This window comes from Pundamilia nyererei, unplaced genomic scaffold (genome assembly GCF_000239375.1).
Source record: "Pundamilia nyererei isolate P.nyererei 1_Seehausen unplaced genomic scaffold, PunNye1.0 scaffold00202, whole genome shotgun sequence".
Taxonomy (NCBI): domain Eukaryota; kingdom Metazoa; phylum Chordata; class Actinopteri; order Cichliformes; family Cichlidae; genus Pundamilia; species Pundamilia nyererei.
The window spans coordinates 409030-470257 of record NW_005187603.1 but is presented as its reverse complement, the minus strand read 5'-3'; the positions used below and the strand labels follow the sequence as shown (position 1 = coordinate 470257).

General features: G+C 44.4%; 5 protein-coding genes across 9 annotated transcripts; 1 reads left to right on the top strand and 4 right to left on the bottom strand.

Annotated features, from left to right (window-relative positions):
• Nucleotides 1-3386: 3386 nt before the first annotated feature.
• On the bottom strand, nucleotides 3387-23198 carry LOC102212764 (protein TsetseEP). Of its 4 annotated transcripts, none has more exons than XR_312098.2 (5): nucleotides 22796-23198; nucleotides 14034-14664; nucleotides 12633-12732; nucleotides 8176-8440; nucleotides 6545-6904 (listed from the first exon to the last, which is right to left on the bottom strand). XR_312098.2 is itself a non-coding variant. In XM_005747689.2 (5 exons), the coding sequence occupies exons 1-4, from the start codon at nucleotides 23042-23044 to the stop codon at nucleotides 10799-10801; spliced, it is 1014 nt and encodes a 337-aa protein (XP_005747746.1). In that variant the 5' UTR covers nucleotides 23045-23198; the 3' UTR covers nucleotides 6545-6904; nucleotides 10762-10798. The 4 variants fall into 4 exon arrangements, 3 of the variants coding, with proteins under 3 accessions (XP_005747745.1, XP_005747746.1, XP_005747747.1); XM_005747689.2 differs by lacking the exon at nucleotides 8176-8440 and adding an exon at nucleotides 10762-10832; XM_005747688.2 differs by lacking the exons at nucleotides 6545-6904; nucleotides 8176-8440 and adding an exon at nucleotides 3387-4033.
• A 4106-nt stretch (nucleotides 23199-27304) lies between these two features.
• jmjd6 (jumonji domain containing 6, arginine demethylase and lysine hydroxylase) lies at nucleotides 27305-37675 on the bottom strand. Its single transcript, XM_005747685.1, has 6 exons — nucleotides 37217-37675; nucleotides 36042-36430; nucleotides 34648-34934; nucleotides 31307-31442; nucleotides 31011-31149; nucleotides 27305-29792 (listed from the first exon to the last, which is right to left on the bottom strand). Exons 1-6 carry the CDS (start codon nucleotides 37343-37345, stop codon nucleotides 29661-29663), a joined length of 1212 nt encoding a protein of 403 aa, XP_005747742.1. The 5' UTR covers nucleotides 37346-37675; the 3' UTR covers nucleotides 27305-29660.
• mettl23 (methyltransferase 23, arginine) lies at nucleotides 36967-42657 on the top strand. 2 transcript variants are annotated; one of them, XM_005747686.2, is made up of 6 exons: nucleotides 37143-37159; nucleotides 37936-38041; nucleotides 38784-38888; nucleotides 40622-40859; nucleotides 41414-41498; nucleotides 42271-42657. In XM_005747686.2, the coding sequence occupies exons 2-6, from the start codon at nucleotides 37937-37939 to the stop codon at nucleotides 42464-42466; spliced, it is 729 nt and encodes a 242-aa protein (XP_005747743.1). In that variant the 5' UTR covers nucleotides 37143-37159; nucleotide 37936; the 3' UTR covers nucleotides 42467-42657. The 2 variants fall into 2 exon arrangements, with proteins under 2 accessions (XP_005747744.1, XP_005747743.1); XM_005747687.2 differs by lacking the exon at nucleotides 37936-38041 and having other exon boundaries at nucleotides 36967-37159.
• Nucleotides 42658-45662: 3005 nt separating this feature from the next.
• Nucleotides 45663-52624, bottom strand: LOC102211163 (GTPase IMAP family member 4-like). Its single transcript, XM_005747683.1, has 2 exons — nucleotides 52552-52624; nucleotides 45663-47060 (listed from the first exon to the last, which is right to left on the bottom strand). Exons 1-2 carry the CDS (start codon nucleotides 52604-52606, stop codon nucleotides 46231-46233), a joined length of 885 nt encoding a protein of 294 aa, XP_005747740.1. The 5' UTR covers nucleotides 52607-52624; the 3' UTR covers nucleotides 45663-46230.
• Nucleotides 52625-55529: 2905 nt separating this feature from the next.
• LOC102211448 (GTPase IMAP family member 4-like) lies at nucleotides 55530-57817 on the bottom strand. The gene is made up of 2 exons (XM_005747684.1): nucleotides 57770-57817; nucleotides 55530-56767 (listed from the first exon to the last, which is right to left on the bottom strand). Exons 1-2 carry the CDS (start codon nucleotides 57792-57794, stop codon nucleotides 56019-56021), a joined length of 774 nt encoding a protein of 257 aa, XP_005747741.1. The 5' UTR covers nucleotides 57795-57817; the 3' UTR covers nucleotides 55530-56018.
• Between the last annotated feature and the right edge of the window lie 3411 nt (nucleotides 57818-61228).

Sequence of the window (61228 nt, the reverse complement as noted above, 5' to 3'; positions counted from 1 at the left end):
CACGGACTACACTGAACATGATGCTACATTCTTTAGAGCTATGCTTGTAGCATTCTGCCTGTTAGCTTAGCACAACAACAACAACAACGAAAAGGCGCTCTCTCACCCAGGAAACACAGTCGCAGAGAGAGAGAGCGTCGCCCTGTAACCATGGTAACCGTAACGCTGCCGCCTGGTACAAAAGAACGTAGCTGTCAAACAAACCCAAACAGTCCTGACCCGCGACAAAATGAAACAGGAAAGTACCGCAGTGTAATCCATTTATTTCAACAAAGTAACTGTATTCTGAATACCACCTGTTTAAACGGTAACTGTAACGGAATACAGTTACTCATATTTTGTATTCTAAATACGTAACGGCGGTACATGTATTCCGTTACTCCCCAACACTGTCTGTCACCATGTAACTGTGTTCTGTTTAAATAGATTTTCCCTGAGAAAGTTGCTCTTTAGTGCCTCCTTCTGGCATGACCTGGTGTAACGTGCGCAAATCTGTCTCTGTTCTATGATGTCATCAGAAAGTGCATGCTATTGTTTGGGGAAAAGACTTCTGTTCTCTGCTGTAGTAACAATTGTCTCCCTTAAGATGGTCTTTAAGGGCGTTGTCGGTATGAAATTCTGTTCCATCCTTACTAATGAACAAAATCTACTTGAAATGCGATTGCAGTGTTTGCTTAGAAATGTTTGTAAAGAGAGGATTCGCTAACGCTTTTGGCGAAACAAGTCATTTGTACTGTTATTGTGTATTTGTCCTTGTCTTTGATTTCTAAGAGCATTTCATGTTGTTTTCTCAGTTTTATTCTACTTCAACTGGCCTAAGTAAAGCGAGTGAAGTCAAACCCTCGTGTCTGCGTGGTCATTTTGAAGAGGAGTTGAGTCTGAATGTCGACTCTAGCAAGGCGTTAGAGGCAGAGGACATTACAGTATGTGTTCAGGCTACACTTCTCGTTATTATCCACGTTTCCAAATTAAGAAGACACCTAACAGTCACAAAATATTATCTAATTAAATTTAGTTGTAAAGATTATAGTTAGTTATAGAGTGAAAAAGACAGAGTGTGGCTGCACAGTGATTATTGTTTTAGTAATACATGAAAAAACAAGCCTGGTAATTCATTACTCATAATTTTTGTTCTATCTATACAGAATAATATGTATAATTTTATTTCATAACAATGTGAAATAAGTGAGAGTTACTACTATAAGTAAGAGTTAATATGTTTATATTAGGGATGCACCGATACCTATCAGTATTCTTGTTGCTGATTGGTTGAGCTCTCTAAACTCTTTAAAAACATCTAACTTTCAGTGGTTTGCAGAGTAGTTTACAGTAAAATAATCACCAGTGAATTAGCAGTTGTTGGTGGAGGGGAGAGCCACAAGATTACTGGGTACCTCCAGATACTTTACTGGGAAACAAACCTGAAACAGAACATCATCCTCCATAATTGCTCTTTAAAAAAGAAAAATCATAGAAGCCAAACATCTGTTAGTGTCAGCTTTCAAATTTGCACATTGCATTTATTATCTCCATGTTTTGCTGTTTGAAGATGCTGTTCTGGGAGCTTGTGATTGCTCTTTTTGTAGCATTTAAATCACTTTAAAAACTGTGTAAAGTATTAAAAATCAAAATAATATAATTTATAATTTCTGTTATGTTGTATTTTTCATTTATTACCTGAAGCAGTGCTTTGATATTGAGATTGTAGTGTTACTAGGGTGGAGCACGTGATCACAGACCTCTCCGCACTTAAGTGTCGCTGTGGATGCTGTCACCTCTAACGTCAGCTCTCCTGTCTGTTCTACTGTCTGGTTTTGGTGGGTTGCTGTGCAGACTGCAGCAGCCACAAGCAGGAGAGGAGGCGAAAATATTTAAGCTCCACAAAAAGTGATATGGGTGTATAATAAGTGAAATAAGTTAAAGCTTGTACAACATGTTCAGCGCCACCTTGTGTCAGTACAGAATGTGACAGCAACCGGTTGGTTGTTTGCTGTTAATAGACTTACTATGCATGTAAGCTAGCTGGTGACAGAACTGCTAACTCAGTGGAAAACATGGAAACTAACATTAGAGCAGAGCAGACTAAGGAGGTCTCTTTTTGTGTTGCAATGATAAGCTTCATGTTAAGAAACCAAGGAGCCAGTGCCCACTTCCACTGTCAGTCCCTTTAGCAGTAAGTGGTTCTTCGATGTTTGGCTGTGCTGGAACAGGTATGTCCTCCTGTTAGCCGTGATGTTCGGGTTTGCAGAGAACTGTATAAATGAGGACTGTGTGCAGGGGAGCCTGTTTCAGTTCGACAACCCCGTGGTTCACTCGACCGACATTTTCCTTGTCGGGTTAACTTTAACACTTATTTCCTAAATCCAGCTTCACAGACCATTTTACAGAGCAGAGATCCATGCTGAGAATTTTCCTTTCTACATGTTGTGGTTCATGTCCACTTTAAAATGTCCAAAGGGTTGGATTTGGTCCTTCAGTTTGAGATTTTTATATCAAACTCTTACTTGACAGCTTAAAAATACTCGAATCAAACGAATCACAAAAATATCTTTGTGTTTTTTTCACCTTTATCATGGAGAGTCCCAGCTATTTAACCTGCTGTGGGGACGTCACCTTGGGCTACGTCGTAGCCTAGCCTAGCCTAGACGTAGCCTTAGATGCTGGGGAATCAAAGGCAGACGGCTCTGCTGAAAAATGAAGTAAGGGAGGGTGAGAGGAAAGAGCAGAGAGCTCGAACAGGAAGCACAGCGTGCTTCTGCTCACAGTCTCAGAGGTGAAGCCCTGAAGCTGTGTGGTTTAGTGAAATGCTGCCCTCTGCTGCTCACAGGAGGAAACACAGCCTGCAGCTGCAAACAAACAAGCTTCTGCTGCTGAGCCTGTTGTTCTGCAGTTTCACCATTAACCACTAGGTGGCACTGATGTTTCTCTCTGTGAGTTGATCCAGCTGCCCCGACATTAACTCAAGTCTCCTTTTCCAGATCAGTTTCCACACAGTGGGAAAAGGCCATGGAGTGAAGGAAAGGTGTGGAGGAGAGACTTAAAAGGACTCAGGAAAGGAGAAGCAGACTGCTTTTACGCTGGACTCCTTAATCATGTCTGCACTGCTGAAACTACACTGTCTACAGGATGGACTACAAAAGCCGGCCTTACATCATCCCAGCGTGTTCTGTCGTTTCCTGCAGGGAAATATAACACTTCACTCAACTGCGAGAATTCAAACAGCTTTATTGTGACTGCAGATGCTCCAGTGCAGAAAAACAGCGACAGAAGAAGAAGCAGCCAGACCTGAGTAGGAGGCCAATCACAGCTCGGGGGACACTTGGGGACATTTTTATTATTATTATGAAAACTAATTAAAAATACTATAAATGCTTTAAATGAACTATGAAATAAAAAATGAACGGTGGAGGGAAAAAAAGTTGTTTTCATGACAATGTTGATGCAAAAATGTTCCATTAATATTATTTTAAAATAACAATATTTGCAGCAAATATTTGAAAAATGTTTGTTAATGAGCACTGAAATGTTTTTTACAGAGTTAATGTAGAAAAGAGTTCAGTGAGCTTTGAGGCTGAAATCATCCCACACACTGTTTCTTTTTTTGGTCTTTGGTGACGTCAGAAGCTCTTAGACGAGAGCCAATGAAGCGGTTTGAGGGGAAACGTCACGAGGACGCCGCCGCCCTCACGTGTCTGCCATGAATATGAATCTGAAGCCTGCCAGCTTCCATTAGCGCGCTCTTCAAACTGCTACTACAATTTAGCCTAGCATTGCTTTGGAAGGAAGTGATGTCCCTAGAGTCTGACAGATGGCGAGCTGCAGTCTGGAGACATGATGCTGGTGATGGTGGTCATGGTGATGGTGGTCATGGTGATGGCGGTCATGGTGATAGACTTCCTGAGTGGACAGATCGATGGCGTCTCTCGTGTTTCAGAGGGAGTAAAGCTTCAGCTGCTCCTCTATGTCGGCCTCCGTCACCTCCTGGTTCGCCTTCAGCAGCTGGAAGATGGCCGCCAGCTGCTCCTGTTGCACCCTGGGATGTCAACACACACACACACACACACACACACACACACACACACGGTTAACAGTTTAGCCTCCAGGATCGTTTTTATTGTTGATCCTCGCTCAGGTGTTTTCAGATAGTGGGTTCGGATGTTCACTGAATGATTTCAATATGAATGAACCAGATTATTGCAAACAGCTAACAGTCTCACCATCTGAGCCTTACATAGCTGCCTGCAGCTAGCAACCAGGTAGCACATCATTAGACAGTACTGCGCTGAAGTCTTCAGCCAACGAGCTTGACAATGAATGTTTGGTGTGAGCACCTTCATCCTTCAGCTCTCTGAGGATCTCTTCTCCAGGCTTCTTGAAGGACGTTCAGAGCTCTTCTTTGGATGTTTCTGCCTCAGGATGTCCCTACCAATGTTCCCTCTAATGTTTTCATGTGTGTGAACACACAAACACCCTGAGCGGTCACTTGGACCACAGTGAGCAACAGCAGACGTGAGCACTGTGGTCACGCCAGCATCGAATCCATGCATGGTTCATTAAAGTAATCAAATTACAGCATTTATGTTAGACTAGTTTTAGTTAACTGCTTTAGCCCACTTACAATGAAAATTTAAAAAAATCTTGTTCATGACCTGTGCAGCATGTTAACACTATTGGAAGTAAAAATAACTTTGACAACAATTTTGAAAACACAACTTTCTTTCTTTTCTTTTTTTTATTTTCATAAAGCTCTGACTTCTGAGTCTGTGGTCTGTTAGAGAGTCTGTAACTCTGCAAAATACAGTAAATAATGACCAATGTTGGGCAGGTAATGATATAGTTACTTCTTCAAAAAAGTTACTGAGTTTTGCAAACAACAAAGTTTTTTGCAGCTTTTACCTAAAAATGCAGCCAAGGTGTTTTTTAAACAAACATTTCAAACTATTTACAGAACAATCAGCTGTTCTGCATCAAATCTGATGCCACACAAATTATTTGTGTCGCTCCAAAAATAATTTGTGTCCACTATGAGATGAAGGAGAACAACAGCCTGATACCTGCAGGCCTGACAGCAGCAGATGTGTCACTGCTGTAACACCTGTGACACTCAGCAGGCGCCTCATTGTTCTGACACACAACAAAACCATTGACTACACTTAGTTAGCAGAGCGATGCTACTGTGAACTGAGGAGCGATTGTCCTGATGTGAGCTTCTACTCGGGGTTTTTTCTTCATGTTCAGAGCAGAAATGTTTTTGTTAAGAAACTGGATGTTGTGTTTTTCTCCACAATTTTAATTATATAGATATATTTCTACTAATGAAATGAGTTTGCTAACAGCAACAGGGATGAGTCAGTGAGTCAGTTGGGTTTGTGAATCATGATTCACGAGTCAGTAAAGTGATTCTCGAGTACTGAACGATTCGTTCATGATTCGCGCATCACTACACGCCGCTTTGCTCGCTAAAACAGCGGTGTCGGCACATAAGGACGCTGTCATAGCCTGTCAACGTTGATTGGCTGCATATATACGAATGTGGGATAAGGTGGCATCGTTCTGATCCCGTACAGGAGCAGCCAGTCACTGTCTGACTATGACTGAAGAACAGAATTGTTAACGCATTTATTTTAATTTCAATTCAGGTAGATTTTTTTCTGTGTGCAGAGGCCGTGCAGCAGTGCACAATTGTGCACGCGCGCAGCTTGGAGGGAACATTGGTCCCCGCACTGCTTCAGGAATGCTGAGCTCCAGCTCTGGGGAGGCCCATCCATGACTGATAGTGCTCCACTGTGTGTTGACATGCTTTCACTGCGCTGGCAGTGTGTATGGGATCATCATCAGGCTGAAAAATGAGGCTGCCAATCAGAATCTTTCAGATGTTACTGCATGTGGATCAAAATCTGATTTTCTTCATTAATCAGCAGTTTTAACTCCAACACACATCCAGCTAAATGAAACCAGTCCAAAGACTCTGGCACTGCAAACGTCTCTGAAAGTGTTTCCACTGATGATTCCCAGCAGTGGCTGTAAGCTGACAGTATTTCGTCTGCCCCTCCTCTGTGTTAGGTCTTGAGGCTGAGATAAAACAGGAGCGTTTCAGTCATCTGCATCTTGATATTTTGAAACCAGACTCGTCACTCATCACTTTTGATCCTAAATTCTCAGTGAGAGAGAGCGAGGAACAAAAGCCAGCTCCTCCAGATCTCTGAGCTCATCAACCCGACAGGCTGGACGAGCTCAGAGATCAGATCAGAGATCAGCTGAGCAGCAGGCTCACCTCCTGATCTCTTACAGCCAGAGGACGTCTTAATGCAGGTTTGCCATATTTGGAGGGACTTTCATTTTTTGTGTCGTCTGTGGTTACACTTTTAGTTTTTCATATGTTGCCTCTAAACAACCACCTGATGGTGCTGTTGTCTCTGTCAGCTCCACCTAAACTTTGAAGCAAAAACAGGAAACAGGAAAGAATAAACAAACATCAAGAATGGGCAAAAGTACTTTTAATAATCCAGAATTTACAAAACAAAGATCAGAAAGAATCAACAACATGTTTCACGCTTTTATTTCATGGTTAACTTTTAAAATCACAACTGAACACTGAAGCCAGCAGGAACGTTTTATTGCAGCTTGTCGTCTAATTTTCTTTCTTCATTTGAAACCAGCAGTGAGAACCAGGTTATACTGAGGTTAACTTCATTAACATTCACTCACATAATTAATTTGTTTGCTTCAGAAAAGCTGGACACGAAAAGCAGACGGAAAAGAAACTCCTGAAGGCACTTTGGTGTGAAGACGTTTGCTTTTCACAAGCAGCTCAAACCTCAAAACTCAACAACAAGAGAAGAAAGTAGGACTTCCTGCAGGGTCTGATCTCATCTCTTCAGAGCCCCTCATCCTCACAGATCAGCTGTAAGAACACAAAGAAAACACAAGTTTGAGATCACAACTACAGGAAAACTTGTAAAAATAACTCAAACCGTCTGAAAATCTAAACCCGGTGACACTAACACGCACCAGAGTTAGTGCAGTTTAACGTGACGTTGTTCTGGAGTCACCTCAGCTCTGAGAGATGCTAACGCTAACACTGACTCTACTCGAATATTCAGGTTTATAGATGCTGAAGTTTTTTGGGCAGAGAAGTAAACGGTGCTGCACCGAAAACCTCCTCCAGGTTGCTTTGGTGCCTCGTAGTTTGCATAGAAGTCGCCGACTTGCAGCGAGTCGTCAACGACTCACTGAGCTGTTGTGGCAGAGCTCGCCTTCAGAGTAAAAGCTGCATGAAATCTGTTGGCTACAGCGATAAGGCACAACTTTTACTTTGAAAGCAAATGTTCTGTTTCCTGTGGTTGGTGTTTGCAGTCTGATCCAGTGCGAACAGTGTTGCCAATTTAGCGACTTTGTCGAGTTTTCAGACGTGAAAGCGCGTATGGCTTTTACTCTCAACAAGCAGCGGGTGCTGCAACGCAGTCGGTTCTTCTTTTACTCTTATGCTGTTTTGTGGATCACAAGGTTTAAAACTACTTATAAACACACACACACACACACACACAGTAACTCCACCAGAGCGCCTATTTCGGGTCAGTTTGCCGGTCCAAGCCCGGGTAAAGGAGCAGGGTTGGAATTGTGACAATAAAAAAAAACAATAATTGCTAAAAGAAATTTAATTTGTAGTTCTAAATAAACTCTAAATGCATTTAGGACGTTTTTTACTCACTTTATGTCTCTTCCACGATGTTATTTCTCTCTCCAACAACATAGGTGCAATTAGATTAGCATGACCAATTATGCAAATTAGGCGATGACATCATTTAGAGACTTTTAGGACAACCAATAGCGATTTTCCTTACTGAGGAGTTGGCAACACTGAGTGCGAACCACAGGAGACTGCAGAGGTCTGCTACCAGAACATAAAACACACACAGGTTTTAGGTGCAGCACTTTGGGGCTGATGTAACCTAGGCAACCCAGACACGTTTCCTTGACTGCAGGTTGCTGAGCGGTCACCGGGAAGCCTGAGCTAACAGTTCAGTGGAAAGTCCTTCAGGAGCGACTCCAGCTGATCGAGGCGACCAGAGTCAGAGGTCAGTTAGGTTAACTAGTTCGACTCATGGACACGTTGCCTAACATGGTTAATGACGGCTCTCCTGACAGACAGGTGAAGCAAAGGGCGGCACTCACCGTTAGCTGAGCCGTAGCAGGCAGCATGCAGGGTTAGCAGGCGAGCAGCACAGCTGGACAGAAGCTGACAGATGTGACGAGACCAGAGCGAAGACAGAAATAAACGAGCAGAGGCGAGCGCTCGATGAGCAGCCGGTCCACAGCGACGCTTCACCTGCACAGGTGAGACAGCAGCTGCTGCCTCAGGCTACAGCCACAAAGCAAAGTTCTCAGAAGTGTTTGTCCAGCTACAGAACACACCTCCACCCGGGAATTATTTATTCACCTGGATCAGAATACAGAAAATTCAACAGGAAAAAATGTTGATGACAGTCGTCCAGTTCCCACAGGTCAAAATAAAGATGGCGAGTCCACAGTGCTGCACATTCACCACGACCGAAGCAATGAAACGACCCGCGCTTCATCCCCATAAATCCCCACGGGGTCGCGACAGGAAGGACGTGGAACAAGTAAAGCTTGTATTGTTTTAACAGCACCTGAACATGCGTCACTAACACATTTAGAAACGCTCTCTGCTTCAGCAGCCCCTCGTCACGGTCGGCGTGGAATAAAATACTCCATATGACAGGAGTGGGGAACTCCACAGTGTCCTGGTCCAGGCTGACGTTGACTGTGTGACAGCTGATTATATTAATATGAGGTATTATTATGGTTCTTTTGAATGTGTGGTGTGTTTGACCAGAGGAGGGCGCTGGTGAGCTCCACGCTGCGCGCAGTGGAAAAGTCCAAAAAAGAAACTGAGCTCAGACGCAGGCGGAGGACTCTCCATCAAACACGAAGGTCCTCGCTGCTCGTTTTCTCCATAACAGCAACCGTTAATTATGGGCCACGGTTTCCTGTGCTTTGGATAAAGCGCTGAACTGTTTGGCTTAAATGATTCAACCTCTATTTTTATGGATGTGTTTAAGCGCCTCCAGGACCCCGTCTGAATCACTGTAACCCTGCTCTGACGCTGCACACTTTCTGCAGGAGGCTGATATGAAGTCTGGCAGCCCGCTGCTAGAATCACAGCAGCAGTGATATCAAAGTCCACACCCAGAAATTAAACTGCTCCGAACGAGGCAGCAGCTGTGACGTCTGCTCTCAGGCCTTTTCTCAAAGTTTGCAGCTCCACTCGTCTGTGAGGCAGACGAACAGTAAAATCGAGTTACTGTGGCCTCTGCAACCAAGTGTTCCAGTAGTTTATGCAGGTCAGGAAATGTGTGTGTGTGAAAGCTGGAGACTGAATCAGAGATGACCGGATACTCGCAGGACAAAGAGACGGGCTGGCAGGAAACATGAACCAGGAATACCTCTGCCTCCATAAACAGGCAGTAGCCCTGAAGTAATGGAGATAATGAAAGCTGTGTGTCTGAGGTCAGCGGCTGGACTGAAGAGGAGCATCTCACCTGTCTGAGGTAAAGAAGGCAGCGCACAGCAGGACCGAATTACATGAAGGGGAGTCTGAGGACGCGTCCACGCTGTGACTGCAGCACCAAGCCTGATCTTCTTCACATGACTCAAAGAGTTCCCATCACACGTCTGTGAAAATGCTCCCAGAGCTCATCCAACCCTGGAGCCTGGGAAACTCACGTCAGCCCCAGCGTGGTCACGTGACCCCGGCGCTCTTTTCTTTTAGATTAAAAGCTCGTGAAGCCTCACAACACTGAGCGCGCCCCTGCTGCAGCTGGAGCGTCTCCTTTATCCCCACAGAGAACATGTGACCCACATCGGCCGCCTTTTGTCCCTGCTGGGTCACACTCAGTTGGTACACTGCTGGGAGGTTAAAGGGGCGGGGCTGAGCTTCCTGTTAGCAGACGGTGAAGGACAATAATGATAAGAGGATAAGCAGCCGCTGTCTGGAGCGGCGGGCTGGTGTAAACACAGACCATGTGACCAACAGCAGAGGAATGAGCGTGAAACAGGGAGGAGCATCAGCCGCAGGGATAGACCAATCAATAATCAGTCATCAGCACCTCATGCAGAATATCTCACTGCAGAGACAGGAAACGATTAAAAGTTGGGACACGCCCACTCGTGGGCAGAAAACACAAAAACATGTTCTCAGTGTCAGCAGGGACCCAACCAGCAGCTGGACCCGAACGTCCACAGGAGACGCAAACACAGACCCTCCCCACGGAGGAGACTCCACGGTCACAGTGAAAGAAGTACCATAATGGCGCTACACGCACGGCTTTAATATCCCTTTAGTAACATTCTGTTTTCTTTTAATGTTGCAGCTGAAGCGAATCACACGACGGCTTCTGTAAACGCTGATTCTCAGAGTTTATTTTTATCATCATTTTGCAGATTGACTCAAATAATCAAATCATTGCAGTTATTACAGATGCTCTTTAATTAATTGCTTTGATCAACATGTTTGTTCTCCTGAAGAAACTTCAGATGAGAGACGTCAAACCTGCAGCTGCTGTCGGCTCTGCAGGACAGACGTTAATCAGTTTATAGCTTCTTATTGGACGCTTTGATCTAACTGGCTGCATTTGCTCTGTTTCTCACTGTGAATGTCGGCGTCAGTCTGTGCTGCAGCGTTAGGGGTGATTAAGGACGGGCAGGGCTGAGGGTTCAGGGAGGGGATATTCTCCTTACCAGCTCCTTCCTAGCACACTGAGTCTGCTGAGGCTGATTACAGAGAGGTAAAATCAGACGTGAGCTCTATCCTGGAAAGATAAAGGTGGAGGCTGTCAGACACGTCACTCATACAATCCAGAAAAACGTGCAAATTCTCCAGAAAACAAAGGTTGGTGCATGCTGGGATATTCCAGGAGGGGCGGATATAAAAAGAAGCTTAAATGAAAAGTTTGTTTTATGTCACTTAAAAAAAGCCCGATGATCACGATTCTGTGTGTAACTGAACACGGCTATCAGACACATGCACGCGGCGTCATAACCAAATTATAAGTGAGAGCAGCACATCACAGGTGTCACATGATGGTGATCCTCCCAGTATGCACAACATGTATTCTGATGAATAAGGATGCAACAATCCCAGTACAGGACGCATCAGGCTGCTGCAGCAGGACTGGGACCAATCAGGGATGAACTTTGACCCAAACCTGTGCAAAACAAACTGCAGCGCTGGCTGTATCTGTCTTTGAAACACGCCCATCTCTCTGCATGCAGCACAGCTGCTGCTGCATGCAGACACCTCATGCACTAACGTAGATCCATCACATGATGCATGACAGCTGATTACAAGAGGACAGAAAATGACTGTTTGTGGTCAGTTAGCATCTTTTGTGCAAGCCTCTGTGTCCCACAGTGAGGAGCGACCTTCAGTCTGGAGGGACTCGCCCTTTCTCGAGTTTCTCCTGACTCAGAAGGTTTTGGCCTCCAGGTGTTTGACACCCTGCCTCAGGGAGGACGAGGCTGGGGTCAGACTGAACACAAAGGTAAGGTCACTGCGCAGCTGGAAGCAAACATTCAGAGTTTAACAGATGCTCGGCGAGGATTCTGCACAGGCTTCTCTCAGCAAACTGAGAACAGAGAGGCCTCCCCTGCTCCAGGAACACAGTGCAGCAGCAGCACCAAGCCACACAAAGCTCCAGTGCCCAATCAGAGCGCTGCAGACGTGCACTCCCCACACCGACAAGAGCAGAAAATAAAAACGGTGAAATCTGCCAGACTTTCGTCCGCAGGCTGCTTCTCTACTTAACTGTGATTCAACAAAGAAGCAACGGGAACTCCGTCCAGCTGCAGGCTCACAGACGGGCACAGACAGCATGTAGCAGCAGATTACATAACACTGCGTTCAGACAGCGTCAGCCTCAGGACGCGTAGAACAGACACGAACGGAGGAGACAGAAGCTGCTCTGGATGTACGAACCAGAGCGCTCTCTCGCTCCAGCGAGGACGGACCGAGTCCTCGGCAAAAGTCTCGATTTGAATAATCAGCTGCCTCAGTTAAAATTCTGCTGGGATGGAAACACAGGCGTGTGTGAAGAGCCTCAAGAGGCAGAGCTGCTCCCAGCACAGGTACGACAAAGGTGTACCTGAGGTGGTGCAAAGGGAGGCCATGGTTCTGGTTCCACACCGAGCCCAGTCTACACGAAGCAGCCGTTTACTGTCGGTGGGTTCAAGTCTCCACCTTTTCTGCTTCTCCCATTCATGGCGTCACGCCCTTCCCTGTTCCCGCCCACTTTTAACCAATCAGCATTCGACTGACACACAGCATTGTCCACACTGAGCCACGTGCTGGTAGAGACAGCTCTCTAACCACATCCATACAATAGCTGGTTAATTAAAACCTGATGAGTTCAAATGAAACCACAGCTGTTTTTTGTTTCCTGAGCTCTTCCATCAAATCTTCCACGCCGAGTGTCAGAAAGGTTTAAGGAGCCAATCAGCTTTGGCTGCTCCGTGCAGCCGACCCGTCCATGCAGGATAGAACAGCGTGATCACGGCACACAGCACCAAGGTCAGTGTTAGCATGCAGTGAAACTGTCAGCCAGGAAACCAACCTCTGCTCCTCCTCCATGTCCTCCTGGGTCATCAGCACTGCCATCTTACTCTGTTTCATTCCCGGGGTGAAGCTCAGCACATCAGCAGCTGCAGCCACATCTGGAACAGCAGAGGGAGCGCAGACATGTTAGCATCTGGCTGATGTCAGCTCTAACTCATCAGCTCATACTGACAATACAAGATTTTTCTTTTTTTTATTCTTTATATTCGTTTGCTGAGTGACTAACAACTAAAGTGCATCTCTGTTTTCTTTCGTGAAGTAACGAGAGCGGCAGGACTCACAGTTTTGGTGAAAAGTTCTTACTGTACATTTAAAAGAGCTTAGAAGCAAAGTCCAAGCGGTCACATCACTGCAGTCTGTGGTTGAACATTTCTGCCACTGTATTTGTGCAGCAATAACCTCCGAGCACACAAACGCACCTGTCGCTCCAGCTGCTGCGTGACAGCTTGGAGGTCAAATGGCGAGCCGTCAGCCTGCACGCCAAGAGCTTTGCTGCCTGTTCAAGATTAAGTATCATCCTCCTGCAGCAGATGGCTGCTTCACCTCTACGCACGCCGGCTGATACAGTAACCACGCTCTGGCTCAGCCAGCGTCGACAGCCGGCCGCACGGAGCACGGTTACGCATCATGCATGAACCTGGATACTGATCCAGACTTGCAGGTCACAGTGATCACAGGGAGTAGCCGGATTTCCTCCTTGCCGATTCATTAACAGCAAATCAGCTGTTCTAAAATATATTCCTCTGGGTCACACGTTGTATTTCAGTAGCCCAGCATCTGTGTACACTCCTAATGTTTCCTGGAAGTGACTTATCTGTGACGCGCAGCTGCTGGCCTCAGTTTTCTGCTCAAAGATTGTCTTCAGTGTAAACGAAGCTGACACGTAAACCCAGAGCACGTATGTGGGAGCTTCAGTGTTCACAGCGGGTTCAAACTTTCAGCATGTTTAGTCTGTTTTAGCAGCAGATATACTGAACCAATGTCATTGTCACATACATGTTACACCACATGTCACTGTTCAAAGCAAATGTTTTTGAGGTGTTGGCATTGAGACGTTCAGGAGCCTTGAGCCAACGGTTGTCGTGATTTGGCGCTAAATAAATAAAGTGAAATTGAGGAACCATCATTCTTCACTAAAGAAATCAGTACACAGGCTGTACTGAATTATTTAACAGGTTTTTTAACAAGTTTCAAATTTATGTTGAACAGAAGAGGCCCCAGGATAGAGCCTTGGGATGCTCCTAATATTTAATTACTGGAAACTTAGACACTAGGCAGTCCTTGGCCAAGAAATAAAACCAGTTCTGGACTCATGTGGTCCACCGAGGTCAACTAAGACCAAAACCTCTCTGAACAGAGACAGAAGAGTAGAAATGCACAGTCCAGCTAGCAGACTTACCATCATCCAGGATGGTCTCTGGTTCTGGTTCCTGCTTGTGCGATGGTTCTGTCAGACCTTCATTGGGTCCGGGCATCTGCTCAAGCAGTTCTTCGGGTTCAGTCGCGGACTTCTGGGCTGCCACTTCAGACACGAGCACAGGTTCTGGATCAGTAACAAGTTCTGGGACAGTTTTGGGTTCAGATACGAGTTCAGGGGACCTGTCTGGTTCTGATAAGGGCTCTGCTACAGGTTTGGACTCTGGGGTAGGTTCTGCAGCTTGTTCTGGGCCTGATACCAAGCCTGGTATGGGTTCAGACACTGCTGCTGCTTCTTGTGCTTCATCTGGTTCGAGAACAGGTTCTGGGCCTGACACAGCTTCAGAGACAAGTTCTGATACTGTGACTGATTCTGGAACAGACTTTGGCTCTTTTGTTGGTTCAGGGACTGCTTCTGGTGCTGGTGGTTGCTCTGCTCTTGTCCCTGGCACTTTTATTGGTTCTGCCACAGGTTCTGGTGCTCTGACTGCTTCTGTGACCTCTGGATCTTCTGCTGCTTCCGGCTCAGCTTCTGATATCTGCGCTGGTTCTGGGACGTGTTGTGGTTCTGGGACGTGTTGTGGTTCTGGGACGTGTTGTGGTTCTGGGACAGCCTGAAAAGAGAAAGATTATGAAAACAGTTCACAGCAGTGGACGTCACAGTTGAACGAGCAGCTCGCCGACTGTCAAAACTGAGATAAACCTGATAAACCTGCTGAAGTCTGGAATCTGCTTTGGGAAAGTTTATGAATGACGTCATCCTGTAATTCAAAGTAATTTTTGCTTTTGAGAAAATGAAACAGATTTCACGAAGGCTGGTTTTTGATAACTTTAAAGACCTTTATTACAAAATGTTTTTTAGGATTACAGACCATTATTACACAGTAAGAGCACAGTTAACCCGTCAATGTGCAAATATTGTCTTGCTTGTTCAAATCTCACTGGCGCTGGATTTTGCTGACTCGGGGAACCGAACCCAGATGCTTTGAATCTGGGCCGCAGAGGAAAACCAAACAACCGCCATGAAACAAGAATTTCATGAAGCAGAGAAATGTAATATCAGCCAGACTTGAAGGAAGACTTATACTTCAGCAATGAAAAATACCTGGACACATGTGGACTCCCTGTAATGACCTCTGCACAGACCAACTCATCTGGAGGTCATTACTGTCACTCGCAGCACCTCCACAGCAACACTGGGACAAATAAAACCCTCCTCAGCTAACCTGTCCCTTCTTTGACACCCAGCAGCTCATCCATACAGCTATGTACAGTGTATGTACTATATATACCCAGGTATATATCTAGCGGCTGACCTCCCTATTTGGCTCTACTGTTGCACCTGTCTGTGCTGAGGTTGCACACATCGACATCCAAGCAGCAGATCTGGTTTCTGCCTCAGCCTCTCTGCCATACCACCATCCAAGCTTTCCTCCCGTCCTCGTCTTTAGGAGGCGCTTGTGGCCTTAAAGAAACCAAACACTTGGAAGGCTTTATGGAGACGAAGGAACTTTGAACTCTATTAAACTGAGATCTGTGACTGCGTACAGTGAGCTCATTGCCGAGTTCTAGAAAGCAGTCCAAGATGATCTGAGCTTTGAGACCTGGAGCTGGCCTGAGGTCATACAGGGATGGGCATGGCCAGCAGCAACACTCGGGCAGTGTAAACCATACTAAGCTGGTACTGAAACCTCCCCACACCATCACACGAGCAGCGGCCGGAGCACAGGCAGGATGGATCCATGCTGTCATGTTGATTCCAAACTGACCGTCTGAACGTGACTCATCAGACCAGCAAACATCTTCCTCTGTTGGTGTGTGAACTGAACCCTCAGTTTCCTGCTCACACTGACAGGAGTGACACGGTTGTGTGGTCTTCTGCTGCTTCAAGGTTCAGAGATGCTCTTCTACATACCTTGAATGTAATGAAGAAGCTTCTCGGATGAGAGGTGAAACATCTTCAAGCAACCTAAAGAAGTCCAGACGCTTTTCTTTCCAAGCTCCTTAGACTATTAGAGTTTCCGTTTCCTTCCTATCAGTCTGTCCATTATCCTCTGACCTCAAAGCTTTTTCACAGAGAGGTATCATAAGGCAGCGGTCTCCAACCTTTTTTGCGCCACGGACCGGTTTATGCCCGACAATATTTTCACAGACCGGCCTTTAAGGTGTCGCGGATAAATACAACAAAATAAAACTAGTACCGGTACCGAAAAAAAGAAGATTTATTCATAACACACGTGAAAAGACCCAGGAAAACCAAGTAAACGATAAAAACGATAAAAACGATAACAAAATAACGCTGAAAACCGATAAAAACCCTGAAAACTATACATTTCACACCTGAGCCTCGACTCTCGCAGCCCGGTACCAAACAACTCACGGACCGGTACGAGTCCGAGGCCCGGGGGTTGGGGACCGCTGTCATAAGGTACATCAAGTTTATAGGATGTTAAATCAAAATGACAAAGTAGTAAATCAAAGATTAGAAAGCAAACGTCAGTCAGACAGTGATGTGTCACAGTCTGAGTGTTGTAATGAGGCGGACCATAACAGCCCCTGAACTAGAAGGTTTGGATCATATGAACAAAAGTGTGACACGTCTTCTAGGAAATGGCCATTTTTATGAGTATTAACCGATCTTGAGCCCAGAGAAATGGAGGCAGAAATCTTTTTTTGATTTTAGGCCCGCTCTGCTCCATCGGTCTCGCCCTGACCCGGAGAGACCCCACAGTCTGCTGCTGGTCTCACCACCGAGACAGCTGGTGCACGCTTGTCTTAACCCCACAGCAGCCCTCCATCACAGCCTCACACTGACATGGCATCTGTTTAGCCGGAAACACGGGTCTCTTCCTCTGAATTCCTGAGCTCTGAATCACTGAAATACCCACGGTGCTAAATGCAGCTCATTAAATCGCTCTGTGAGTCAGCAGAACGATGAGGACGGGCCCTGTTTGGACTCCGGGCCTAAACCAGAAAACAGTTTGTTAAAGGAGTGATGAGGTCATTGTGTGCAGCGGCGTCCTTTCATGCAACAAACATCAACTTCCTAATTTGGAGAACGTATCTACCAGGCAGCACAAAAGTTAATGTGTGACCAATTTACCATCGGCACATAAAACATCAAACTTACACGACTTAAACTCTATCGACAGATTATTTTTGATATGAATATGCAGTGAAGGGATGAGACGTTTGCTACGGGAGGTTTTCTGCTTTCTGTTCGTAGCCCGACTTCAAACGAGCGATTGCATTCATTCAGTCAGAACAGATTATGACACCAAATTAGGATTGTGAGCTCTTTAATTGGGACCATGTTCTAAACTCATTAACAGTCATTATAAGATATGATTGCAAGAACTTAGAACGTACAAAGGCTGAAGCTGGGATTCTGGAAAACAAGCTCTTCCACTGTGGATTAGGCTCAGTCACCGCCGCCTTCACCACCTCTGAGAGCACGTCCTGCTAAGCATATCTGTAACATTACACTGAGTGCTGTGCTCCTAAAAGCCATTTCAGCTCCATAACAGGCGCAGAGGAAGCATCAGCTCAGCTGGCATGTGGGGAATTCACTGAGCTACCTGAGCAAACCGGACAGATCACTCAGACGTCGGACACACGATGCAAACGTTTCAACCTCCAAGCTTTGCTTTGCTTCTTTTCTTAAACTGTTTCTTACACCTGCAAATTACAAAACAAGCCTTCAGGTTTTCTTTGAACCGCATACAGCAGCTCTGACAGCAGACGAGGAGCTCGGTGAGACAGGGAGGAGGTCGGGGTGGGTGGATGGGTCAGCTGATTACTTCAAGCTGTCAGGTAATGTTACAGTGGAGCCACAGCAGGTAAATGTTAATGAGGGCTTATTGGTGTTGTTTGAAGGCAGCTGGACGCTGTGAACACAGCTCTGCTCTTCTGTTATATGAGATTATAAAGTTTACAGTGAAAAAGAAAAACGTAATTAATCAGAATAAAATCAATCCACCAGCTGGGCCACGTGGATGTTACAGACTGCAGGTGATTTGGTCTCATCTGATATAAGAATTCTTGCTCCACTGATTTTGGAGACGGTTGCTTGGCTACAGTTGTCATTTGCAGGTCTTCCCATAAATTTCATCCCAGTATGATTCAGCTGAGGGCAGCGTGCCGAGGCGAGCGCTCCAGCCTCTGTGTGAACAGACTCTTTGTTATCCTCCTGCTCGCTGCCCTATCTCCACTTCAGCTGCTGACTCCACCTCCATTTACGACGGAGACGCTTCCACCGTGTCCTCTCACACAGATCATCTTACTTCATCTCATACAGACCAACATCTGTGAGACAAACATTTAGATTCAGAGTGCGAGGCCAATCGCTGAGACCGGCCCTTTCACATCCTCTGTTTCAGGCTCTGGTGGTGCTATAAAGAGCAAACTCCTCCCCAGCGCCAGCAGCTACAACCAATAAACACCAGGAAGTTCTCTCAGAGGCCGGGCGGGGACAGGGTGTGGTTGCGACGGTGGTGGTGAGGGTGACGGTGCCAAGCTCAGTGTAATCACCACATTGTTTTGTCCCGGATTTGATGCCCAGCCAGCAGCTCTGTGGAGCAGAGGAGTACTGAGCCAGAGCCGAGCAGGCCTCAGAGGGAGGAGGAGAGGCAGGAACGGCGCCAGGCCGGGGGAAATACCAGCAGAGGTATGTCAGGCTGGAGAGAACGGCTCACAGCTTCCACGACTCGCTGCTGCTCAGTTTGATAAAACCCAAAGAAGACGAGAGTCCCACGTATTTGATTTCATGTATAGTTGTTCCTGAAACACCAAACGTCGTGACTGTTTCCTCCCAGAGTTCAAGCACATCCTGTTGAAACCTCGGCTCTTTTTATCTTAATGACCTTGTAGTACCATATCACCCTATTAGAGCACTTGGCTCTCGCTCTGCAGGCCTACTTGTTGTTCCTAGAGTATTTAAAAGTAGAATGGGAGGCAGAGCCTTCAGTTTTCAGGCCCCTCTTCTGTGGAACCAGCTTCCAGTTTGGATTCAGGAGACAGACACTATCTCTACTTTCAAGATCAGGCTTCAAACTTTCCTTTTTGCTAAAGCATATAGTTAGGGCTGGACCAGGTGACCCTGGATCCTCCCTTAGTTATGCTGCTGAGGGATTCCCATGATGCACTGGGTGTTTCTTCTTCACTCACTATGTATTAACAGACCTCTCTGCATTGAATCATATCTGTTATTAACCTCTGTCTCTCTTCCACAGCATGTCTTTATCCTGTCTTCCTTCTCTCACCCCAACCAATCACAGCAGATGGCCCCGCCCCTCCCTGAACCTGGTTCTGCTGGAGGTTTCTTCCTGTTAAAAGGGAGTTTTTCCTTCCCACTGTCGCCAAAGTGCTGCTCATAGGGGGTCATATGATTGTTGGGTTTTTCTCTGGATGTAGGGTCTACTTTACAGTATAAAGCACCTTGAGGCGACTGTTGTTGTGAAATAAAATTGAGTTTTCACTATCAGCAGGTCAGTTTTTCTAGGAGCGAGTGGCATATCTGGCCGAGAGCTGCTTTCATGCGTCTCAGCCTGATTTCTCCTTCTTGTTCAGCCGGCGTGACTCTGTGACATGTTTCTGCTTAGCATGTTGGACTAATCCTTCTGTTAACGTTACTCCACCTCCATCCAGACTGCAGCCTAGATAAGGCAAGCACAGAGAGAGCAGCGCGTTGTGCCCAGATTAATGCAATAAAGAGTTTTTTATTGAGCTGATGTGCTCGGGCTGGAAAAAGTGCTGCTTCTCGTTTAACACGTGGACACAGAGGAAACATCTTTAGCTCAAAGTCAACAGTGAAAGTTGTTTCTTCAGAGCTGGTTAACATTTCCTCTCCTTCCTCATTCTTTGAAAGTGTGTCGCTCGTGGCGAAGCAGCTCTCCATTTATGGAGATGTGAGTGAGCTCACGTCGTGCAGCTTTCACCGGAGGAACGAGACGAAGCTCTGCTGTTTAGTCTCTGCATCAACATCAGAATCAGCACAAGCATCAGCTGACAGTGAAATAAAAACACATGTTTTTAAAACTTGAATATTCTTCATGGATTTTCTTGGAATAAATCTAAACGTCTTAATTCTTTCCTCTGCGGCAGTAAAATGTTAAATTAATATTTAAATGATTCTAATTAGAATAAATATTTCCCAAACATATTGTTCCTTATGTTTTGGTCCCCAGCTCTAACACCACAAAATGATCATTTGACTAAGTCAAATGATCCAAACTAAACAGTGTTTTATTCCAACGGTCAGAGCAGGAAACTCTTCCACAGCACATCTACGGAGCAGGAAGGCTGAGGGTTTGATTCCCAAACTTTCTTCCTTCTGTCTGAATGTAAGTTTGAGGTAAAATAGAAAGTGCAGCCAGTGTCCCTTTGGCTGTGCTGCTGTCACTCCCACACAGAAAACAACACTCGCTGTGTTCCAGCGCTCAGACAGACGTCCTTTATGAACGCTGTGAGATGGCCCACGATGCATTGCGGCAGTCGTACAGTAAGCCTGACAGCTGCAGCTCGGTGTGCTTGGGTAACGTTATCAGAGGAGGCTCAGCAACTCAGAGGATTTAAAAAGTGGGATCAGCAGGTTGAGCTCACAGCTGTCAAACATGCCCACGCCACAGCGCCACACCCACCTCCTATAGGTGGTGTCAGTGTGGAGTTAGTGTCTGGCACCAAATATAGACGGTTAGTCGGAGACCTGTTACACATTCTGCAGGCTGTTTAAAGATGGCGGGCAGATGGTTTGCATGTTTAACAGCTCTCACATCAGCAGGTATTCAAACGAGTCCAACACCACAGCTTGTGTGTGCATTTCACTCCACCCTCCCAAAAACAGTTCAACATTTCCATAAAGACGAGTCAGAGTGTGCACAAGCAAATCCACCAATCACAGGGAAAAGGTGGGGACCATGTTTGGGCATCGGGCCTCCAGTCGTCAGTCCAGAGTGCACCCGCCGTTTACTGGTGGACGGTTATTAATCACTCACAGAGCAACACACACAGGTAGCTCGAGGAGAGCAGGTGGTAACTCGGGGCAACCAAACATCCAAATGAAGCTCTACAAGCTGCAGTTCCTCTCACGTCCACTAGAGGCTCCCATGTTAAACCTTTATTGCAGAAATACACATGTTCACAGCCCCATGCACAAACTGTCGGCCTCTGTGGATCGTTTCCTCCTTCACAACACCTGTTTATAGCTCACCTGTTTAAACTGCATTTAGATTCAAGACTCTTTATTCGTCACACACATAGTTATACAAGTACAACCTGCAGTGAAATGTAACCTGACACGCTGCTCGACTTGTGCAAAAGGAGGGAGAGAGAGAGCTTAATGTTGGCATTAAGGCTCCTGCATCTGCTAGCTTCACCTGAGCTGGACCTCTGGACCTGTTTGTGCGGTTGGGAGCATTGTTAATGACATCATGTGACCAATAATATGTCTGCTGTGAGGTCCCTGTACCAACAAACTGTCCAATAAGGCTGAGCTAGATTTTGATTGGCTGTTACTGAGAAGTAGTCAAGTCAAGTTGGCTTTATAGTCACTTCAACCATATACAGTTAGTACACAGTGAAGCGAAACAACATTCCTCCAGGACCAAGGTGCTACATGCAACATAAATTTACAACATAAATTAACAGAAAACACTAAACTAGCTAACTAAGAGGCCTAGTTAGCTGCTAGCAGAGACCAGACAGACTGACCTAACATGAATTAACAAAAAAAAAAAAAAACTAACTATCTAAGGAAGCCTTTTTTTTTGTTATCAGACAGCAGAAACAAAGTGCACGTGCAAATGTGCAAACAAGAGCAGCGAAGTGACAGAATGATAGAAAAACACAACGTAACATAATAATAAGGTTTTGTGATGCTAAAGTAATGCTAAAGGTTGCTATTGTTAGCCTTCTTTTATTTTTGGTTTAAAAAACCAAGATGGCAACAGTCAGTATCTCGACGTCCGTTTTCCATATACAGTCTGTGATAACTGCAGTTTCACTGATATGTAACTAATATGTTAGTTAGTGATTAGTCGATATAAATAAAGATGTAAAACAAAAACAAACAGCCACTAAAATAAACCGATTCAAGCAGGAAGTTCATGTGGACGTAAAGGAGCACCTGCCATCACCTCCAATAATCAGACTGAATAAACAGCAGCTTCCTGTCATCTCTGTCTGATCTGCCAGTTATGCTTTCAGCCAATCACCGTTAACCTAAACACACGAACACAGATCGACTGCGTTTGGTCCGAAACTGTTACAAAGGAAACATCATTTTACCTTAATGAGAAAGTTTATCGGAACTTTATCCAGTGAAAAGGAGCCAATATGAGAGAGAGAGAGAGAGAGAGAGAGAGGGAGGGAGGGAGGGAGAGACAGGGAGGGGGAGATAGGGAGAGTATGTCTCCTGTGGACAAACAATAACCTGGTGTTTGCTGTTATTCTCTTTTTAATCATCTGTTTATATAAAGTGACAGTAAATGATTAAAGTCTCTGGTACCGCCTTCTTCAGACGCAGGTGATGAAACTGAAGGACTTTGAGGCTCCTGTCTGACAGGCTGCAGTTACAAACTGCGTCTCGTTTGTACTTCTTACATCTTTTATTGCTTATTGATCAGTTTTGGAACTAAAGTTCATTTCCCGGGTTCTGCGTTTTATCAATTAAAAGTAGCCGCTTCTTTAACAAAACAAAACAAACAAACAAACACCAGTCTGATCAATAACAGCATCGATGGAGCTCACCTGGATCGTCTCGGCCGCCCCAATGTCCTCCACGCTCGGAGCTGGAGGCTCTGGTCGCAGGGAGGCTTCGGGCTCTTCTTCCAGAGCTCCTTGTGGAAGAAGGTCGTCTCCGTACCCGAGTTTGGACCTCTTGCTCCCGGCAGACGAGGAGGAGACATCGGGCTTCCTGCTGAGGAGCGACGTAGCGAAATAAATGGCAACGACGGTGAAGAGGATGGCGGGGACGATGACGGCGGGGTCCAAGTCCATGATGAAGAGCCGAAAAGCCACGGAGTGTGTGTTTGTTCAAGAGGAGGCTGAGGACCGTGAGTGTTAATCAGGCTGCGATCGCACACACTGAGCCTCATCCCGCCTCCTCACACAATCTGACCTCAACAGCTGACACACACACACACACACACACACACACACACACACACACACACACACACACACACACACACACACAGCAGCCGGATCTGCTTCAAAATAAAATACTCCAAGTGGGTTTTCGAAATTAAAGACCTAAAACTCAAATGCGGGTTCAGAGTGTCTAACGTTTGTACTTTTCAAAATAAGAGACCTGACATGTAGGGCACGATAACTCGCCAGCTTCTTGTTCAAATGAACATGACTTATACAACTTTAAACTATCTGACACACAGGCTACCACAGCATTGAAGAATGGTTTCAAAAATTATAAACCCTACAAACAGCATGTAAACCCAGTTAGATATTTCAAAATAAAAGTCGTTAACAAAGGGGTAAAAGAGGCATCGAGGGCTAATTTTCAAGCAGATAAGCTGCTTACCAAAGCAAAGCCCCAAGCCTAGTGTCTGCGTGGGCATTTGGTTTTCTTTTCTTTAAAGTGAATTCAAAGGCACCGGAAGCTCTGCTCGGACTGCAGCCCACCATCAGGCTGAACAACAGCTTTAAGCGGTCACGTGCTGAGCACTTCCTGTGCAATACCTGCAGTCAGAGTGCGAGTCTGAAATACCTGTTAGGATCTGTTCCGCTGCCATTATCAGAATTATTATCTATTCTTTTTATTTATGACTGAATATTTTCTTTTCTGTTGCTCTTTCATTCTAATGGTCGCACATCAAGTTCGGCGGTGCTTACGATGAGAATACAGATCAACTTGTGTTCTAACTAAATAAATCTTTAAATGCTTTTTGTTTCCCACATTTAAAACACAACAGACAAGAAGCCTGCCAACCAGCAGACGTTTCAAAGCTTATAAATGGTGTGCGTACACTTGATTGGGCACACCTAGTTATCTGCTTGTTAAATAATGAACCAATAAGCCAATCACATGGCAGCAGCTGCTCACACGCAGGTATGGCTGAAGTTCAACCTGAGCATCAGGGTGATGTGACGGTGGCGGGGTTGTTGGTCCCTCTGAGGGCGGAGTCTCATGGATGTACTAACGAGGTGTACCTAATAATGTGGCAGTTCAGATTTTAACATACACATCTCCTACCTGCAGAGCACATTTAAAAAATCTGATTATTAAATTCTCCTGAAACACTTCAGAAAACGAGCTTCAGGTTCAAGACCAGAGAAACGATGCATTTTATTTTCTAAAACATATTTTTAATAATCCTGTTGGGCTGCATAAACAATTCAAGATTTAAAGGGTTTATTGTCATGTGTACAGAAGAAATTTCTCTGTGCGATGAAATTCTTCCTTTGCTGTCCACACACAAACGCCAAGTTTGGCAGGGTTGAAGGAACAAACTGAGGATAAAAATAAGACAAGTTATTAGGATAACATAAGGATAAAAAATAGTGAAAGATAAAAAAGTACAAAACATGTAAATGAAGACAAGTGAGGGATGCAGTTGTCAATGTAAAGGCATGTACAAAGGAGCTTAGAGTGCAAATTGCAGTTGAGGTAGGTTCAAGAGTCTGATGGCTGTGGGGAAGGAGGAGCAGCTTTCACACTCCTAAACCAGAGGCGGAGCCAGACATTTGAAACACCCGGGGCTTAGCCCTGAAGGGTAGTATGCATGTGGGATTTTTTGACTGAAAGATTAATTGGCTCTGTTTTGAGTTTTGTTCAAAAAAGAATGACTTCATATAGGAAAAATATATATCACATGTGCAGGACACCTTAAACTAGTTTTTTAATTAAGCAGCAAGAAAGAACAAAGTCTGGCTGCATCAAGACACGAGGACCAAACCCCAATTCAACCAGACCAAGAACTGATCCTGAATTAAAACAGGACTACAACAGTTCAAAATCAGGACTACTGAGGACTTAACCAAGACAGAACCAGAATCAGAACTAGATGATAGCAGCACTAAAAATCATCATAGACCTGCACTACACTTATTTTTAATTCTACCAAAGTCCAATATTTAGATTGAGAGAAGTTTATATAATTATTCAGCCTTGTTGTGCAAACAAGCTGCAAAACTTAATAAATATAGAATCTGAAAAATAGTAAACCTAAAAAGAAACACGAGGTACGAGATACATGAGGACCTGTGATACGCTGATACTTTTGGTAAACAACCATTTGACTAACATGTGAGTCTCACCTGCTCTTGTTCATCTCTGTCCCTCTCTCTCCCTCTTTGTGCTGACAATCATCAAATCTACAGTTGAAACCAGATATTTATGTACTCTTCAGATAAAAACACAAACACGTTTTAATTGTAACATCAAATCAGACTAAATGTTTATTTTTTTAGGTTGATAAATATAAAAACATATTTGTTAACTTTAAGAGTAAAGAGAGAAACTATCTGTATTTCTTAATTGCAAACGGCACCAAATTGTATTTATAGAATTCATAGAATAGAATCGTCTGCAGTTTCTTATTAATTAACAATAAACTTAGTGTATATGTGCTCCTAAATTTGTCTCTCTTTATTCTGACATTTAACTAATTCAAAAAATATTTCAATATTTATCTAAAACAAAAGTTTACTCTAAATTGATGTTGTACAGTAAAAATGTTTTATGTTTTCTCCCTAAAGTGTAAATATCTGGTTATATCCTGCTGTGTACTGAAATTCTTCTTGTTTTGCATAGAAATATACTGAACAACATGCAAAGCATAATATATAAAATAACATCTACCTGAGTTTTTTCTTTGAAAGAAGCCTCTAATGTCCATTCTTATATTTCAGTACATAACTGAAACCGATTTATTTAGTCGGGGAGGGTAAGAACTGAGAATATGAAATAAACACAGGTAAGCTAAGACTCTAAAAAAATAGCATTTGTTCGGCTTTTCATTTCACCATTTGTTGATTGGTCAAGTGATCAGTTTGATATCAATCTTTCGTGATTCACGTCATATTTACATTATTTGTACAGTACGAATGATTTGCTTTGGTACCTGCTCAAACTTAAGCTCTCCTTAGTATGGCTGGCTCCGTTTCTCCAACAGCGCACTCACAGGCAGCAGCGGCCCCGCCCCCTCGCTCAGTCGCTTAGTGCCTGAGCTCGGATCATACCAATATCAGGGGGATTCACGCACAGTCGTAAATTCCCACAGTGTGCACTATGTGCTTCGAATATTGCTTGCACTTTTTGTTTTATACAGTGGTCAGCCAGACATCCAACTATGAAAAAATTACACTCCAAAATACCCCGGGCTTCTGACAAAACAACCCGGGCTTAAGCCCAGTAAGCCACCCCCACGCTCCGCCCCTGTCCTAAACCTTCGTCCCAGGAGGAGAAGTGTGAACAGTCCGTGTTGGGGGTGTGTGGGGTCTCTAATGATGGAGGCAGCTCTCCTCTGGACTCTGCGATGGTTGATGCTCTGCAGAGAGGGCAGCGGGGTCCTGATGACCTTCTCCTGTTATCACTCTCTGCAGGCGTTTGTGGTCCACAGCAGCAGTGCTGCAGCTGGTCAGTGTGCTCTGCACAGCGCAGCTGTAGAAGCTGCGAGGATGTTGGCCGGCATCCCAAATTTCCTCAGCCTCCTCAGGAAAGCCGCTGCTGAGCCTTCTTGACCAGCTGTGTGGTGTTCGGTGTCCAGGTGAGGTCCTCACTGATGTAGACGCCCAGGTACCTGAAGCTGCTCACCCTCTGCACTTCACTCTCCCGGATAAACAGCAGCTGGTGAGGCCTCGTCTTCTTCCTCATGTCCACTATCATCTCCTTTGTTTTATCAGTGTTGAGGGTGAGGTTGTCCTCACACCATGACAGACCGGCCACCTCTCTCCTATAAGCCGCCTCGTCCCCACCAGTGATGCGACCGATCACTGCAGTGTCATCTGCAAACTTCAGTATGATGCACAGGGTGTAGAGGGTGGGGCTGAGGACACAACCCTGTGGAAGTGTTTGTGGTAATGCTGGCTGAAGTCCTGTTGCGATCCTGACACTGTTCTGTAGCCGGTCACAGAGGGTGGAGCGCAGCGTGAAAAGTAAATGAATGTGAAGGTTTTCAGTCATGCAGGTCATCGTAGTCTAAGGAGCTCCTTAGAAAAGTAAATGAACTTTATTTCAGTGATTTTTCAGCTGAAATCAGTTTTTACAGGAACAGAAAACATGAGACGATGTTTCAATCATAGAAAACTTTTATTGAGCAACAATGAAATCAATCACACGTCTGAGCTTCTCGTCATCGACACAGAACGCACACCTTCACTTAAAGGCACCGTGTGACGGCGTCACAGAGCAGCAGCGTGCCTTTGAGAACAGGTAAAACAGCGCCCCCTACAGTCAGTCACAGCACTGTCAGGCACTTTAACGCGACAGGTCGGCAGGAAGCGAACGCACAGGTGCAGCCGGCGATCTGACTCTGGTTTATTGTGTTTGATGACAGGAGATTAAACAGATCTGGGCTTTAATGAGACGTTTCTCTGATTGTTTAGAAAAAACATTTGATGAGGAATTAAAACATCTTTAGTTTCATTTCTGTTTGGTGATGTTTATATTTCGTGTCCAGTGTAGTGACAGGTCGCCCGACAAAGACTCAGAATAAAAGTTCCCTCCAGCCTGCAGTCACCTGCTGTGCCGGGGTGGCAGACATCTTTGCTTCTCCTGAACGTTTAAAAACCTCAGCAGCTCCAGACTTGCAGACAAATATCAGACTGCATGATTACAGATTACTCATTAAACCGAACAGTGACCGGGTCGAGATTTCTAAAGGTTTTTTTAATGGATTTTTGGTACTTGGAGCGTCACTGCTGTCATGGTGAAGAAGACAAACCTCTAAAAATATATACATAAATAAAAACTCTCTCACTTTGCTCTGAGGCGACAAACTCAGGACAGGCTGGAGGACACGTTGCATCACTGGGGCGAAACGTCCCTTTAAACAGCCGCACGCGAGCCCGTTTTCACTGTTACGATACGATTTTAGTTGCTGTGGTCAGAAAGTTTATGAATAATTCAAATGAAGCCTCAGCTGATCCTCAACAACAAACTAACAGGCTCCTCCCACACGCCACCGCCGTCCACGACCTCTCGGCTGTTCGTCTCTTGATTTTGGCACAAAGTAGAAACATCAGCTGAGAGCTGCAGAGGTCCTGCTCTAATGTCATTAGTCTGTTTGGTTCGAACAGGAAGTGTCAGACAGCAGGCAGGAAGTCTCCGTCTGGCACGTTAAGGCGCTAAGTTGACACCTCCATGACTTCAGCGTCAGGTGGAGAGGAGAGGACCGGGCCTCGGGTCACATCTGGTTCTTAAGACAGTTTGCAAACAAACGAACAGAAACGAAGCGCCGACCTGAGGCGTGGACGCCGCCACCCTCGTCTCTCCAGATAACAGGAAACAGCTGAGACAGAACGCTGACCCAGTTTCAGCTCGTGCACGTAGGCAGAAACGAGAGGGTGTGAGGAACATCCCAGCCTGTGGACGTTTATCTAAAACATTCATTAACGGTGTGATCTGAGCCCACGCTAACGGACGAGGTTCAACACTGTCAGAACAAAATACGTTTATCTAAGACGTGTTTAAAAGCGCTGCTCACGTCCTTCAATCAGGAAACGGTTTAAAAGGCATCACATCAGAAACTCATCGACCGCATCAGCGCACGAAAGCCAACACCAAAGGACCACCAGCTAACCGTGATGCGCTCTTATTTTGAAAGCTGAGTCCTTACCAACTAGCTAGGCCTGTCACTTCCTGTCTTGCTGTTGTGGTCGTTTTCGACTTCTTTCAGCTGCTTCTCCAGAGACGATCTCGCCCCACAGCTGCACTCCACCTCCTCCATCATGGACCGCAGGTGCCTGTTCTTCCCTCAGGCTCCTCTGAGGGGAAGCTGGGTGGGGGGTGGGTCACCTGCGCACACCGGCAGCAGGTGGAGAGTGGGAGTCTGTCCATGAGATAAGAGCTCACTGGAGAGGCAGCTGATTACTACATGTTTCATAAAAGGACATCGAGATCGGTTTGTGTCACGCTGCGTTCGGATCAATCAGGATTTTTAGAAACTTTCTCTGCTACAAACTCAAACTGCAAATGTTCTGTTATAAAAATATTCCACTGGAACCTTTGTGAAAACGTCAGGGGGACAATTACAGTCCCTTTAAGACAGCGGCTCCGGAGGCGTTCCCATGTACACCGCCCAAAGCACCAAAGAGCTCAGATTCACGTAGACGACCAGCGAGTCGACGGCGAGAAACCGGAGACGCTATCAGAGTTTGAAAAGCAGAAAACTGACACTGAAGTTGGAGAAATGGTGGAAAAGCTGAAGTGCCGGTGAAATCCTGCTCAAAGTGTGACGCCCGCCGGCAGTTCGTTTACAGTTCAACACGCCCCTCAAAAGCCGTCCAGCTCCATAAACGCCTCTTCACAGCCTCATCCTTACAGAAGCTACAGAGAAAAGCACAGTGGTGGCAGGTCTCCTCCTCCTCAGGGTTTCACACCTTCAGCGAGACGAGAAGCAGCTGGAGCCGTAGAGTCACCGCCGCCGGGCGGAGGTCATCGTGACGAGCTCCTCTCCTTGCTGACGCAGTCATCCTGGCTGCTTGTGTCTCCGTTGGCCGCCGTGCTACAGGTGCGTCTCTTCTTCCTTCGGTGAGACATGGCGTCGCCCTCAGAGCCCGACCCCGCCTGTGGGAGGAGACAGAGTGCACATGCTCAGACGGGTTCCACAGTGGCGACAAACTACAAGTACGAGTTTTTAACGTTTTCCAGAGGAAGTTTGCGTGTTTCCTGTTAATCTGACGTTCACCTTTTATAAAAATGGAGTATTTGTCAGGGACAACTTTAAGGCGTGCGTGCACTCCCACAGACGCACCTTGTCACCGCATCAGTAAGAACCCTGCTGCCAGCTCAGGTGTGATGTGACAGCTGGGATCAATATAAGCCAGGACTGTACCTGAGCAATCACACTTTATATCCTGCAGCCAGGTGCCGGATCTCATTTCGGCATTCACCTACGTCTGCTGCTGCGAATATTTAAAAACACTCTGCAGGACGACCGCCCTCAGTGATTTGGATTTTCCTCCTTGGTCTAAAACTTAAACGCTTCACATAAACGTGGAAGATGAGGAGTGATATCGTTTCACAGGTGTTTCAGAACAACATCTGGAGCAAAAGTACTGTTGGACGCTTTGTCTCTTACAGTAATCATTATCTTCTTCTAAACAGCTTCCAAGACCACCACTCCCCCTGCTGGTGGTGGTGAGTATTACATACAACAAACAGGAGAACACGTGTTAGCAGAAATGTAGCTTCATAATTGTTTTTATAATTTATGAGATTATAAACTAAGGAGCACTCGTCTGCCCAGCTGGTGATGCAGCTGTGAGAAACGATGAGGCCACACGCAGCCTGGAGTCTCTACAGGTTTGTCTACAATTCTGTGCAAAAGCCTCAGACTCTTCTCCTGCTCTCTGAAGGTCTTTGGCCGCTTTTTCACTTATTTTCAGTCCAGTCGTTGTACCTGAGCCTCCGAACTCGAGAATGAACCAGAGCCGAGTCTACACATAACAGACAGAACCAGTTTGATAGACAAAAAGGCAGAAGCATCCGAAGAAGAGCTTGGAATAATCTGGAGAACTATTCCCGAAGATCCTTACAGAGATGAGAGTTCAGACCGAGCTGACGGTCAAATATTCAAAGCTCATCAGAACTACACACTCTGTATTGTGTTTACTGCATTTCCATGTTTCAGTAACTCGCTGCACATTTTCCTAACAAAATGTGTAAAGAACTGAGGTCCAAGACTTCTGCACAGCACTGCACAGACATCTCTGTACACCTTCATATACACATCCACTGCCTCCATCACAGGAAGTGTGTGTGTGTGTGTGTGTCAGCACATACGTCAGAGTCTGAGTCGGACGAGCTGGAGGACGAGGACGAGGACGAGTCACTGGAGCTGTCCGATGCGATGCCCGTGGACTCCTGCAGGTCCACTTTGTCTGCCAGCGCCGCCAGGTCGGGCCGCTCCTGCTTCAGGATCCTGAAACAACAAAAACAGCCACCGTTAGCGCAGCCTGCGAGAAGTCCTCACTCCACCAGCTACAGTTCACATTCTAGTCCACCCTAAAACTCAGACTGGGACCACAAAGAGATAATTCACATCTAAAGATGTCGTCCTCCTCCTGACCCGTCCTTACCGGTACCACTTCCTGGAGAGTTTGGGACGTCCTCGAACCGTTTTGTGCCACACGATGGGGAAGTTAACTGAGCTGGCAAAGTTCTGAGTGACGGCGATTGTCGTGTCCAGGTTGAGGACCACGTGCCACCATCCGCCTACAGAAAGACGAAAAAATGGTTCAACACCAAAAAGCAAAAAGATCTGAACAACCCGAACGTGGCTCTGCTCGATATCAGCTGCCCCACTGGGACATCGACCTGTTTCCACAGAAGTCCGACTGTCTTACAAACCAGAATCGATGACATTACCGACGTAGCCGTTAAATGTACTGGGTGTCGGTTCGGCTCATCAGGTAGAGCAGGCGAGTTTACCTGAAGTCACTGCAAACACACTACACTCGAGCTGAGCTTCCACCTTTCTGCTCATCTCCGTCTCATTAAATTCAGTGTGTTTGGCACTTTGGTGAGGTGACACAACGGTCAGTGGGGACCTTTCAGGGCGATGTGGGCGCTAACAGACAGCGCCTCCCTCCTGTCTCTGTGCTGTCTGTTAGGTAGGACTAAAACCTGGAGCGGTGCCCAAGGAGCAGCTGAGGGTTTAATCCGTGCTCATCACCATCAGCTCTGTCGGCATTACGTGAATGTAGGTCAGTGCGTTCTGAAAGGTCGGCGCCGCTGTCGGGTCACGGCTGGGTCAGCGAGCATTCCCACTCATCCACTGTAAACACTGAACACCAGCCTAGAGTCACTGACCGTCAGTGACATCACTGTCATCAGCATATGCGAGTTCCTGGATGGAGCTGAAAGGCTGACAGTGCTCAAAACACGAAGCTTAGCTGCCCGACCAGTGCCTGTGCAAAATTCAACAGCTGTGGATGAACGACATTTTATTCACCTTGATCTGCTGTGTCTGTTTGAGCGACTGTTCCATGTACAAGTTTTTCTTTCCCACGGTCACCAAAGTGAGGGTTTCTCTGAATTCCTGTCGTCCTTCCCCTGTGCCTGTAAAGCACCTGACTGTTCTTATGATTTGGTGCTACATTACAAAAACACTGAATTAAAACAAAGACCCCCACATACTCATATACAGGTCATTTAACTGTAATAAGAATAAACATGACTCACATGCATACAGATTAAAAGATGGATTGAATAATGAAGCCAGTATGGAAGTGAATTCTTTTTAATGGAGGAAGCAAAACCCTGACGAGACGTCAGAAGTGCTAAACAAAAACCAATCAGGTGCTCTGAACGTGTTCGAGTCAGTTTTACTTATAAAGCATCAAATCACAAGAACAGTCACCTCAAGGTGCTTTATATCGTATCCAGCGGGATGCAAAAATTTGGGCAGCCTTGTTCATAGTCATTATTTTCCTGTATAAATCGTTGGTACAATAAAAACTGTCAGTTAAATATATCATAGACACACAGTGATATTTGAGAAGTGAAATGAAGTTTATTGGACTCACAGAAAGTGTGCAGTAAGTGTTTAAACAAAATCAGGCAGGTGCATAAGTTTGGGCACTGTTGTCATTTTATTGATTCCAAACCTTTAGGACTGATTATTGGAACTCAAATTGGCTCGGTAAGCTCAGTGACCCCTGACCTACATGTACAGGTGAATCCAATAATGAGAAAGAGTATTTAAGGGGGTCAATTGTAACTTTCCCTCTTTTAATTTCCTCTGAAGTGTAGCAATTGACAGAACAACTGTCAAATGACCTGAAGAAAAAGATTGTTCAGCATCGTGGTGGGAAGGACACAGAAAGCTGCCTCAGAGATTCAAGCCGTCTGTCTCCACAGTTAGGAACATATCGAGACAATGGAAGACCACAGGCTTAGCTCAAGTTAAGGCTGGAAGTGGCAGACCAAGAAACATCTCAGATAGACAGAAGCGACGGTGAGAACAGTCAGAGTCGACCCACAGACCAGCACCAAAGACCTGCAACATCATGTTGCAGCAGATGGAGTCGCTGTGCATCGTTCTAACATTCGGTGCACTTTACACAAGGAGATGCTGCATGTGAGAGTGATGCAGAGGAAGCCTTTGCTCCGCCCACAGCACAAACAGAGCTGCTTGAGGTTTGCTGAAGCACATTTGGACAAACCAGCTTCATTCTGGAATAAGCTGCTGTGGACTGATGAAACTACAACTGAGTTATTTGGGCATAACAAGCGGCGTTATGCACGGAGGAAACAGAACACAGCAGTCCAAGAACAACACCTGCTGCCTCCAGTAAAATATGGTGGTGGCTCCATCATGTTGTGGGGCTGTGTGGCCAGTGCAGGGACACATGGATTTCACTCAGTATCAGCAGATCCTGGAGACCAATGTCCAGGAATCAGTGACAAAGCTGAAGCTGCGCCGGGGCTGGACCTTTCAACAAGACAACGACCCGAGACACTGCTGAAAATCCACTAAAGCTTTCATGCAGAGGAACAAGAACAACGTCCTGGAACGTTCATCTCAGCCCAGACCTGAATATTATTGAAACCTGTGCTGTGAGTTAAAGAGAGCTGTTCATGCTCGGAAGCCATCAAACCTGAATGAACGAGAGATGTTGTGTAAAGAGGAATCGTCCAAAATACCTTCAACCACAATCCAGACTCTCAGTGGAACCGACAGGAAGCATTTAGAGGCTGGAATTTCTGCAAAAGGTGGATCTGCTAAATATTGATTTCATTTATTTTTTTTGTGGAGCCCAAATTTATGCAGCTGCCTGATTTTGTTTAAACAATTCTTGCACACTTTCTGTAAATCCAATAAACTTCATTTCACTTCTCAAATATCACTGTGTGTCTCCTCTATGATATATTTAACTGACATGTTTTATTGTAACAACCAACGATTTATACAGGAAAATAATGACTATGAACAAGGCTGCCCAAACTTCTGCATCCCACTGTATCTATAATAATTCAGAGTAAACCCAACAGTCATGTGACCCCCTATGAGCAGCACTTTGGCGACAGTGGGAAGGAAAAACTCCCTTTAACAGGAAGAAACCTCCAGCAGAACCAGGCTCAGGGAGGGGCGGCTAACAGGTTGGGAGTTAGAGGGTTTAAACAGCATAACAGCAGCATGTAAACACACCGACACCACTTTGTAGGATTGACTGATCTTTCTGTATATTTTCTGCGTTTTGTTTTTGTTGATAATCTGAATTAGCCCTGCGACAGACTGGCGACCTGTCCAGGATGTACCCGCCTTTCACCCCATGGTAGCTGGGATAGGCTCCAGCCCCCCTCCGTGACCCTGACAAGGACAAGCCAAAGAGAATGGACGGACGGATAAACTGAATTAAAAATGAATCAAGAGCATCCCTGCGGACAGAAGCCATCACAGCACATCCTCACTGACCGGGCACGAACACCGTCTCCCCGGGTCTCTGCAGGATCTCCAGCGGTCTGAACTCTGCGGGCCAGGTGGGCTGCTGCGTGCGGGGATAAACCACGCTGAACCAGGTGACCGCCTCATCCTGCTGGTTGCCGCCGTCCTCTCTCGTCACTTTGATCAGCTCCCGTGGCGTGTTGGTGGGGAACAGACACCATCGCTTGTGTCCCTGAACCAGAGCGTTCCAGGCGCTGGTGCCCAGCGGGTCAATGTGGATGCCGGTGCCGGACCGGGCCGGGCCCATCACAAACCATCTGTGGGGGAAATTAAGCGAATGAAATCAGACGTCACAAGCTCAGAGAAACTAAAAATTGGCAGTAGCTCATGACTGTAGCTCATCACTCCTTAAACTCCAGGCCTCTGGGGCCGGTGTCCTGCAGGTTTTAAAGCCTGGTTCAACACACCGGAATCAAATGATTAGTTCATTACCAGGTCATTGAATCAGCTGTGTTGGATCAAGGACACATCTAAAACCGGCCCTTGAGGCCTGGAGTTCGCTCACCCCTGCCTTAAACTTTCCCCCACTTCCTGTTCCAATTTCCAATCTCAACTCAAGCTTTATTTAATAAGACCTGAAACCATAAACTCATCAGGAAAGTCATTGCAGAGGTCAGACACATTTTCTCAGACTATAACCACAGGAGTCGTTCCTGCTGGACCTGAGACAGAATGCAGGTTTGAGCCCCTCGGACCTGGACTCGTGCTGGATGCAAGAAGCTACCTCCTCTGTCTTTTTCTAATCACTTTGCCTCAGTGGAAAACGTCATGAGGTCAGGGAAAGGGCTGAAGTTATCCCGGCTTCAGAAAGTGACCGTGGATGATGCCGTCCTCCTCAGGATGCACTACAAAGCCCTCCTCTTTCATCTTTCACACATCAGTTCTTCCTGCTTTGCTTCATTCAAACTGAAAAATATTTCATTAAAAAATTCTAACCTTTGTAAAAGCAAACAAACTGAACTGAAGGTGTCATGCTGAGCCGAGAAGCCTTCACATGAAATATAAGTGAAAGAGGAAATAGGCTGGAGAGGCCCAGTTTGCACTCTGCTGTAGAAGGTAATAAAAGAACAGCTGTGGTTTTGGCTGCAGGTGCTTCACGGCCAATTATAGAAGTTAAAGACGCTGATTATTTTAGAGTTTAATCTGCCTCCAGCAATCAAGAGGGTTAGTGTGGGTACTGGGACGACATATTGGTGAAATCTGAGGGCTCAAAAGCCAAATGAAACCGAACAAATCAAAAATATCAAATAATCCATCAAGAGGTCAAATTACAGCCAACAGGGTTAGAGATCTGACCAATCAGCTGATCAAATGAAGAGCGAGTGCTCCTGATTGGATAGAGACGGAGCAGATAGACCGCTCACCTGTAGGGCGGCCTGCGCTTCTCCCCTGCAAACTGGAAGAGGTCGTCCCTGAAGAAGACGGGAACATCGTAGTCCTCCAGCAGCTTCCGCCGCTTGGCGTGTTCACCGTAGCTGCTGTCAAAGATGTAGAGCGGGCTGTCGTCACGGGTGGACTCCAGGTACTCCACGTAGTACTTCATCTTCATCTTCACTGAGTAACCGTCATTATCCTCACCACACTTGAACTTCTGGTTGCGGTATTTGCGTTTTAAGCGCTCCAGCGTCCATTTTTCCCGTGCGGGCCAGGTCTCCTGACAGTTAAGGAGGACGACGGGCTTGTAGGGGCGCTCGAAGCGCTCGATGAACTCCTCTGTGGTCAGATGGAGGGTGTCCACGCGCTCCACACTGTCCTGAAACACAGCACAGCGCGTTACATATTACCATTATATGTCTTTTATAACAGCTGTAATGCCACTCCCGAACGTCACACAGCTGCAGCTCAGTTTGGCGTTTTCCTGCTTTTCATGAGATCAAACTGTGAAACCTTCCCATGTTTAAATCCTGCACATCGTTAAAATTTTAATATTTAATGGAGGGAAAACACTTCCTGTGGATGAACAAATAAAGAGTATTTGTGGCCAATATACTTCATTCTATTTTGTATCATGAATATTTTACTATTTATCTTTGATGTATTAATCTTTTTACATTATATTACGGAGTCGTTATTATAACACGGTTATTTTAGGTCATTACCAGTGTTTTGTGTTTCATCGTTTTCGGTTGCAGTGGCCACTAAATGTCTGAATTACAGTTTGTAAAAGTGCTTTATGAATAAAGTTTGATCGAAACTTTGATCGATTTTTCTTCGCAAGTACTTTTATAAAATGTTAACAAAGTTTATTAAGAGAATATAACCGTCTGCTTCTGTGATACACCTGCTGTACTTCCAGCACCTTAAGTATGTGTTACTGATACTAGCCCCAGGCTATCAGTACTTTTACTTCGCCTGTTCCTCCACATTCGTGTTGGCTCTCGGGTGTTATATGTGTGATGAAGGCAGACGGACATTAACAGGAGCTCATATCAAACATCTCACGTGCCGGCGGCGCGAGCAGCGGCGACGTCTCCCACATTGTGTACGTGACAAGCTGCACTCCCCTGTTAGCCACTGTTAGCTTAGCATCAACAGTTACCTTCACAGTACGGTGCGACAGGTCGAAGGTCTCATGGTAGCCGTGTTTTATCCAGTCCAGCGAGTCCTTCAGTTCGGGTCTGGCGCTGCGTTTCGCCTCTTTGATCCTCTTCTTGCTCTTGTGGTTCATTCCTCCGCCCGGCGTGTTTATCTTTGCTCAGCTAGCTGTCAAGCTAACCCGGTGATACCGCACAAACACATCCAACAGCCTGCGCTCTCACCCGGCTAACTGCGCTGTTCTCACACCTTCTCCGGGTTTCTCTGATAAAACGACACAGCCACCCGCCGGGTGTGTGATAAACACGTCCTCCGATGTGAGATGGTGGATGAGACAGAACTCTTAAAACCTGCCGGGCGGATAAAGTTTGATAAACAGCTAACAGGAGCAGCTAGCTGTTAGCTGTGTGACACAATGCTTTCGCAACTGATTACGCAATTAGCCACCGCCCCTCTGGTAGTTTATTGGCTACATAAGCTACCGGAAGGTAAGTGTCAATTGGTTGGGCAGTCGAGTGAACCTTCCCGCCTGTGATTTTCATTGGCTGTTTTAACACCCTCCTTTCTGTTTTGGTCTGCGCGGAACTAGTTTCCAATGTGGCGTTATCTGTTGCATGAGGTTTTCAGGGATAATAAAAATATGGGTTTTATACCTAAAAACAAAGAACTGGACTGATGGCAGGTAGATGTAACAAGGTCAGGTAAAAGTGTGTATGCTTACAGGATGGCCGACAGTGGAACCGAAACGCCGAGCATAGCTTATAAAGTGTTCACGTTTGAAGACGAGAGGAAAAACGCACGGGAGTCCCTCTGTGTCTCCATACCCGAGGTCTGTTCAAACCTGTAAATGTAATATTATACCGAGTGTATAGCAACAGAAAATACACTCAGAGTGAGAAACTAATGCTTTATTATAAATTAAATTCGTTGTTGTGCTGTTTAGAAATCGACGTGTTAGCTCCTTAAAAGTGGTCAAATTTAAGTTTTGTACAAATCGAGACTATTTTCACATTTTAAAATCCTCGATTTAATACAGCATACAGGCAATACACAAGCATATTTGTGTTTAAGTAAAATTTATAACCTTTTAACCGGCGTGCTGTTGAATCACGCTTCATTGAAATTAACCATAGGTACATAAATAATACATAAGTTTTAATACGATACCTTCGAGTCCTCTGTTTTATTCGGCCTAATATATTTATTTTTGTAAACTGGACCATCATTGCTGATTTTACTGGTGTCCTCCATCAGTTATATCACAGTAAGTGGAAGGCAGGAGGTAAATAAATGAATCCATAAAGTCAGGTTTCTGTGCGCACACGTTGGATTGACTCATTTGTGATTTGAAAAGCCAGAAACTCTAAAAGCCTTGAGTTTCTTAGATGTGGAATCAATTAGGACCACAGCCCTCTGTCACTTTAACAACTGATTAGTTCATTTTCTCAACTTATTATCATTACTGGCCAACCGGATATCAGAGGATAACAGTTAACAGATGATTAAAGCCCATGAGATGTCTGCATGTGTTAATTTTGTTCCACAAAACCAAAATTCTTTTGGTGCCTCAGGTCCTCGACCCGCAGTTCGGCATGTATGTGTGGCCGTGTGCGGTGGTGCTGGCTCAGTATCTGTGGATGCACAGAGAGGAGCTGAGAGGGAAGAAGATGCTGGAGGTGAGCAGGAGCACACATTCAGACTCACACATGTGGAGATAGTAGAGCTGGGCGATAGAACGATAACGATATGTATCGCGATATAACTTTTACTCGATAGAGAAATTAAGCTATCGCGATAGACCTCGCCGCTCTTGTCCTCTTTAAAAAATAAAAAATAAAATTAAAAAAAAGGTCAGCCAATCCAAATTAAGTAGCGCAGAGCCGAACCAATCACAGCCGCAGCGTCACGTCGCGTGACTTGTTACGTACAGCACAAGTGCCAAGCCGCACGTGTGTTTGTTTGGGAAGCAGCCAGCGGGTAATGGAGGAAATGAGTGTGCCGACTAGAAAAATCAACCGAGCGTGACCGAAGAGAAAACAGATGATGGTTCCAATGTCGGCGAGATTGTCGAACGGAAGAGCCATAGAAGCTCCGTAGTGTGAAGGTATTTCGGCTATTTCAAGTCTGACAAAAACCGGGTTGGGTTGCCTTTTAACTGTGCCGAAAGCAAGTCTGGAAATACAATAAACTGGTGCATGCGTCACACTGTGCGCCACGTTATTGTTTCGGTGAAATGAATTTCTACAATACTGTTACTGTTAATTCTACTCTCTGCAGTGTTTAAATGCTTACATATACACACAGTTACTGTCCGTCCACACATACGACTCGGTTCTGCTTCTATGCCCCAGCTTTGTTTACTTTTTCCCACCGAGGCTTCTAGACTTCTGATTGGCCAACATTTCTGCACGGTTAGGAATCTAGCTCCACCTGCTGCTTTGGCATGTTCATAGCAGCGTTTTCCTTCATTTCTGCCTTTATGTGTGGACGGGATTATTTTTTAAAACGAAAACGGAAAATCTCCGTTTTCAAAAATACCCGTGTACGTGTGGACGTAGCCTCAGTCTCTGACTGGAAGCGCTAATTCGTCATTAGGCTTTTGTCAGACTAAAGTAACTGTTACAACTGTTTGAAAAGCTCAGCTATACAACAAGGAGAGATTGAGAATTTCCTTTTAGTTCTCAGTTTATTTGATATTGACAAAAGTTAGTCAGTTTTGTCTGTTCTTCTGTAAAACAAACTAAGATTTATTTTTAGAATTAATACTTTATTTCTAAGTGGAATTGACAGTTTAGTCTGTTTCGTTTGTTCTATTTTGAAACTTAAACGCTTTAGCGGCTGCCTTTTTTGTAGTTTGCAATATTTGCCTTTATTTATCTGAAAAAGTCTCATGTTCCTTAAGTACATCTACCCTGTTGAACTTATTATGGGAAATAAATATTTAAATAAGAACAAGCTGCTGATTATTTCACATTTTACTTAAATCGTACAAATATAGTTATTTGGCTTATATCGTGATAGATATCGTTATCGCCTGAAATGAAAAAAACATATCGTGATATGAAAAAATCTCATATCGCCCAGCTCTAGGAGATAGGTTACACTGATCCAAAGCATCGCAGAGCTGTCAACGATCCGTCTGAGGAGTCATTTGATGTGCAAACATAGATCAGTGGAACCGAATGAGGGTCCGAGGTTATTTTGATAAGACAAACCTTAAATTAATATTTCAGTGAAGACAGTTTAGTTTAAGGGGTTTAATTAATGAGTAAAATAACTTTAGGTGCCAAATATAAACCTGAGACTATTAGTAGTGTGTAAGCCACTCTCGTCAGCATCAGAGAAACACGTGGTTTAAAGCGAACCAGCTGCAAAGCTGCCTAAAGGAGTCGCGTTAACGCTGTTTCAGCTCAGCGCAGGCGTGAGTCTGCCCGGCGTGGTTGCGGCGCGGTGCGGTGCCGTGGTGATCCTGTCAGATGCCGCTGACAGACCGGCGTGTTTGGAGAACTGCAGGCGCAGCTGCGAAGCCAACGACCTCGGCGACGTGCCGGTGGTGGGTGTCAGCTGGGGTGAGATCTCCCCGGACCTCGTCCTGCTCCCCGAGCTGGACGTCATCCTGGGCTCAGACGTCTTCTACAATCCCGAAGGTTCGCAGCACATTTTCCTGTCAGAAAGCAAAACAAAGTATTCAGACGCCGTCACGCTTTCAAACCTGATTGATAGAAATTTTCTAAAAACGTGTTTTTGATTTTGACAATGTTATAGTTGACTTGCATGTAGGTCAAAGGTCAGCTGCATAGTTTGGTCTCCAAAAGTTGATTCTGTTCATCTGGACGTAGCGTAGACATCATAGTTTGGTATTTCTTCATTATTTTTATGTAGTTTTAAATTGTTCGGTTGATATTTCAGTGAAGCTGGGCGTGTTTGTAAGTCAGGTGTGAAACAGCTCAGTCACCTCCTGGACTGAGTCGACCGTCTGTGTTATCAGGGAAGAACAAAGTGCAGTTATTAATATTACTCCACTGTTTATAAAGTGCTCTGCTCCTGTATCAGCTTCTCTAAAATCACACTCGTATCTGACTGGACTGTTTTTCTTTCAGGACGCTTGGAAATGTAAATATATTTCCTGTTGATGCACCAGGATGTAAAACGATTGTACAAACATTGTTTATGGAGGATGACGAGTTGTTGCCTGTTACAGATTTTGAAGACGTCCTTGTGACTGTTTTTTTCCTGCTGAGAAAAAACCCCAAAGCCGAGTTCTGGACGACGTACCAAGTACGAAGGTACGACTGCTCCTCTGTTTCAGTCTGTGGACGAAAACCTTCACCGCTCTGATCACTACACGAGCCTCAGACCCAGTCTGTGCGATTTCAGTGATCAGAAAGTGGCATGAGATTAAAAATTGTTCTTTTAAAAATGATTATAATAATTTTAATTTAAAACTACCATTTGAATCATTTTAATGTATTTAGATATTTATTTTAAATAATTTGTTCTTCCACAGCCCACCAGGGGGCAGCAGCTCAGGAATCACTGATGTAAACGATCACATTTTTCATTTTCATCTTTTTCAATACAAAAAGAAGAAAACTGAAGCTGCTAAACTTTAATGTGGAAAAGTTTTTCCTTCTGTAGTGTAACAGTCACGTAAGGAGCTTTGAGAGACGAAGCACACGCTAACACCCAAAATGTGATCTCATTCATGATAATGTGCGCTCCAGGAACATCCTTCATTACACCAACAAAAATGACCATATTTACTCTTTTTTATTCTTTTTACTCCATTTTGAAAATACAATTATATTTCATTAAAATGTGCAAAATAACATAAAGTCACCGGACTAATCGTACGTAATCATGAAAATAAACACTCGGTTGCAGTTATTTAGTGTTTTGTGTTGAAAAAGTCCTATTTTGGTTAAGAAGGAGCCAAAGGAGCTGTCACAAAGTCAGACACGTAGCCTGAGGGTTCGATACCGGATCTCTTCTTCAACTGATGACAAAGAGCTGCAGCGGAGCAAACAGAGTTCACAGCTTCTTCTTCGTGTGTTTCAGCGCCGACTGGTCGATCGAGGTGCTGCTGCACAGGTGGAACCTGAGCTGCATCGAGGTTCAGCTCGACCAGTTTGATGCCGACACACCTGAGCTGGCCGGGTCTAATCTGCCCGGCAACCACAGCATCCAGATGATGAAAATCACCCTGAAGACAGAGGATGCTGGACAGAAGGCCGTCCACAGAGCTTCACCATAACCTCAACCACACCAGCAGCACTCAGGCTAACCAGTGACTCATGGTGTCTGGTCAGACCTGCTGTCAGGGCTGCTTTTCCAGTCCTGACAGGCTGAAGCTGGAGGCTGTGCTTCCTGCTTTGAGCAGCAGAGGGCAGCGTTTCACCGAACTTGACACCTGAGGTCACAATGATTAAACTTCCTCGTAAGCGAGCCATTCCTGCGTGTGGTTTCTTTGTCTTATTCATGAGTTTAACTCTAAATTCACTCATTTTAGTGCAGCAGCTGGTTTTGCAGTTTACACACACGTGTGTGAATGATTCTGGTGGATTGCTTAATCTCACCCTCACTGATACAGATGTGGATTCCAGGCCTCACAGTCGTGTTTGCTGTGAGCTAAAGTTCACACACAACAGCGCATTTTAATGTCTCGCACTGTGCCTGACTGTGTACGGCTTTATCCAAACCACATGTGATCCGCACATGGATATATATGTTGTATGATAATAAAATGATGTTGTTTTGGATTTTGTGTCCAAACCAGAATGAAAACATGTCAGTTAATCTGAAAACTGCTGAGACGATATTCACTCACCTGACTGCACGCTAACCCAGAGCCGTGTCAGCAGCTCACAGTCACACTTTAGCTATTACACCAAACTGGAGCTAAATGAGGAAGACTGCAGCCCTTCACAACCAAACAAGTTAATCTGCAGCAATGCTGTGCTGGTCTGTTGAACAGAGAGCTTGCTGTTCATCTACGTTCACCTTTGGTCACAGACACAGTAGTGACTGAAAGGCCGTCTGAGACGGGATGAGGGGGTTTGGGAGGGACTGAGAGTAGCACCACTGCTCCTCCATATCAGCAGAAAAGTGTGTGACCTGAGCAGAGAGAACACAACAACCTGGAGTCACTGAATTAACCAGACCCTGATTTCTCCATCGGCCTGTTTTATACCACATCAGTGCCCATAGCAACCACTTAGCAACCACATTTCCTGTCTCCACATCTCTGATCTCGGTCCATCTATGAGACGGACATGTTCCTCTGCTAACACAGGGAGACGTCTGCAGACACGTCCCACTGTCTGTCTGCATGTTCACATGTGTTTGCTGCTCAAAGGCACAAGGTCAGGACTTCCTGCACAACAAGTTCAGGCACAAATTCCAAAGCAGAGCTGGTACTTAATACAACACACAATAACAATAACAGTCAGACATCATTTAGACTGTTTACCAAACTCAGCACGAGCCTGTGGGTTCACATCAGGACAGATGTGACTGTGTTATATGTGCTCATGCTCTGGACTACAGAACATGCTCTAACATATACTGATACAAGAGTACAAATACTGGATTACATGTGTATAATTATTATATAATATGAATTCCCCATAGAACTCCTCATGGTCTACAGTTTCTAGTTAGTGCTGTCAAAATTAATGCGATAATGCAAATTAATCCGCCATCACGGTCAATGCGATTAACATTTTTAACACTATTAACCCATCTGGTGTGCAGAATGACTGAAAATCCCTGAAACGTTTCTGTCAACACTTTTCATCGTTTGAACTACAGCTGGTTAAAATTGGAAATAAAGCGCTGTAGTGTATCGTCCACCTGGCCTGAACAGCATGTTTTTAAAGTTCAGCGACTTTTTATCCTCGACTTTGAAGCTGTCCAGACTGGTTATAGTCGAGGATTTTAATATACACACTGATGATGACTCTGACCTGTTTGGCAGAGGTTTCCTTACAGTCATGGATTCTTTTCTTTTTACACAGCATGTGTCTGGCCCTCTGCCTTTGATACTGTGGACCATCATATTTAGGTTTTGACCTTGACTTTCAGGGCTCTGCATAGACAAGCACCAACATATATCAGTGAACGTCCATACATTCCCAGCAGGTCCCTGAGGTCATGTGATCAGGGCTTGCTGGTTGTCCGACACACGAGGCTGAAAACAAAAGGCGACAGAGGTTTTGTAACTGTGGCCCCCAGACTGTGGAAGTCTCTCCCTTTGAGCCTGAGATCTGTGGATCTGTGGTGGCTTTTAAAAAACAGCTAAAACAGAAGTGGAGGATGCAAGAAGAATGAATTCAGTAAAGTTTGACTTGTTTTGATTTGTTTTGCTTAATGCGCCTTATAATCCAAAAAATATGGTAACTTCTACCTTGCTTTAGCATGTCCAGAAGTCCAACTTTTTGTGTGATGGTTAGCATCTTCCTCTGCCTCTTGAGTGCTACCGCAGGTGCCTTGCAAGGCATGGAGAAAACGTCAGTACTGCACTTCAGAGTCACACTGCTAAGGATCGATGTAGTGATTCTGTACTGTACAGGAGAGAGGGCACGGAGGAGATGGACAATGGTCTACAGTCGATCAGGACGCAGAACACAATGATACAAAAAAAATTATGCAAAATTGCACACAAAAAATCAGCGAAACAGCGAGGCCGCGAAAGGTGAACCGTGTTATAGCGAGCGACCACAGTATGAGTAAAATTAGCATTGCCATAAGAGTGCATATTACATATTAGAGTATAGGTAATGGATTATATATTTCTATACAAGTTCAGGCACGAAAACAATATATATCATATATATCTATCTGCAGGTTTAAGACACCGAAGTGTTTCCATCCACAAACATGTGAAAACCGTCTGCACTGAAGCTGAAGCACACATTTGCATTTGTATCAGGAAACAGTCCTGTAGAAACTCCTAAAGTGAGAACATGGAGTTTATCCAGGAGAACAAACACAAGAAAACCCTGAAACCCAAAAATCCTTTAAAATGAGAACAAACTGTATGAATGTAGAACAGAGTCTGTGACGGCCAGCAGGATCTAACCTGATCAAACTGATAGATTATCGATCTGTCCAACAGACAAAAAGACATTTAAAGACTGTGTGTTATCTCACAGGTCACCACTGGATGTGAAAGCAGTCACAGGTGAATGAAGATAAAAGTTCACTTAACATCCAGCAGGTCACTGCAGCAGATCCAGAGTTGGGCTTCACCTGTTTTTATCCTGTTTCAGTTGTTTCAGACCCACAAGAGGAAACATCGTAAAGCCAAAATATTAGAAACATCATCTGAATCTAACATCTAGTTTTTTATTAACATGTGGCTCATACAAAACCTGAACCCTAAACTCTGGTGACCTGGTGAATGTTCAGTTGTATATAATAATGTACAATGATGATGTGTTCATGTACAAAAAGCTCCCATCTGGCAGGGTGGTGGTGGAGTCCCACAGCGTGGAGCTCAGAGCCTCCAGTCATTCAGCTGCTTTTGGAAACTCGTACAATCGAGCTCTGAGACGTCAGCAGCAGATCCAAACACCGCGGTCGTTCTCCTCCTCATCACTCTCTGCTGAGCGCCTCACAGACTTTCTTTTAGATGCTCCAACACAGCTAAACATCTGGTTCTGGTCAGGTTTCCAGACTGTCCACTTCCTGTGATATATTCACACCTGACATGAGTCATTATTATGAGACATTGTCTCCTGTGAGTGGTACTTTCATCAGGTGGAAACCTGCTTCCAAAAGGAAAGTGATGTTCTGTTTTAGGTTTGTTTCCCAGTAATGAAAGTATCCAGTAATCGTGTTGCCCTCCCCTCCACCAACACTGAAGCGCCCATGGTAGTTAGTACTTATTTCACTGTAAACTACTCTGCAAACCACTGACTCTGTCTTAAAAACCCTTCCTGAAATATGAAAATTAGATGTGGTTAACTCAGTTTGAAGAGCTTAACTAAATCAAAATCCCCCAGTAGGACTAAAAACTCACTTTTTGCAGCATTTCTCAGTGAGCGTTTTGGCCTTCATCGCTAAAGCTGTTGTTCCCATCAACAGTACTGAACCCCCTAAAGCTCCCAGTAAAGCTCCCGATGTAGACGTCAGCTCACCACCTCCAAGTAAATATCCCCCCACAGATCCCAAAATGATTCCCACCAATCCAGTCCTTTCCAGAAGCGCACGCCTGCCTGTTGTTTCTGCTGTTTTTGGTTTTTCGTCCTGCTCGTCCGGTTTTCCAGCCTCTTGGAGCATGTCAGGAGTGTAGAAGTAATCTTTTCCCATCGGTGTTATCTTCTTCAGCAGCTCGGTGACCTGAGCAGGACTTTTGTCTTCAATGTTAAAAGCAAAATATCTCCACTGGCACTGCTCAATGAGTTCTCTGAAATCCTTACTCTCGATCATAGCCTCCTGTATGTTAGCTTCATAGTCTTCATCTTCATTTCTATGGGTGAACACCACTGTTGTGTAGGCCAATGCACGTCTGCCAAAGGTGCGTTCAAAAACCTCCAGTACCTCTAATTCTTCAGAGGTGATCATACCGAGCCTCAGCACCAGCAGGAACACATGAGGACCAGGACTGGCAAGATCAATGGATCGCTTGATCTCGTTCACCAGCTCATCTTCATGTTTTCCAGGTTTAAACAGACCTGGAGTATCAACAACAGCCACTTTTTGACCTTCCACAGTGCTGTGGGATTTCTGTGTGCGATCTTTGGACGAATCCTTTGAGGTGAAAGTCTCTGTGTTCCCCATGATGATGTTTCCTAGAGTACTTTTACCAACCCTGGTCTTCCCAAACAGCACGATCCTCAGGTCATCTGTTGGAAGAATATTAGTATGTGAGAACTGTCCCAGTCACCATCTCTTACAGCACTGACATAAATCATAAAGCAGCTGCGAGGAAGGAAATATAAAACATGAAGGCAGGAGGAATGAACAATCAGCGTTTATTAACAAGGAAACACAAAGTCTAAGGAGCTTAGAAATTCTCAAAAGAGGATCCTCTCTTTTGAGGATGCCAATGTTCATATTTTGGACAGAGAGGACAGATGGTTTGAAAGAGGAGTGAAAGAAGCATCTATGTCCACTGTGAGCGACCATCTTTGAACAGAGGCGGGGTTTACGACACCAACTCTCTGCCATCTATAATCCAGTTTTGAGATCCCTCCCAGATACCTTAACGCCCACTCACATTCTGGGCCATCTGACCTCAGGAAATCACATGATAAGGTGGGGCCAGGTTTCACAATGAACTCACCCAAAACTCTGGCTGATTGGGACCCACACCTGTTTTCACACCTTGTCTCATGTGCTTAGGAAGAGGATCATCAGGTCACTCCCACTGGACTTAAATCTGGGACTCTCCACCATTTTACCCTAGAACTGAAGAACCTTCTCGAATGAGAGGTGAAACGTCTTCAAGCAACTTAAGAAAGTCCAGAAGCTTTTCTTTCTAAGCTCCTTAGACTACGATGACTAAGAACGTTCACAGACAAGGAAACACAAAATCTTTCAGCAGAGACACAAAAAAAGATTGCCCAAAATCTCTCGTGCTCGTATCTCATGTTTCGGAAGAACAACCTCTTGAATCTCAAATGTACCTTGTAACTGCCAATGAATCTTCCAGCACTGTGGAGGAGTTTTGGCCCACTCATCTTTGGAGGGTTTTTGAGCATGAACCAACTTTTTAAGGTCATGCCACAGCATCTCAATCGGATTCAGGTCGGGACTTTGAGGTCACTACAGAGTCCTGCTGCAGAACCCAAGTGTGCTTCAGCATGAGGACAAAAAGGTGTGGCTCTAATCAGGAATGGATATAGTTAGAGTTTGGAGAAACCTGGAGTCGGGATTAATTTCCTGGTCAAGTAAAGTTAGCTGACTTAAAGCTAGCAAAGCATGCTGCAACCAGCAACTCTAAGCTGCTGATTAATATTCTGATGTTTTCTTTTTGGGGGGGATGGGGTCAAACCCGGGCTTACTGGGCTTAAGCCCGGGTAATCTTATCAGAGTCTTGGAGTGTTATTTGTTTCATAGTTAGATGCCTGACTGACAACTGTATAAAATAAAAACTACATGACGCACAGTCGTAAATCCCCCCTAATTTTGGTATGATCCGAGCTCAGGCACTGGGCGACTGAGCACTTACACATGTGAGCGAGGGGGGAGAAGCTGCTGCCTGCGAGTTTGCTGCACAGAGGAGAGCTTAGTTTCACCAGGTACCAAAGCAAATCATTCCCACTGTACAAATAATGTAAATATGACGGTGTATCACAAAATATTGATATCAAACTGATCACTTGACCCATATTACGTTACTTGTTCTTCGAGTGAATCAACAAATGGCGAAATGAAAAGCCGAACAACAACAATGCTGTTTTTTAGAGAGTCTTAGCTTACATTAGGGCTGGGCGATATGACCCAAAATTCATATCTCGATATTTTTTAGCTGGATGGCGATATAAGGTATATATCTTTATATATTTTTTTTTTAAGCCATAAAGTAAGAACAAACAGAGAGTTCTTAGTCAAAGCTGTGTCCCAGATGTCACACGGGCACTTTTATTAACATACAGCATAGATGTACATGAAAAATTACTCAAAATTAAATTATGAGTATTCATTAAATAATAATGCTCCATAAATAAAAGAAAACAATGTTGTTTTTGTGCATAACAAAAAGCTCACAATTGTGCAGTGAAAATGTAAACTAAAAGACGCTGAGCATAATAACAAAGACAGATTTCACAGCTGCTCTCTTTCCTGGACAGCCTGGAGTTTGAAATCCTCTTCGTAACCGTGTCTCTTACAGGTGCCATTTATGGTCCTTATACACACACAATACGGTAATATTACGTTGAAGCACAGTACGTATCACTCCGCCAGGCTCCGGACTACGGTAGCCGTAATGCTCCGACAAACCATCAAGCGCTGCAGCTCCGTAGTTTAGTAAAGTCAAACTAAAACATTTTTTGACAGATTGCTGAGCGCCGTGTACCACATAAAATCGGTTTGCGGCCATCAAGCACAACCAGAATTCATACATAAGGCGCGCTGTGAACTTTTGAGAAAATGAAAGGATTTTAGGCTGTGCATGGCGTTAGCGTGGTTAGCTCGTTAGCGTGGTTAGCTTGTTAGCGTGGTTAGCTCGTTAACACGTTGATGCCGTCCAGCCCCACGCACGGGGCGATGCGCAGTAACTCGTTAACGGAGATTTGCCGTGTCCATCTTGTCGCTTCCTGCAGGTGAAGCGATGGGGAAGGAGGGGGAGTTGTGTTCAGTGAAGGAGAGGCGAGGTCGAGTAACGTTGCGTAAAGACAAAAGTGGATGAAAGAGAGGCAACCTTGTGGCTCCACAAGTATAATTATAACATAACATAGACTATATGATATAAAAGATATTGTCACATCTTATATCTCATATAAAAATATATCGATATTTTTAAAAAAACTCGATATAACGCCCAGCCCTTGCTTACATGTGTGTTTATTTCATACTTTCTGTTGTGACCCTCCACGGCTAAACAAACTCTCTAAATTGGTTTCAGTTATGTACTGATGGACACAAAGGAAGTTAGCTCGCTAGCTTCCATCTAAATACAATATAGCATGTCCTGACTGAGGGGGTTTGGAATCCCTGGGCTGTAGCTACAACCTAAGGTTAAAACTGTTAAAACTATTGTTGTTGTTTTTTCTGTATATGTCTGAAATAAAGATACAATACAATACAATACAAAACAAACAAACAAACTGAGCTTAAATAAATGATTAGTGGTAATAAAAGCCGAGGGAGGTCAACAGTGATCACTGACTGTTTTAGGAGCTTTTTGAGATTAAATTGAAGAAAATACAAAACATTAAACATGTTAACAACACAAAAGCCGTATTAAAGGCAGACTACTTTAGGCCCGGAAGTAGGATTTGTCACGTCATCACATAGGGCTAAGCCCGGGTGTATAAAATGGCTGGCTCCGCCTCTGGTGGGGTCCTGTTGACCGGGCATGCTCTGGTGCATCTGCAGATGTAGAGCCCGGTTTAGGCTCCCAACTCTAATCAAAAATCCCAAATAAAATATGGCACATGGTTTGGCAAAGATGGGACAGAGATGGCCCAGAGTTCAGTATTTATCACACGACCTGTTTCCGAGTGACATCCAGACACAGCAATCTTTCTATTGAGTGTCTCGTCCTGTAGAGATACACTTCGGCCATGAAACAGTTTATGGAGTCCCACTGTGGCTTAAAAGACAAAACAAAATGAGAATCAATAAAAATGGTCTTATTTTGACACTGTCTCATTAAAAAACATTTAAAAGGCAGAACCTTTAGACTTCATGATATCGCTTTTGTTTGAAAATAGAACAAATTTGATTTGCCCATATGACGCCTGTTATCTTCATCTGCTCTTTAAATAAACGGAGCCGATGATGGAGCTTCTGTAAAAAACAGACCCGAGGCATATGAGGACAAATCACACTCATTGTTTCACATGGATATAATCAGGTTTATTCATAAAATATAAAAATGAAGGGATGTGGTCACTGTTTGAATTCAGTATTATTCAATAAAACTACAAAATGTCACTGTTAGGATTGAGATCAACATTTGAAGAAAGGTTTTTGGACTGAATGTGACATGGACTTCATTATTTTTATGTCCTCTGGTAACTTGAGTAAATCGATGGCACACAGATTTAGCTGGGCGATGCTGAGGCGGAGCACAGGTGTGCACATAGAAGCTTCATTCTGGGTCATCAGTACAAACAGCTGCTATGCCAGCAGGTAACGGCCACTCGTGAAGTTTAATGGAAGGCCTGGGTCTCGTCTGTGGACAGCTACCAGCTGTTTAACGTATCTGTGATACACTGAAATACTGGGAGTAACAGATTTAACAGGAAGTGTTTCAGAGAAGCGTCAGAACATGAAGCCGTCACTGTGATCCTGCTTTATATAACCTGTGTCTGTAAAGAGTCATAAAACCTCCATATAAGTTTGTTCATGTCTGGGAACTTTGCACTCACCAAAGAATTATTTCAGACTCGGTTCCACATCGCTGCAGACTGAATCTGATAGAAGCTGCAGAGGATTAAACATGAAGAGGAGTCAGGACTTTTTACATGAAACATTTAGTGTTTACAAAAATATTCAACTCATGATCTGAAAATTATTGCTGAAAAGAAAGTCTGCATCCTTACCAACGAGGAGAGAACTGCATCTAACGACCGACAGACACAACAAGGCAGTGAAAATGAGAGAACTGGACCAAAGTCAGGTTTAAAAGTTCATTTATAGCATTTGCATATTACAGTTTATTAGCTGGATTAACATCAACACAAAAGCTAATGCTACTGATACCAAAGTAAAGCTGGTTAACTGCTCGCTGTCACCCTCGTTTATTTCATCACATTAAAAATCAAACTGTTGTTAATAAATCAGTTTACTTACCAGGAAGTTTGAACAGAGGTGAAGCAGTCCGAGCGTCCAGAACCAAATATGAAGAAGCTTCAGCTTCACTCCAAGAACAAAGACTTCAGTGAATCCAGAGAAACTGATTTCATCACATTTATACTTTAAAGTCGTAGATGTGACGGATTTAACCGCAGAGATTCGAGACGTTTAGAGGATCGCAAGGAAAATGGCGGCGAAATGCTGTCACGATAGATTTGAACTGACTGAAACAGAAAACGTCCAGAAATACCAGAATAAAAATCATCTCACCATCATAAAGCCTCCTAAAATATCAGGACTGAACACTGACTTTATCACCTTTACTGTCAGATCATCTGATGATGATTTTACAGCTCATCAATAGTTTTTCTATAAAATGAAAGGATTATTGAACAGCTTTGTTTTAAAAGTGCGATAAAAATATTCACATAAAAAAACAGAAACTGTTTTATTTCATGAGCAGATGATACATTTAAAACTTTTATTAATATCAACTCATCAGCTCAGAGTTTTATAAAACTTGAATAATTATACATTTATAATTTCTAATATTGACTCAAATATTAAGAGTCATATGAGATTGATTTGGTTATTTTCCTCTTATCTGTGATATAAAATCTTTACAGCTTAAAAATCATAAATGATTTCTTTGAGTGCAGCTTGGTGCTGATCAAGCTTTAAACTGAGAGTAAATGAACAAACCTAACATGTGTGAACTAAAAACACATTTCAGACTGAAACTGAAATCGTGTTCCATATTTTTTTATGCAAAGAGCTGCTCCTGTTTTATGTTTCAGGAAATAATGACTGTCCCAAAACTCAAAGCACACACCAGCCTGAGGATCACTGCAGGACAAATACACTCACCCATGGGCTGTGGATCAATCAGTACCTTGGTCTCCACTGCAGTACGACCATCCATGTCTTCTTCTGACTGTTTACATTTCCAACTCACCTCTATATTCAAGTCTGCTCCTGGTTCCCTCCCCTAAACTTCAGCTGTCCAATCAGAAATCTGGCTGAAAGAAACCAATCAGAAGGCTGAAAAAAGTGCATCATCAGAGTGCATTTCCACAGGTCTGCCTCCTCACACTTAACCTTCTGACGACAACAGGAAACATCACAATAAAACAGCATTAATGTGTTTGTTATTCTGATCAAACATGTCAGGATGAGATGAACCATCAGCACTGAAGCACCAAAACCTGCAGTTCCTCTAATGTCCATCAGAGGCTCCTGCACTGAGCTTTTTACAACGCACCTGCTTCAACTAAGGCTTTAAGTCTGCATAATTAGGGGCGTGGTCTCTTTAACTGAGAGGTGGATGGTGACACAGGTGACTGTAGCTGTTAGTGAAACGTAAACTAAAAGGCAAGGAGAAAAACAAACACCAAAGATCACGTACACTCGGTCTGTAACCCAGGTTATTAACCACAGCCAGTGTCCTAACGCAGCCTTTTCACGGAGCATTTATCGGTCAGTGTTGGATAAAACCATGGTGGGAGACTAAAACCTTGCTCAGAATCAGAATACTTTATTAATCCCAGAAGAAATGATATGGTTATAGTTGCTCCAAGACAATAAGAACAGACTGAACTAAAGCAAATAATACAAATATTTTACAAAGAAACTGACAAAATTTAAGAAATATAAATATGCAAAATATTACAGAGAGTAAATATATATGATTGACATTTTACTCTAAACTGTAGAACTTTGTTATTTGTTATTTTTACAGTCGAGCATGTGCAAGAGGGTGTACTGCTCTGTGTGCTGTGCATTAGGTGAACTTTACAGCTCCATCCCTACAACATTACTGCATTTTGATCAGTTTATTGAGTCTGTTAGCATCTGTGACCCTTGACCTGCTTTCCCAGCATGCAACAGCACAGATGATGGTACTGGCCACAACAGACTCATAGAAAATCATAGAAAATCATAGAAAATCATAGAAAATCCTGAGCATTGTCCGACAGATGTTAAAAGACCTCAGAGACGATTCTGGCTCTTCCTGTAAAGTGCAGTGGTGTTTTAACTAGGGATGGGTATCGTTTAGGTTTTATCCGATACCGGTGCCAAACCGGTACTTTTGAAACGGTGCTCGAACCGGTGCTTAAAGAATGGAGAACAAACTTTGTCCAAAAATCTCTCATGTTCAGCTGGTTTTTGTAAATATATAACAATGTTAGCCTTTTCTGCAGCTATGGGGCATATATGGTATCACTCTTGGCTGGAGGCAGTGCAATGAAAAAAACACAAACTTTGTCCAAAACCTCTCATGTTTAACTGTTTCCCACTTTTTTTTGGTCATTTTAGCCTTTTTGTCCAGGGTGAAGGGAGTATCTGCCATCAAACAAGAAGACAGCTGCATGTAGCTATGATGATGTTTGCTAGTTCACCTTACATGCATTAATGTAATAACGTGGTTAGCCTACTCAAAGTAAATTACACACGAACAACATTAAGCTACTCACGCAGAGAAGAACGGCTGCTGCTGCATCATCATCCTCATCATTTCTGCTACACTGGCAGGGCTAGGGGCCAGGACTCTCCTCTTCGGGTTTTTGGGGGATGTTGCTAACCCCGGGTCCGATAACAGGCATCAGGTGGATGATGGCGTCCACAGTTGCCACATCCATCCAACCATTTTCTGCCTCTTCTCCAGGTCCAGATGATGAAGGCAGTGGTCTCAGCAGAGATGCCCAGACCTCCTTAACCCAAGCACTTATTTCTAGCGAGACACCAAGTCACCCAGAGACATAATTTCTTATGTCTTCAGGAGCAGTGTCCTCAGTCTGCCCAGGTGTCTCCTTTCATATGGACATGCTCATAACGCCTCACACAGGAAGCTGCCAGAAGCATCCTCGTCAGGTGCCCAAACCACGTCAGTGTGCTGCTGTTGACTGAACTCCTGACCGCATCACTCCAGAGCAAACTCATTTCTTGTATTCACACTTTCATTTCTTCACTACCCAAAGCTCATGAGTACAGGTGAGACCAGGAACAGGTAAACTGACAGCTTTACTTTCCCCTCCTTGCTTCACCACGACAGACTGGAGCAGTGTCCACATCACTCCCGCCCTCAGTCATTAACAATACTCGAACATAATTAACATTTGTTACGTTTGTATGGACACGCAACAGAGACATCACTAACTCAGCAGAGCTGGTCTCACAAACCTCTGATGCATTTCAGGACCTGAGGCATAAACATGGAGCACTGAGGCTGTTTCAGGTCACAGCAGGAGAACAGGAGCTGAGTCAGAGCCTGAATGTCTCTGTCAGTGCTGATAAACTCCACATGATTAAATCTCAGCTGCTGCTGACTCTGAACCGCAGAGCTGAAGAGGACTCGTTGTTTGTGTGTGAGAATTGTTCTTTACAAAATTAATCAAGTTTATAGAAGTGAGGCTAACGATCCAGTCTAATGCATGCCTGTGTGTGCGCTGAGCTATATGAGCCGTGGACAAGAGGGGAAAGAGAGGCCGTATCAATGCTTTTCAAAATAAGAGAATGTTAGCATTGGTAATACAGCTGCAGCCATAAATACCTGCACATAAAGAGCTCGTTCCTTTATACTTACATCCCAACTAATGCTGGAATAAAGTTGCAGCACTCGGCAATCTAACGTTATAACAGAAAAAAACAGCACATGAGTAGAAAGAGAGTCGGGACAGGTGACATTTAAAAGGCCAATTTATTTTAGTTTGGACATTTTATCATTGTTTCTGCAAATTTAACAAACTGTAGAAAAAACATATAAGGAAGCAACTTTAACAAGTCCTGCGGCAGCAAAAATGTTCACAGTTTTAATCGATCAAAAGCATGAAAGTAAACTGCCAACCTAACTCCAAAAACATTCAAATGTGAAGAAAAACAGAAGGGGAACATTAAAAATCATGAAGAATACATATGAAATAACGATGTCAACACGTCTCAGAGGTACTGAGAGGAAACCGCTGGTTGTCTCGATCAGGGTGAGAGACGCAGCGTCAGAAATAAAAGCTCACCAATCAGCACAAACCTGCATCTACAAACTGGAGAACAATTTCAGAATAATGCTCATCATCAGCTACAGCACAGTGACATCAACACTCAGAGACGCTCTGTGCAACAACATCGTTCATCAGGTTTGGACGCTCGTGATCTTCGGGCGGCGCTGCATTAAAACAGGGCTGGATGGTCGTTAATGCATCAAAGGATGTTTAATGTCGTTTCTTCAAACTCAGTCTGAAGGCTTTAAGTCACATAATCAGTTTAAGAAAAAGTCTCATGACCCTCGCTGATCCTTTTCATCGTGCTGGATGTTGTAAGTGGCTGTTGCACGGCTACAGTCAGAGCCATTCATCACACTCCTTTGCCAGGTAAGAATTAAACTGTATCACTTTCTGAGCTAATTCTTCACCCAGCATAGAAGCTAACAAGCCCCCCACCACAGAGGTCAGTTCCCTGTTTGCATCACTGACCTGATATGTTGGTTTCAGCCTGTTCTTATGTTCTTCCAACATTTCCTTGGTGTAATATTCTTTGCCCTCTGCCTTGTTAGTTTGCACCACCTGATTGATTTTGTCCACCAGCTCCTTTACCTTTTCAGTTTTCTGGTCTTTTTCACCTTTGTTGTTAAGGACACAGTAGTTCTCTGTTTTAAAACCAACTCTCTGAGTAAACTTTGTTATCTCATCCTCATCCTCAGCTCCATCTACAGTCATCAAGAGGAAAAAGTAAGGCCCTGACGCGTCGCCAAACATCTTCTTCAGGGCTTCCACTCGTTTCTCGTCTTGTGTGTTATCTCCCTCCCATTTTTGCACATACAGGAACACATGAGGACCCTGATCAGCCTCAAACACGGATGCAGTGATCTTATTCAGCACTTCCTCTTTTTTATAGTTGGTGTGGCACAGACCAGGAGTATCAACTAAAACCAGTTCTTGGTCTCCAAACTGTGCTGTCTCCGTCTTGCATGGTGTTGTGTCTGAGAGAAGGCGGTTCTTCTTCACAGCAGGTTTACCCAGGAACGTGTTGATGGTTGAAGTCTTCCCAGCTCCAGTCTTCCCAACGAGGATAATCCTCAGCTTTGTCGGCCCTGTTTGAGAATTTACACGACATTCATCACACATCAACACTGCAGCAGTCACAGTGTGACTGATCTAGACAACAACAACTGACATTAGCTTAAATTGATCCTATTTGCTTCCTTTGCTTTTCAAAGACATGATCAGTTAGTCTGGGTTGAACAGCTGACTCCAGCTTTGTAGAGTCTCACTGAGCTAAACGCTGCTTTGCTGATGACTCGGTGCTCTTTATGTCTAATGCTGCAAAACACCTGAAAGGCTTCAGATGGTTTTTAAGGCGTCTCAGTTCTGCAGCAGTCACCTGCCGTGTGAACCAGGCAGCCATCTATTTAAAGAAAACCCTTTCAGTATAATACATGGATAGAAATGAAAGTAAAGTTTTATTTAAGTATGAAAATAATTTTAGGAGCATTAATGATGTTCACACCTCCTGGAGCTCTGTTCTAAGAATACAGTTAAACAGCTAAGAGGAAGAAAATGTCTGAAACTGTAACTATTAAACTACAACCAATGATAGTGAAGCACTCCATTATAAATATAAATAAATAACATAAATTACATCATGTCAGAAACAAAATGACTTTCTAGTTTTGCTGAAACACCAAGTTAGTAAAACATCTGTAAGGGACCTTTGAGTGAAACTCTAAACTTTAAACATTTAGTTTAAATCGTGCAGTGAACAGTGAAGTCTTTAAACTTCACTGAATTCTCCAGATGAACTGCTGTTCTCTGTGTTTTTGTCTAATAACATGAACAGTTGAACGAGCAGCTGTTGTGTGACGGTGGAAGCGTCACTGAATATTGGCAGCATCTGTTGAATGTGACAAGAAAGCTGAGTTTGACTAAAACACCAAAGTGTGTGAGAAATGTAAAGTTACTTTCAAAGTTACAGGTAACTCCACAGGCTGACAGTTAACATACACGAACGTAAACCTGGAAATATTAGTCTGAGGAAGAGAACGAGTCCTCGCTCTGCTGGTTCATCCAAAAGCTCAAATATAAAACGTTCTTACCATCATTTGCATGTTTGCCGGCCATCCTGCCTGCTAGATGTGGTTGGTGGGCAGTCACGAGTGGGTCCTCTTCTTTGTAACTTCATGTTTTTATAATAACGTCTGTATAGTTCCCTCCCCTTGAACACACATCACCAAACCGGTTTCCGAAAGAGCCGTCCAATCACAGAGCACGAGTCAGAATGAGATGCAGACTCAAGGACCAAAAAAAGAAAGGTTCAACCAACAGGGTGCTGGGATTTTTCACTTATTAAAATTTAATTAGTTTCATTCTTTTTAAGAAAGTGGGACGTGGTATTTAAAACAGTGTGTACAAAAAAGATGATGCAAGCACCTGAAAATAAAATGAAGCCGTTCACAAAGATCCTGCGTAGAGCTGGCAGAAGTGCACATCAGTACGACGACCTTTGATAGAAAGGACACGTCCTTTCTTTTACACAGGAATCAGAAATATCTATTCAAAAATGAAACATGTTAGGCGACTATTTCTTGTCTTGAAATGTGCATTTCTCCTTTGTTTTTACTGCGGATGTTCCAGGTCAGTAATCAGACCAGAAAACGCTCAGACAGGTGGATGGTGACACAGGTAGCCGCTAGCAGTCTTCTAGGCTTCACCTCAGCTAACTGGAGTCCCTGAACTAGATCTCTGCACCGTGTTTGTGCTGCTGGGGCATTTTCATTGATATGACACATCGTCTGTGAGGTCACTGTACTAACAGACCCTCTAAGAAATCTGAGCTTCAGTTTTGTGAGTGAATTTCCAGGACTTTTATTGGAGGTTATATGTTATTATAAGCTACCAGCTGCAGCTTCAACGGCCAAGCTGTTCTCAAACCATTAAACTCTTTTATCATTAATGACTGAGAAAGGTTGTGGGTCAGAGTGTGGGCGAGAGCTATTTTGGCTTTTGAAATGAAAATCTCGGACAACCTCTGATTACAACAGCAGCTACATCAGTGTGGTTGAGGTAACACTTTAAAAATCACAGCTTTAAGGCTTAAATCACTCGTGTTTCCCTGTGATGCTCAGAGGAGCAGTGAGCCGTCCTGACTCACTTCTGATAACCCCCTCCTCTCTGATGGTCCTGCTCCTCCCCAGCACTGAGCCCGCCTCCTGGTTTGAGGATGTTGGACTCTGAGGAGCAGTGCAGCTGTTTGCTGAACGTCTGCCCTCTGGTGGCCACAGGAGAAACTACACCTGCTGGTCTGTCTGGGTTTGAAACGTCTGACACAGGCTGAGGTCAAAGGGTGAAGTGACCTGAAGTGTCTGCAGCCACGATGAGAGCTGATCCACATCAGCTTTACACTCCAAGACTCACAGTCTGAAGACAACATCTGGTTAAGTTCAGCTCGATGTTGTCCAGACCCAGCTGTGAGCATCAGTGTGATGGATCCATCACAGTGTGAATCACCTGCAGCAGGTTCATGGCTGTGACGCAGAGGAGCAGAAAGCAGATGTTTGGTGTTTGCTGATCTGTTTCTGATAATTCGCCACAAAGTGCATTCTGGGTAAACTTTGAACACTCATGTCAGCATGTGGGATAGTTTTCTGCTCAGAACAACTTAGAGCACATAGAAAGGTGTGCTTTTACCTGGATTTGATGCAGGATCACCTGAGTCAGAATGATTTTATTATATCATCATATTTAAACTCTGAATGTGACGTCAGTGCTGGTCACATGCTCTCTGTAACAGTTTGGATCAAAGGTCCAAAAGATCAAAGTTTTTTTTAAATCCTTGAAGTTGCTGGATCTCTCGGGATCTGAGTTTTTATTTATTCAGGCTTTTATCTCTTAATAGCTGTTATATAAAATAATACTTTACATAATTCAAACAGCTATAATTTAATATATCATATGAACACAATTTATAATTTATTAAAGATGATTGTAAAATAAGGTGAAGCATGTTATAGCGAGGGACCGCTGTACACATGAAACAGAAGACTATCAAAATAAAACAGGAAGTGCAAACACTCAGAATAAGTCCTAAGACCAAGTGTTTTCTGTCCGTTTCCTGACCCTGGACCGTGAATGGAGGGAAGATCAGCGCTCTTGATGCTCTCAGCAGACCTGATTGTGTTGCAGTCTGGGCCTGTCCTGCTTCCGGCTGAGCCAGACAGTGATCGATGTGCACAGGACTGACTGCACGATGGCTGTGTAGACGACGACCAGCAGGTTGTGGCAGGTTGTACTTCCTGAGTTCCTGCAGGAAACACAACCTCTGCTCGGCCTTTGTCCAGACAGAGTCTATGTGAAGACTACCTGTATTTGTATTATTGTAGGCTCTTTACATTATAAAGTGCTTTGACGCAACTGTTGTTGTGAATTGAAATAAATTGAAAAAATGACATTGAATTGAATGAATCCAGCCTGGTGTCCGGTCAGACCTGCTGACAGTGTTTCACCGTCAGGGCTGTCTGCCTCTCACAGCTGCTCTGCTGCAGCTCTGAGAGGCTGAAGCTAGAGGCTGTGTTTCCTCCTATGAGCAGCAGAGGGCAGCGTTTCACTGAACAGCTTCACAGCTTCACCTCTGAGACTCTGCTCTCAGTAGAAACATGTTCAGTTTGTTTCTGCTGGGATGTTTTTCTGTCTTCGTGCTGATTGGAGCTCCTGCTTCACTTTGTGAGTCACAGTTTGGTCCGTCAGTCAGCTGCAGATGATTTTATATCCATGTAGAATCAGACACTTTAAAGCTTTCAGTGAAGTTGTTTATGTTTCATTTTCTCAGTAAGGTTCAGATCTGTCAGTGTTCAACTATCCTGTGCATGTGTATGCACTCATTCCTGTTTGATGTGTCTAATTATTGAAGAATAAACTGTTCACATCAAACATTTGTGCTCAGTGGTTCAGGTGTGCTTGAAGGTTGGAGTTTATCTCACTACCAAGCCTGGTGGGTTGACACTTACTGGGGATTTGCACCAAAGCCTGACAGGACACGCTGGGAATGAATACCAAAACTATGAGTTGTTGATTGGGTTGTGTTTGTGTCTGAGAGAGGTAGAGATATCTGTCTTTCCAACAAACCGCAGCCCCGAGACGGGCAGATCCTAGAACCAGGTTGAGGTGCTTCCATAGCAGCACTCTGAGCTGTGAACGATACAGGTCAACCCGTCCAATCTCCCAGAGGAGGACATCTGAGAGCGTTCTCCTGTGGAGAGCTCCTGGAGCTCAGAGACTATCAGGACACAAAGAGAAGAAGACGTCTGTCTTTCAGCAGGTTATCAAGAACCTGCTTCTGTTTTATTACATGCACGAGGTTACACAAAGGCAACAAGTGAAACAAGTCCGACATGTACAGGAGAATGACCTTTGACCTCTGATCTCGGTCCATCTATGAGACGGACATGTTCCTCTGCTAACACAGGGAGACGTCTGCAAACACGTCCCACTGTCTGTCTGCATGTTCACATGTTTGCTGCTCAAAGGCACAAGGTCAGGACTTCCTGTACAACAAGTTC

Excerpts from the sequence above, each read along its gene's own strand:
- LOC102212764 (XM_005747688.2), bottom strand. The coding sequence starts at position 23,044 with ATGGACTTGGACCCCGCCGTCATCGTCCCCGCCATCCTCTTCACCGTC. Across the intron at positions 14,665-22,795 it reads GGGCGGCCGAGACGATCCAG|GCTGTCCCAGAACCACAACA; the intron begins GTGAGCTCCATC and ends TTCTCTTTTCAG. Across the intron at positions 12,733-14,033 it reads AGAGACCATCCTGGATGATG|ATGTGGCTGCAGCTGCTGAT; the intron begins GTAAGTCTGCTA and ends CTGCTGTTCCAG.
- jmjd6 (XM_005747685.1), bottom strand. The coding sequence starts at position 37,345 with ATGAACCACAAGAGCAAGAAGAGGATCAAAGAGGCGAAACGCAGCGCC. Across the intron at positions 34,935-36,041 it reads AAGCGCAGGCCGCCCTACAG|ATGGTTTGTGATGGGCCCGG; the intron begins GTGAGCGGTCTA and ends TTTCCCCCACAG. Across the intron at positions 31,443-34,647 it reads GGAGACGGTGTTCGTGCCCG|GCGGATGGTGGCACGTGGTC; the intron begins GTCAGTGAGGAT and ends GTCTTTCTGTAG.
- mettl23 (XM_005747686.2), top strand. The coding sequence starts at position 37,937 with ATGGCCGACAGTGGAACCGAAACGCCGAGCATAGCTTATAAAGTGTTC. Across the intron at positions 38,042-38,783 it reads TCTGTGTCTCCATACCCGAG|GTCCTCGACCCGCAGTTCGG; the intron begins GTCTGTTCAAAC and ends TTGGTGCCTCAG. Across the intron at positions 40,860-41,413 it reads CGTCTTCTACAATCCCGAAG|ATTTTGAAGACGTCCTTGTG; the intron begins GTTCGCAGCACA and ends TGCCTGTTACAG.
- LOC102211163 (XM_005747683.1), bottom strand. The coding sequence starts at position 52,606 with ATGGATGGTCGTACTGCAGTGGAGACCAAGGTACTGATTGATCCACAG. Across the intron at positions 47,061-52,551 it reads GATTGATCCACAGCCCATGG|ATGACCTGAGGATCGTGCTG; the intron begins GTGAGTGTATTT and ends TTCTTCCAACAG.
- LOC102211448 (XM_005747684.1), bottom strand. The coding sequence starts at position 57,794 with ATGGCCGGCAAACATGCAAATGATG. Across the intron at positions 56,768-57,769 it reads CGGCAAACATGCAAATGATG|GGCCGACAAAGCTGAGGATT; the intron begins GTAAGAACGTTT and ends ATTCTCAAACAG.